Below are 67,500 nucleotides of genomic sequence, written 5' to 3'. Positions count from 1 at the left end.
CTGTCTGAGGCAGAAGTGCTGGTCTGTTCTGCTCTGTCACTCAGAGCTGTGAGTGTAACGCAGTGCTGATGTCAGAGCACCGCTGACAGCGATGAAGGTGATTAATGTTTCTAACGTTCAGTGTGGCCAGATTCTGCCAGGTCAGTGTCCGAGCGGAGTTGGATCCCGAGCTCCACTTTTAGCTCCGTCCTTCAGAGCCGACCGCGAGCCGCAGCCCGGGTCAGAGACCAGCCTGACAAACCCCGTGGTTCCTGAGGAGGGCCTGTTATCACTGCACTCCTTTCAGAACCGCCTGTCTGCTTTCTGACTGAGAGACGTGTGTAATTACGCCGCTGCGGTTTGTTTTAGAAGGCCGGCTCTGCTGGCTGGGGTTCCATCAGTAAACAGCATCAGTGTTTCCCTCTCAGAGCTAAGGGCAGCACAGTTTGGACGGGTACCCTGTTTAAAGTACCGTTTGGCACAGATGAACCCAGGATAAGGAGAGTTTAAAATGAAAAAAACACAGAGTAAAGAGTCCTAATGACCTCAGAGAGAGAGAATGAGGGGTGGGTGAAGTTTATGTAAAGTTTACTTGACAGAAAAAAGAGCAATACTGTTCTTTCATTTCACACTCTTTTCCACTGCTGGAAAACAAATGTTCAGGTTTCCTCAAATTTTCACTGCCTTACATCACAGAGTGAGAGGAGTGTATGTGTGTGTGTGTGTGTGTGTGCGTGCGCGCGTGTGTGTATGTGTGCGTGTGCGTGTGTGTGTGTGTGTGTGTGACTGAATTTTGAACTGTGAACTCTAACAGAGGTCTCTGGTGTGGTGGAGGTCAGAGGGAGGAGGGGGAGGAATTCTGGGACTTTTCAGCTGTGACAAAGGTCAAAGGTCAAGAGTCAAAGATCAGGCCCCCACACCAGTTCTCAGAAAGGCCCCAAGAGGCCAGGAGGGGGTCACCCGGTTTGTTCTCTCTCTCACTGAAAACAGAGAGAGAAACAGATGAAATCCAATAATGAACCACAAGTAGAGTAGGAAAGCCACTGATCTCTGTATCGATACAGTATTAGCGGTACATTTAAGGCCAAACTTGGCACATTGAATGCTTAACAGCACACAGAAAAACTACATCTGATGATACAGGTGAGAAAAAGTAATTTATCAGCAAACAGCTGTAAATAACATTTTAATTTCTAAGCAAATTCCTGTAAAAAAGGTTTAATTTATCAGCAGGTGACTGTAAAAAAAACTTTATCAGCAAACATGAAATGACTAATTTCTCAGAAAATGTAAACAGTTTTAGTTTAGCATCATCTTCATCACCACGGCTTCCACTGGAGCACAGCGATCTCTCAATCCCAATCTCAATCCGTGCAGAAACGACACCGATCACAGAGGGCAGAAATTTCAGATACAAAAATGGTCAATGAGACGTTACTCTATGCCCGGACACCTGACCACCTGACCATCTTCTGACCCTCTGCACCCCAACACAGGCAGCATGGTTTATGGAGTCACATTGTCTTCAAGGCACAGAAAAGGCAATTTTATTATTTATTAATATTACAGGCATCGAGTTTCTGCTGCTTATCTGTGAAGCCTGAAAACAGGTCAGCCAGCGCCCGTCATTCAACAGCCCAGACATCCAGCTACACCCGAAACCACACAATGCACAAAGGGCTTTACCTGGCTTTCACTTCAGAGCTCATTAACAGATTAACTCCAGATCCATCCAGAGACAGGTTATGAAGTGTAATATATTAATGTAATATTAGCACCTCTCTGAGGGGCTGTTTTGGAATAGACAAGATTTGAGGTCAGTAAAATGAAAAAAACCTTCAACACCTGTACACATGTGGGAAAAAAAGGAAGCTGATGGGTGTGAAATTTCCGCCTGCATTTTGTAGCTCATTCTTTCTGGTTCTGGACCTGAAGATTTTAACCTTCTGATCTGCAGACAGGGAAATTTGTCCTGTTGGACAAGCATTCTGGAATCCATGTGGACACTCATTGGACTGTGAGGATGCTGGTGTTCGCCTGTCCGTCAAAAGGAAGTAAGGAATAAGGTGTAGAGCTACACTCAATCACCCAATGACTGCTGACTCAGTCCTGTGCTCTGACCTCTGATCCTTATCAGCCCGGACTGCAGGTCAGGGCCTGGCTCAGGCCGGTGTGGTGCTAATTATATTCTCAGCAGTGTGTGCGATTATGATTAAAATCAACACTTTAAAGTTGGGGCTGAAACATTTCCCTCCTCTGACTTCTAATCTTTCCTGGTCCTGTGGGAGAGACGGAGGAACTCACTGCCAAGATAAAAAAGAACCGCTTCTCAGATATCGCTGTCGCCTCTTTGAAAATAAAAGAACTTTAATAACTGTATAAAAGCCCTATTCATGTGTAATTTCTCTCTTTTTTAATGCAAGATTTTTAAAAATCAAGCTTCTGACACCTAATCTGTGAATTTTCCCAGAAGTCTCAGTGATGGCAGGCGTAAGAGTTTGTCTCTTTCGGAAGCCCCGCATAGCTGATGCTCTCACTGACGCTGGGTCAGAGTACGGACGCGACTCTGGCGATTTTGGGAGGTTTGGGGGTGCAGACGAGCCCGTCCTGTGAAGCCTGCAGGCCGGCGCGGCCGTCTTTCCCAGCGTTTATGCAGGAGAACATTTCAAAGGAAACTGTAAGGTAAACAAACAGATCTGCAGCACAGAAAGGGCCCGGCTCTGATTGCTGCCGTTTACGCTGAGTGGGATTGGGTTTATTTGCATATGTCTCAGTGATAAACATCGCAGCCCTTCTCGGAAGACAAATTAATCCACCAGGGGGTTCCAGCTCTGGCCTTCACCCCTCCATAACCCTTTGCTGCCTCCCTCTCTCTGCCCCCCTCTCTACCTCTCACTCTTTCTCCTACTCTGTCTCTCTTTCTCTGATTCTTGATTTCTCCCTACCCTCTCTCTGTCCCCATTTCCTCCTCTTTCTGCAACTCACCTCCTTTCTCTGTAATTCTCTCTTTCTCTCCCTCTCTCCGTGACTTTTTATTTATCCCTACCTCTCTCTCTCTGTCCCTCCTCCTCCCTGTAAGTCTCCCTCTTTCTCTGCCTCTCTCTATATCGCAAACTGGGGTCCTTTGTCACAGATGCCTTCATTCCCATGGCAACACGCTGTGATTGGCAGCTCTGAAAGGGAACACTTGATACTGAGAGGGTCTGGGGCAGAAATGGCAGAGGCGCAGAGCTGACCTCAGTGCTGAAGGAAGGATCGCAGGAGGAGATACCCACAATCCCCTGCAGCCTCACACAGCCTCCAGCAGCACTCAACTCACGGCCACAATAGCTTCCCCAGCGCTGCAAACAAGTCAGACAAAGAAACCTGAAGACTATAGCTCCAGCCTCCCCCCAGCTACTCTGAACACAACACACACACACACACACACACACACACACACACACACATCCAGCATCTCTCCCCCAAACACACACACACACACACACAAACCGACACATCAAGCATCTCTCCCCCAAACACACACACACACAAACCGACACATCCGGCATCTCTCCCCCAAACAACAACAAAGAAACCTGAAGACTATAGCTCCAGCCTCCCCCCAGCTACTCTGAACACAACACACACACACACACACACGCACACACACACACACACACACACGCACACACACACACACACACACACGCACAAGCACAAGCACACACACACACGCACACGCACACACACACACACACACACACACACACGCACACACACACACACACACACACACACACACACACAAACCGACACATCCAGCATCTCTCCCCCAAACACACACACACATACACACACCAAGCAGCTCCAGCATACTGAAATACTGAGAGAGAAAGAGGGCTGAGGGGGTGTTGGGGGGGTGAGGGCAGGGTGGGGGATGGACAGATCGCTTTCAGACTCCCAGACTCTGAATCTCCCACCTCTCCCACTGTGGGGCAGGGAGGGCTGCTTCTCATTGGTGTCATTCACCTGTCAATAATCCCGACAGGCGTACCAAGGGGCATCATGTAGCACCGCGGAAACTGTCTGTCAGCCGAGCCGCAGCTGCGATGACATCACTGCTCCCATCAGCCCCCCTACACCCCCCACCCCGAGGCAGCTGCTCCTCATACCTCCAGCCCCACGGCCCCCCACTTCGGAGCAGCACTCCAACCTCCCCACACCCACCCTCTGTCACACCCCTAACCAATAACCACACCCACCCTCTGTCACACCCCTAACCAATAACCACACTCATCCTCTCTTACCACACCCCTAACCACACCCCCATAACCACCCCACCAAAACCACCCCACCAAATCCCCCCAGAAAATCCACCCCACCAAATCCAACCTCATAACCACCCCACCAAATCCACCCCAGAAAAACCACCCCACCAAAACCACCCCCAAAACCAGGAGCTCGAACCCAGGCCATGGGGTTCAGCCTGCAGATACCTGTTTGGACTGTTGCTAATTTGGCAGATATTCTCACTGAGCTGGCCTTACAAAGCTTGCAGTTTGACACGTTATCCATTCATAACTATTACCTCAGATTTTGGTAAACTACCCTTGCTCAAGGCATGAGGTACAGGAACAGTCCTTCAGCCAGGCTGTCCGCTGGCACGGCCTCACCTGTGCTCCATCTCTCAGACGACCTGCAGAGAGTGGGGTCACCCCCACGTCAACACCTTACAGATGAGTCACACACTGGAGCTGCCTTACTTTCTACCGCTGTGTAATCGAATGCGTGTGTGTTGGTGTGTGTGTGAGAGTGCGTGTGTGTGTGGTGCGACACACAGGCGTCAGTGTTAGCGTTCAGACCTGATCAGTTTCACTCAAATGTGAGTCCCCTCCAGGAGATTAGCTACAGCCATCCGCCCACCCCAGAGAGACGGGGGTGGGGGGGGGGGGGGGGGTGACCTCTGTCCTTCATGCACAGACCCCCAGCTCTTTGCAGTCTTCTTTACCTCACTCCACTTCCACAGCCACACTGGAAAACCAGCGTCACACATGAAATGAGACCAAAGGAAAATGTCTCGTTCACAAACACGTATCGCCTCTCAGGATAAATCTGAGGATCTGCACCGGTTTCATCCCCCCCCCCTCCCCATGCACTGTGTGAAATACAATATACTGGTATGATAAGATGTGACACATGATACATCTGTATTCTGCAGCCGTCCCTTTCCCTCCGACGTGTGTGTGATGGGATGTGTGTTACAGTATTAAATAGGGAAGAGTTTCATGTATCTTCTGCAGAGACTGAGCGTCTGGGGTCTTTTCAGGCTGGCTGAGTCACAAACTTTTCTGTTTGCAACTTAGCTAATATGGGAAGAGCTTCCCTTTCAAAGAGCAAACCGAGGCTGTGGATTTTATTGTATTGGTATGGCTTCCCTTTAGAGAGAGAAGGCACCTGAAGTTAGACTCCCTCTGCATCCTCTGGGTATTGAAAAATGTTTCCTCTGGAAAAATAACCCCAGGTGACATTTTAGCAGCATTTTTTACAAAGAGGAAGACTCTTCTTTTCCAGTCGAACTTTGCATATGGCAAATCGCTCTAATAATATGCATGTTCCATTTCAATGCAAGCAAATGCGCTTAAACAGAGCAACGACTTTAAAAAAAACAGCGTGGAAATTAAACCTTTCAGTGACTGAAAATGATCTTGCGTCTAAGTGCACTATTTAATCAACACCTACGTGATTACTGCTGAAATTTAGTCCATTAAATGGCAGTGACAATTTCAAAGTTTCTGAAGTCTGAAAAGTGAAAACGCACGTTAAAAACGCTGCCTGAAAACGGAGGCGTCTCCTCGTTCAGACAGAAGCCGTGTCCAGGCCAGGCATGCCAGCATTCAGAGGTAAAATCATTTCTGATGTTTTTACTCTCCATAATGGTTTTTACACAGAGCACTTTCAGAACGCAGCGCCTCTCTGTAGGGCAGTGGAGTGTGAGGTGTGTATGGCGTATAGTGGACAGTATCGGTTATTAAAAGCGTAATACAGCCCAATAAAGACGCTCTGTAATAGTCACCGTGCTCTCCTGTGAGCTGTTTCACGGGCTGTGAAAAGTGAAAAGAGCTCATTAAAAGCACTAACACAAATTTGGCCAACAGCTCCCGCTCTCAAAAAATAACAGAACTGACACGCCTGGCGCGTCTCTGCCCGAAACCCGAGAGCGGCGCGTCTGCCCGGGAGCGCGGCGGGATCCGGGGCGTGAAAGGAGTGCAGTGTGACCCTCTCCACCCACCCGGCTCCGGGTACGATCGCCGCCCTGCCAGAGCAGTTTGTGTAAATACTGCGCCAGCCAGCGGAGCGAGGGGTTGCATGGGGCCGGGAATCCCCCTCCCAGCAGCGGCGCTCAGAGTTTTATATACATCTGCCAACCATTAGGGATCAAGCCCCCGGCGGAGGGGAAAAATCTGACCCCTGAACCTAAAATCACTCTCAAATCTTACGCGTCCATACATCTTTCCTCCTGAGCTGAGTTTGATGAATTCCCTCATTTCTAAGGTGGACAAAGAGAACAGTCGTCCCAGTCGTTTGTAATCATTCCCACAGAAATCTCCCAAACACCAGAGGTTAGTGGGCTCAAATCTTTTAATTCAGAGTTTAGACATGAACCCATGTATGAAAGACTTTCCACATGACCAGGCCATGTGTGGTAACCACCAGCAACAAAGAAAAAAATACTCCTCATGATTAGCTGAAATATTTCCACAGAGTATCTCTGACTCAGAGCAAATCAGAACAGAAGCACAGACATGCACACATGCACCTGTTCTGTAGCCAGCAAGGTGCTGCACAGGAGCCAGAGCAACATCCAAAACAACTCCCAGAACAGCGCCCCCTGTGGGCAGGACCATATGACGGAGTCTGATGAGGTCGTCCTGTTTGAATCAGGAGCTCTTGCTCCCATCAGGTCATGCGGATGGACAGGCACCACAACCACAGAGAGCCCCACAGCCCCCCTGCCCCTCCCCCAACCTGCAACCCAGCCCTGAGTCTCTGAGAAACAGACCAATGATAACGAGTGATTCTCACATTAAGGCGCGTGTGATCATGTACTGCAGTGAGCATGAGCGGACCGTCACTGTGATGTCACCCGGTGTAGGAAGTGCAGCTGACTGTGACCCTGCCGTCAGGGGGACGGGGTGGCCCGTGCGGCTGTGCGGCTCTCCTGCGTGCTGTGACTCGTATCCGCCCGTGTGTGTGTGAGACGGTGGTCAGACGGTCCAGCCCACCGCGGCGGGCTGTGTTATTCTGAGCGCTTTCGTGCCATGTTCTGTATAACCCTCTGTGTTTGTGTTTCCACAGGAGAACAGTGCCAGCTGCTGAAAAAGCCGGCGTCTTATCAAAGCAGGCCATCTCCACGTCTGACAGAAAATCCGTCGTCCCTGGGTTTGCTGTAGAAATGTCCTGTCAGCACCTCCCAGAGCTGATCCCCTTCTCTCTCAGAGAGCTGACCCCCCTCAGAAAGCGGACCCCCCCCCCCATCTCTCAGAGAGCCCCTCCCCCCCACCAGTGCCAGACCAAACCCCACAGGCGGGTCAGATGCAGGTCTAGTCATTTCCATCCTCCTGATTGAACTGCAAATCAGACACTCTGTTAATGTATGTGTGTGTGAAAGTGTGTGCATGTGTGTGTGTGTGTATGTGTGTGTGTGTGTGTGTGTGTGTGTATCTGACTGTAGGTGTGTGTAAGTGCGTGTGTGTGTGTGTATCTGACTGTAGGTGTGTGTAAGTGCGTGTGTGTGTGTATAGGTGCGTGCATGTATGTGTGTGTGTGTGTATGAAATGTCCTGCTCTCACACCATAGTATTGTGTTGTCATAGTGACCTAAGATGATAACAGGTCTGGTGCACTCTCATCACATGTAGGTAGCGCACTGTTACCACAGTACGAAAGAACATGCACAATTCCCTGTGCTACATTACTCACTGCAAGGAGCCTCCCACATATTGGGGCCACAATGAACCTGAATTCATCTCCCACATAATGGGGCCACAATGAACCTGAATTCATTTTAAAAAATGGGCATCGTTTGACAACATGTAAATACATTTTCAGGTCACGTGTTCATGGCTGCATTGGTGACTTATGTCAGTGACCGAAAAGCAGTTGCGTTTTCCTAGTGATTATCTTAAGCTTTTCAGTTTATCGCCACTGTTTTTGGGTTTGCAGATTTATTTGAAGTAACGCGCAGGGAATAGGGTTGGAAATTGCTGCTTTAATCGTCTTTGATTCCAGTCCTCGTGCAGCTGAGAAATTGTTACAGTTTGGATAATTATTTAGTGTTTCATTCACTTGTCTCTGAAGAGAGTGGGATGAATGCTGGGCATTGCGCCTGAGGGCTGTCAGATTGCATGGTTTCATGATTTTCCCACAACCAATATTCCATGTCATCTGTCTCCGCTCGCGAGGATGATGGATTGTGGGAAAAGTGACAAAGAGGCCGCGCGGACGTAGAGCAGCGTCTGCATTTTATCTGACTGGCCAAAAAATCAGAGCTGTCAGGAATATTACTGTGCTGCTGTTAAGTCAAAATGCTGTATTTAAAGACGGTTGAGTACATCGGCGAAGCGGCCGGAGTGAAAACCACTCGCTTTGCAGAAACATCTCTTTGTTGTTTCACCGGCTCTCCTCCCAGTCAACACTTCGCGCGTGCTTTTATTTCGCAGCTAGTTCGTTCTGCAGACCTCCCATAATGTATTTGCAAGACCAACTCGCAGATTTCGCCATAATAAAACCGTTGTGTTTAGTTTTATGAGTGTAAAGTTTGCCCCAGTTCTCCGGTTCATAATCAACAGCAGTGCAACGCTTGCTCGAAGATGGGTAGGCAGCGCCTCCCACTGGACAAAATGTTCCTTCGGTTCTGAACTTGTCTCTCGCCGCCTGTACTGTTGGACACACGGTATTTAGCACCTTCATGTGTATATATTTTACAATTAACTTTCCATTTAGAGGAATATTTAAAATATTTCAATTTAGATTCCATTCACATGCATAATAACACAACACTTTAGAATGTAGAATATTTAATAACATTGTTTCCTTTTATTATTTTTTCCTAATACACACTTCCCTCATCGCTACTGTGAAACACGGGACAAAAACTGGCTGGGTTTACAACAACGGAGAGAAACAGAGGAATGAAAACTGCTGCTTTCATTAAGCTTATTTATTACTACAATCGTCATTCTATCTTAAAATGGCTTCCATATGCCTCCGCTGTGGGGCGCCAAGGAGTGTGCCAAAATGACGACAAACTCGTCAGTCCCGTCCTTAACAAAATGGCAATACGATTGGTTTGCCACACGTGTGACGTAGCACAGAGTAAACCAATAAAATGTACCGTCTTTCAAAGGATTCATTTGATTGGGTTGAGTGTAGGTGTCAATCAAAGCTGAGTTTTGGTTCTCGAGGGAAAGTTCGGCCAGTTGGTTTCTGGAAAGTCTCGAGGAAAGAGCTCCGCGCGGTGAAAAGCTGCGCGCGGGACGGCTGGTATAGTTTGTGAGATTAATTCCTAATCATGTTATAAAACAAAACGAAAATGACAAACCGCACTCCCTATTAAATGAATATATAATTTATTTGAAATATAGAACATAAGAGAATTATTCTGTTACATTAATATTAATAGATTTGCTGAAATTACGACCTACAATACTTTGACATGATAATACTATAATGCTTACACTTTAGAAATATAATTTGTTTCGGATGGATTCCTGACTTCCCCATCTGATATGTGGCAGTCCTAATCCCTTTATGGTGTCCGTTTATTTATACATTTAGGAGTGAATTTTTGACCTACATTTAAATGAGAATATATTTGGATGTAACATAACTCATTATCGTGTGGCAGTGTCTGGGCCATGGATTCAGATTTATTGTATAATTAGCTCATGTGTGCGCAGTCCTCTCCTTGGTAATATAAACTCTTCAGATAATTTAGCAAAATATCTACATACCTGTAACCATATCCTTATAAATAGTAAAAATGTGCCTCTTTTGGAAAATTTATTTTATTGACACTGAGTTTGTTTAATCTTTATTTATTTGGTTGATTTTAATGTATGTAATCATTGCTGGTGGAATTTTAAAATAATTGTAAAAAGTACAAGTATAAAAGTAATAATTACTAACAAATAAAAATAATTGTTATTTTGTATGAACTCCTCAGACCTCAACATTTTGAAAGCTAATGAAAGGGTGGCCCTTTTTAAAGCTTTGTTTCTTATTGTAGTCACATGCTTGCTTCTCCTTCTGTGCTCTCACACATAGGGTTATGAAATGCCCGCAGTGCAGGCCACATCCAGGGTCTGCCACAGGATAGTGATGTAGAAAGTAATAATTACAATGGCAGTTACATTATAAATGCCCAACTGTAGCATGTAACATAACAAAACATGACAAAAATCCCTCAAAAAAACGTTTGACCAAGATTTTAAAAAGAAATAACTTTTAACAATAAATATATTGTGGGTTATTCAAAGGGCCAGCTTCAACTACCTTGGAGTATTTTGTAATGTGTGTTGGTGAAAGGCCTGCAGTGGCCTGGCTCTCACGCTACAGACTAGCGCTCACTGTCCATGTAACGCGACAACTGAATACTACTTCCTCTCAACAATTCGCTAACTTTAGATCCCAGTATGCTTTGCGGCACGCCACAAGTTAAGCGCATGTGCAGTGGTGTTCTGCCGGTCACAGAAACGTCACGGTTTTTTGACCAATCACTTTGTAATTGTGTGGGACGGCCTCCTGCAATGATTTAAGAGACTGGCCGTAATAAATCTGTCCAGAACGTCACGAAGGTGATTTAAGTTCGTCTTTGTATCGTTATGAAAATACTGCTGGATTAATAATTGCCTCGCTGCTGGGTTTAGATGCACTTGAACCGACTATTTTTACCAGATTTCAAAGAGTCCAGAGCGCCACAGTTTGAGGACTTTAAACTTGATCCCGCACATAACACTCGAGACTTACTTTTCGGAATCAACTTGCGCAATCTTGCTGTCTTTTGGGATGTGCAACGGAAACAATATGGGAAGACGAATCGTTATCGTTTGTTGTTTCGGGGTGAAACGAGATGTTGCCGTGTGAGAGTGATCTCAGCGATGGTTTAGGCTAAATGAATGCGGCAAAATGTACAGTGATATCCAGCTGTCTGTATTTATTTAGTTAACGACGGTTAGTTTTCCGACAGAGAACTGAGTTTATGGTGAATAAACAATGAGTAAACACCTCTTTGTGTTTGCCTCCCAGATATCGAGGCGGAAAGTTTTCAATCGATCGCGTAAATCTTCTCTTCGGGAGAAAATTTGATGTCAGGGAATGCGTATTTTGCGGTATGACATGCAAATTCAATATGTGAGCATATCCTGACAGATTGGAGGAGGTGTACTATTAATTTAAAATTTTTATCAACAAAAATGCTTCGTAGTATCTTCTAACAACATGTACCACCGCCAAAAACTATTTCCAGCAAAATGACAAGACAAACTTGTCTGTTGAGGGTTATAACGCAGAGCGCTCAGTTACGGTAAGGCATGTAATATGTGTAATGAAATCTGAGGTTGTGCTCAACTAGTTGAAATTCAGTATGTGCACCAATACAAATTCCATATAAATCAGACTTTTCCTTTTACGTCGTCTCCACAATAAATCTTCCAAACGCGTAGGCGGCGGCTCAAGGCTGCCGTGGAAAATCGCTTCCTTTTAGATTGTGATATGATATTGATACGATATAAATTGTGGAAACTGACAAAGCTCGGTTTCATTTCAAAGGAAGCCGCTGGATCGAAATTCGGAAACGCAGTGTGTGTTTTTTCCTATCTGCATACAAATGAGACACAAGCAGCATTTCCAGAAAGGAGACACAGGTCTGCCGATTGGCAATATAACGATCCGGAACAGATCATGTAGGCCTACACAGGGGGACATAATGAGATAAACAATAGCACAGATTTAAACGAAATAACATGACTATGAATATACAAAATGTATGCATTCAATAATGCAAAGTCCATTCAATCCATAAACATACAAAACTACATTACTTTGTTTTCGTTTTATTAGTGTGGAATAAATTTTGCAACGTGGGAGAATGGTATTGCGTGATAAAATGAATAAAATCGAAGCTGTAATGAAGCCATAAAAGAACATAGAGTTTCGCTTAAAATTACGATTTAACCAAACTGCGCATATGAAAGATATATTCTGATTTCAGAGAGCAGAATTAATTGTGAAACGAACGTTTGTTCATGAACGCTGCAGAACGCTGGAGATCTCCTAGTGCTTAACATTGCCAGCAGCGTGGATCCATATGTGGGCTAATAATCTCATGAAAGTCAATCTGTTAAACGTTTGAAAATTAACCAGATTATATCAGTTATAGTTATCTCGCCAAAAACCTAAAACCAGCACCTGCTTTAGTTCTGAAGTTACCCTCCCTGCATTCGGACAGCATAGGCTTCATAACATATACTGATTATTCCGTGAAATTTTAAATATTTTCTGAGGAATAGCACTGAAGTGGTGTTTCCAGTTTTGTGTTCGTTTTATCTTTGTGATGACACGATGAGGATAATTTGAGAAAGGACAAAGCTTTTGTTCCCGTATCTAAAGAGTTTTATAAGAGTAATATCAATTTAACCAGGCAGTCATCTGAGCGGGGTTGGTACTGGATCTCTATAGGCACCACAATATAGCCTATGTACTTTAAATGTTTAAAGAATAATGTTTTATAAAATACTTTGAATATAGTTTTCACTAATTGTACTGCCAACTTTATTTTTCCATCAGTTGCAGAAGGCTACATGTAATATATATAAAATTATTTTCATTTGAAAGTTGTTTTGGAGTCTCAAGGAACGGGCTCATGCAAGAATTTTTCTAAGGATCATGTTTATGTAACAGTTTGAGGCGTGGATTGTGTTTAAACCAATCACATTAAAGGTTGGGAAAGCCCTTTCCGAGGTTACTCTCTCATTGTCGAATCATCTTCCACCTCCCGGACGATGTCATTTTACCAGTGGGCCAATAGAAATCAAGTGTATGAAAAAAAGCACTCCGACACGCCCGTGACGGCCTTTTCCCTATATGGAAGTTCCAACCCCGGAAAGTTAAAACCCTCCAATCAAAATAGTCCTATGGAAATTTCCCATTGGATGGGCGGAGTTAGCCGCTACACAGCAATTCCAGCTGGAAATGTAGACCGTAAGAGGAATTGAATAATATTGTTTTTAAGATAAGAAATATGCAATATTTTGAAAATTTGTTGCAGATAAACCATCGTTAATGTTATAAACTAGGCAAGAGATGGGTGCTCAATGTAGAATAAACAGATAAATAGGATGATCAGTTTGTGTGAACGCAAGTGAATATTTAAATAATAATAATAATAATAAGACTTATTATTATTATAAGTCTTATTATAACTTATTATAACGATATCAACAACGATGATAATAATAATAATAATAAGAAGAAGAATAACGGTACCAACAACGATATTATTATTATTATTATTATTTTGTTGTTGGTGCCGTTATTCTTCTTCTTATTATTATTATTAACAACAACAATCATAATCATAAAAGTTTTTATGATTGTGATTATGATAATCATATGATCATACTCGGTGCTGTGTATCTCTGGTTGTATGTTCCGCCGAACCTCTAACCTGGCGGATGGTGTATTTGCCATCCCAAAAAAAAAAATAATACAATTTCATCAAGGATTAGTTTTACCAACACCATTTGAAATAGGTTATCTTCATTTGAAAATAATATCGAATATGTTTGCAAAAGTCAAATAGTTTGTCATATAATTGAACAAAATCACACAGTTCAAGCTACATACATTCGTTACAGCAACAGATATGCTAGGATGTGTCCGGTGTTCATGAGCTACTTAATGCGCTGGCAATTAAAACCACCGCATGTCCAGATCTTGCTGGTGGAATCTCGCATATACTCACAACACATCGACTGTCAACTTTGGTTGGTACTGAATGCATTTTTATTCATTCATTTAGTTGGGTATAACCTCAAGCAAAGAGAAAGCGGTTGGATTGAGAAAGGCCAGTCTTTATGTTGTAATACGGCATATGATTTAATGAAGAATGCAGACACCTGCCTCCCCCTCTCGGACAGCGGATGTTGTCCGGCAAGTAGGTTTTACTAGATATTTGAAGTCGTAAATATGCGGGCACACTTTTGGGTCGATGGTTACGATCGATCCTGCACTGTGTTCAAATTAAATATTTAAAAGAATATTTAAAGCACCGCAAAGTGCTAGCTATGCAAAGCAGTAAAACAGTAAGCCTATTGTAACTGCAGAAGCCATCAGCGAAATACCGCTTCGTGAGTGTGTGTGTGTGTGTGTGTGTGTGTTGGGGTGGGGGGGTCGCCATTCCCGTATTCACCAGCAGAGGGAGCCGTAAATCGTAAATTGGATTTCCACCGCTGGCAATTCAAAGTGCAGTAGTGATTGACAGTGTTAGACTGTGAATGTGAAAATGTGTAATCTGGTTCTCATAATATTAATTCCTCTTCTTCTTTGTGAATCAGTCGGTTAGACCTGAGGTTGTCAGCGTTCCGCCGCATGCATGTCTGAAAAACGAGTGTGAGATGAATCTGCAGAAACACCTGGAGTCAGCAGCCGGCAGGGGGAGCGCCGTGCGCCCGGGCTGGCCTGGAGCAGAGCGAGCCGTGACCGGGCACGGTTATCACGAGCCAATGTCTGCCACACGTAACCGATCCGGTTCATGTCATAATATCTGGTTATACCCCCTCTCTCTCTTTATTTCCTACTTGCTTGCTTTGGTGGCAGTAAAAACATACATTGAACAGTCTCAGAGCATGAGCATGTCAAACAGAAGAAGCAGTAACACAAGGCAAGTCAGAATGAGGCTAGATCATGTGTCTCATCTTCCCTTCAGGCTCTGCCCACTTCCAAGCTCCCGTTTTCTCCTTCACACTGTAGCAACAGCCCCATTGTTCTTCCTGCTCAGGATTTGGCTCCAGTTCCTCACACATTTTAAACTAGATGGTTTTTCAGTCCAAGCACCTACATGCCATGACCACCTCTTTCTCCCAGCCAGACAAGATTCAGCCTTTTCTCTTTGGTGGCGCCTGGGTCTCACAAAATTTAGTGATCTCTATATTGACAGTGTCTTTGCCACCTTTAATGATCTCTCTAGAAAATTCAAGCTGCCCAGCTCAAGCCTCTTTCGTTGTTTTCAATAACGCCCAGCTTTTCCTGACATGCCGCCATGTTCAGAACTCGATACCATCCTTGAAACCCCACTTGTTTTGAAGGGTCTCATATCTAGAGTCTTTAACATTATTGTATCCCTCAAAGATGTGTCACTTAGCAAGATAAGGACAAACCGGAAAGGAGAGCTTGGGGGGGAGATATCAGACGGTGTATGAGAAGGAGAGCTTGGGGGGAGATATCAGACGATGTATGGGAAGGAGAGCTTGGGGGGGAGATATCAGACGGTGTATGGGAAGGAGAGCTTGGGGGGGAGATATCAGACGATGTATGGGAAGGAGAGCTTGGGGGGGAGATATCAGACGGTGTATGGGAAGGAAAGCTTGGGGGGAGATATCAGACGGTGTATGGAAAGGAGAGCTTGGGGGGGAGATATCAGACGGTGTATGGGAATGTGCATCGGACAGAGTTAACGGGAGTACTTTCTGTGCTCGGCTTGGAGTAATACAATATAAGGTTCTTCACCATATTTACTTCAGTAAATCCAGACTGGCAAAGCTATACCCCAATGTCGATGAAGTATGTGATTGGTGTCACAGTGCTCCTGCTGACCTTACTCATATGTTCTAGTCTTGCCCCCAATTGAGTGGCTATTGGTCTACTATATTCAATACACTTTCCGAGGCTCTGGGCATAGACGTACACCCCAGTGCTCCTATTGCTATTTTCGGTGTTCCAGATGGTGATCAACCAATGAAAAACAAACAAAAGGATAACATTGCCGTCGCTTCCCTATTAGCTAGCAGGAGAATCCTTATAGACTGGAAATCACCTTTCCCGCCAAAGGCATCACTATGGCTAAGTGACTTGATGCTTTTCTTGAAAGTAGAAAAGATAAAATATGGAGTAAGAAGATCATCAAGTAAATTCTACGCTATCTGGGGCTCTCTGATCTCTTATTTTGATAAACTGAAAGTTTTAGCTGAAAACTCATCCTCTGAGCTATAACAGATGTGGTAGCCGCTTGATCCCTTCCTGCTTTTTGCTTTATATTTTCAGTCCTCTGTTCTCTAACTAGGAAGACAAGAGTAACCCTGATGCTGGAAGGCCTGTTAATTTTGTGTACCAGCCTTAGGCTGTAGCTTATATCCTATAAAGTACTTTGTGCACCTGTTTAATGTCACCCTCATTGATTATTGTTATAATAACGATGACAATAGTGATGGTGATAATAATGGCAATAATAATAATTTATAGTTGTCTGTTATTGTTATTGTAGTTATACCATTATTGGAAAGGTTTTTTTTCTCACCAGAAAGGAAAAATGGGTTATCCACCTGAACACCTCAGAAATCAGAGAAGAGGATTTTAACTGTACCAGGCAGGCACCGTTAGAAGTGAAACATACAGCAGAGAAAGGAGTGGATCCTCCAGCCGCTGACAGGAGAAAGGCCTCACCAGCCCCACAGTGGGCAGGGGGTTTAATGACATCATTCCACTGTAACATAGAACTGAACCATTGGAGGGAAGGAAACGTTACAGCCAGAAGAGCTGAGGATTTAAAAAGTGTTACTCAGTAGCTGGACTCTAAATATTTACAGATAATGCAGAGTAGATATTTATATCTTAAGGATTGAGATTTATTAATAGTTTTAATTCTTTTTTTCTTAAAAATCCACAATAAAAATAAAATGAAATATATTTTAATTTTTTAACATTTCCCAAGGACGCAATGCACTGTGATTTTAAGGTCTGATCTCGCGTCTAAGCCTAGTTTATGGTCACAACAGGTCCGTGCAGCCATGGCCAAAGCAAAAGCAGGAAATGTGACCGGTATGACGGTTCGTTTTCATATCGATTTCACAGATAAAACATGACCCTTGTCTACAAGCTTGGTAATTTAATTAAATGTTTATGAATGCAATATACTGACAGCGGGACTCGTTTTTTTAATCAATGTCGTTTGAAGGGGGCGCGGAGCTTAGTCTACGAACAGCAGAGGGCGCTATACCCACATCATACTTTATAGAATTCTTTCTCGAAAATCACGAGCAATAAGCCTGAACATTTAACAATCCGATACCGTACTCATTTTCAAGAAAGTAAACAAAGTTCGGTTTAGGATTAGCCTGTATCCTGGACCACCAAAATAAATGCAGAAATATATAGACTTTGCACGACTTAGAAAATAAACTTTTATTTATGTTACATGAATATAGAACTTTGACACAAATTCATTTACAAGAAAGCAATTGTGAATACACAATAAAAATAGCAACGTATGTGAAAAGACAACTTGTACCTTTTGGAAAACGTTATATCGGTAACATCTTGTAATATCCTATAATCCCAAGGTTCCTGTCGAGTTTGTCTCAAAAGGATGTGCAGTCTTTTCAAAATCGAGTACAGACCAGTTCACTCGGCTGTTTCACACATGAGAAATTCCTTGTCCCGGTGTGCAGTCGGTGTTTGGCGGAGGGTCTCCCGGGCGTCCCTGCGTCTCTGCGTCTCTGAAAACAAAGTTCTGTAGTGCACTGACTTCCATAGTATGCAGAGTCCACGTGTTACAGAACTTTGCATTCAGAAAGCGATCCCTCCTGAGCGTTGCTCAACGCCATGCAAAGGCTTCATTAAGTCAACAAAGCCGTCACATTACGGGATTCAAATGGAAGACAATTAAAGACGTACTCCAAAAATGGCGACAAACTACACACGGATACATAGTTTTGAAGTAAGAATAAGCTGTGATATACAGAGAGATCCTGACCTGTTGTCTTTTATTCATAACTTACAGCAGTGCCACAACTGTCAAGTGTCATTCAATCTCCTATCTAGGACATTTTTCCAGAAATTAGGGACTCATTTTAGTAAAACATGAAATACAGTCTGTCGTAAAATAATACAGTTTTCATTTGCTCACTCAATAACTACCCTACAGTGATCTTCAATATTAGCTAGCTAGTTAGCAAAGCTACCAGTCTAACTTTATCAGTTAGCTAACGTTGCAGCAACAAAACTGACACAGGCAACAAGCAATTTACGCTGGCGCAGCAAGAGGTACTTTTTCAAATTATACAGCTGTCTAAATGCGGTGTCTTCTTAAAACATTAACAACAGAACGAAAAGTCGCTTTCATTGCAAAGAGTCACGGTTAGCTAGTGTGCCATTTAACACAGGCATCCTGTCCTTTATACAACCTACTTAGCCATACAGCTAGCTAGCAAACTAGCCTTCCTCCAGAGCAGAGATTAATCACGGATCCCACGCACAACATGCTCACGGAACTGCAAGCTTTTACCATCTTCCACCACACGGCTTCACCTGCACGATCGTCTCCGGAGAAAACTTTCAATTCTGCCATTTGCCTTCTTGCCGACGTGGAAATTCTGGGTTAGAAACGACCCAGTCTTTGATTGGTCGGTGAAGGTTGGGGTCGAAGGTCACGGCAGACGGGTGAGTACCTGGCGTCTGCAGGCCCCGGAGTGTGTGAGCCTGAAACCTGCGCGGACAAACCCGCAGTACCGACACACCCTTCGAGGCTTAACCTTCCTTTCGTCTCAAACAAGGCATCCAGGAACGAACGACTGCAACGCCATACTCACACCAGCAATGCAACCCCAGCATTAAGTTCATGCATTAAACTCACGACTCTGAAACGTTAAATTAGTTTTGACATTAGAAAAATGGAATCAGAGTTTCTGCTACCACCAAACATTAATAAAAGTAACCACATGCACTTGTATAATGATGCAGTACCGTCAAAACTGTATCCACTGTGGTGAAATTTCATGGTATTTGCTGTAGTTATTAGACAGGGTAGTATAGGCAGGTACAATGTTTACATGAATGCTGCACATGAAGGACAGCAGATGGATGTTACTGAAAACAAACACATGCACACACACTTACACTTACACACATACACACACACACTTACACTTACACACATACACACACACACACACTCTCACGCACACACACACACTCTCTCACACACTTACACATACACTCTCACACACACTTACACACTCACACACACGTGCACACACACACCTCGCTCCCAAACCCCAGGACTGCTCTTTGGACGATTATATGTATGCAAAAAAAAAATGCATTATGAGCTGGGTTAATGCTATGATTGAAAATGTTATTTTTAAGTCCTTACTATTGTACTATAGCAGCATGGCATTTTTGCTAACATGCTGTAATATATGTCTCTTTTACATGCGCTCTGTCAACACATCTGTGTGCAGATTGCAGATGAGTGTTTTCACTGAGCATGTTCTGCAGAAGCAGGTCGGTGCAGATAATGTGCACCAGCCACTGCTGGACCGCTCCCAGAGCCTGTGCTGAGAGCTCTGCGCTGCCCCCGTGCAGAACGGTCAGATCTGTGAACCTTTTCCTTCCCAGATCAGTGGACCTTCCTTTGCAAAATTCCAACAGTAAGTGCATTTACATTTAATTTATCCATTTGGCTTTTATCCAAAGCCGCTTACAAATGAGGCCGAGTGCAAGCAAATAGCCACGCAAGGAGCCAGCAATATTGAAAGCGCTGCATGACCAGATTACAAAAGTTGGCCAGACAAGGTACAAGCTCGCTAGTAGAGATGTAAGTGCATGTAACCATACATTTGAATTTTTTAAGGGTATCAGAGTTAAGATATAGGAAATTGCTGTAGGTGGTAGTGCCAGGTCAGGTGTTCAGGTGAGTGCAGAAGAGCTGTGAACTGAAGTAATAAAAAACAGTGTTTACTCTCACCTGCTGGTACCACCTGCCTTCTGTGACAGGACAGTTATAGTTGTGTATTAAGTTCATTATTGGAGGAAAGTAATTAAAGTAATTTAAAAGTAAATAAATGACAAGCAACCCAACTGCCACCATCCAGGTTCAAGGTCCCATTAGCATCATTAGCATAATGACACACATGGGCTTGAATACAGTATTAAAGGGCATTACTGAAGCAGGCTACAGGACGTCTTAAAGTGCACTACTAAAGCAGGCTACAGGACCGGTTTCAAGATGACTTCTGACAGCAGAACAACAGAACAGAGGTGGACTTCAGTAAATGTAAAGTTTAATTTCCCTTAAGTGACAGAATAGCTTAGCAGGACTCGCAGTGGAGCCAGAGACCCTGAGAGTGTTGCAGACCAGGCTTGACACAGCACTGGAGATGCTTTAGATTACTTAACTCAGTATCTTACTGATGTCTTGTAATACTTCTCGATAACTACTCTTAGTGTGGTGATACACTGATTTGGCTCTGGGTAAGAGCGTCTACTACATGATGTAATGTAATGTAATTACAGGCAGAATGGTGAGTCTAGATGGACTGACTATCCAGTTTTCTGCCATTAAACATATTTTGCTGGAAGCACAGATGCAGAAAGGACTTGATATCTTATGAGTCTGAAGTGTAAAAAGCAGTTCTTGCAATTTCGTTACCTCTGGAAACTATTCTGAGTTAAGTGCTTGTTTTCTCTCTATGATTTTAACCCTTCACAGTACTGCCTCTCTGCCCCACTGTCGCCCTCCCGCCCAAACCTGACACCCCTTTGGCTGAGGGAACACTGTCAGCACTTTATCGGCACTTTATCAGATGAGGCAGAAACAGGGCTGTATGCTGAATCCAGGCCACGCTGTGTCATACTTCTGCGTAGTTCTCTGCCCTGCACACGGCGGCACCGAGGGCCGCTTGCATAGCTTACATTCTGTCCTGCGGGATAATTACCTGCTCCAGGGCGCAGCCGCAGCGCCCCACCTGGGAATCAGACCTGCAAGCACAGGGGTACAAACTCAGCTGCTGGGCCCTTTTAGCAAAGCAGCAGCCAGTGCAAGAGCCACAAACACATTTAAACTGACAAACTGCCGCCACCCGGACGGGATAACCCACACGGGATAACCCACACGGGATAACCCACTGCCACGTCTGACCGCATTCGGACCAGCTCTGTGTTTGTTTAACCTGAAGGTGCCAACCGTGACCAGAGGCTGTGAACATCGAGCCAAAAATAGTGTCATCTCTGGGGTGTCTGTTAAATTTTAATGTTGGTTTTTGATTAAAGTGTAAATATGTCATTCTATTGTTGCTGTTTCTCACGTCAATGATCCTAAATACCACGTTAAAACGACGGCAAAACACTTTTTTCTGATACACCAATACTTTCTGCCTTCAAAACAGGTCCAGGATCGGCTCAACCATTCCCTGTTCCTTTCCGGCCGTTATGTTAAAAAGAGACAGATCCGCGGGGAGAGCTTGGGGCCAGAAGGTATTCACTATTTAAAAATGATTATGTGTTTAGACAAGTCATCTGCTGTCACTTCAGGGGCACGAATGTGCTTTTCACGAAATACTGTCACGACTCTGCTTGCCGCCCCGAAAACCGCCCAGCTACAAAAAACACCAAATTCTCCACCTGCTGTCAGATGAAACTCGGTGAAATTTAGAACGCAGCGCACCCTCATCGCGCTCAATTTCTATTGGATATTCTTGTCACATGGTACATTCTCGCCAATAAGAATCTAGTGCTTTACAGTGACGTAATAGTGCAAGTTGTGGCCGCCGGCTGTCGTTTTGTATTATGCAAATCTCTCCATCAGTCTCCTCCCCATAGTGCAGGGAGAGGGACATGCTCGAGAGGTCCAGGAAATTTAGTTAAAAAGAGAAAGCAAGACTGATATTAATTCGCTTTATCGCTTAACTTGGACAGGAGGCTAACAAGAGGGAACCACCTCGCACACGGGCTGTAGCATCGCGCTTGTAAAAAGCATGTTTGAGCTCGGAACTTGCATTAAGCCGGTAGCCGCTCTGACATTTTTGCCGGTTGGGGCTGTTCTCTTTGTCTGATTCAGAGGAGCGTGGTCTTTTGTCCGGGTTGGTCTTTGTTTAAGAGAAAGAGAGGCTGACAGGTTGTATTTTTATCGTCTGTATTTTTATTGTAGTTTAAGATGCTACACATGAAGAAATACTTCACAGAGGGACTTATTCAGTTTACGATTCTGTTAAGTTTAATTGGTGTTCGCGTGGATGTCGATACATACTTGAACGGCTATCTCTCACCACTCTTAGAGACGAATGTTGGGCCGAGTTCGGCGTACATACAGACACCTTTTCATATTTTAAGGGACACTTTGGACGGTAATAGTTTGCATCCGAAATGTCCGGATTTGGACAGCTATTTCTTGAGCAGGAGGCTGCTGAATGAGGTGCGTGCGCTGGGCTCCCCGCGCTTCCCCACGCAGCTGAGCGCGTGGCTGGTGCACCTGGTTCCTGCAGAGTCGGAACCGGCCGAACCGAACCAAACCCAGAACAGCAGCGGTGCCGATGGCGACAGCAGCAACCACAGCGATGTGGAGGACGACGACAGCTGCCTCTTCTACTGCAGACGACACCTTGAAAATGACAGCCAGCCTGCGGCTCCGGAGACGGGCACAGGGCCGTGCCCCGGCGAGCTGTCCAAAGAGGTAGCTAGCGAACAGTGTCGCCTGTCGATCATCAAACCTCATGATCCGTATGTTTCAGACGCAGCATAATTATAAAGTCAAGTGGCAGTCTTCTGTCATAAGCCGTGAGTACTTCAGAGTAGGTAACGTTTGTAACATTTTCGGTGATTTCACTTCGAAGCTAGCCTACTAGCTTTCACTTTCTCTTCTCGAAATGGATCGAGTCAAACTGCTATCCACGCAGCTGGCTGAATGTGTGAACTGAGGAACATTGTTTTATGCGTGCTTCACCCATATGGTTATTATACGAACATTATTCCCGTGCGCAGCGGTGCTGTAGCTATGCGGATGTCTCGGATCGATTGCACGCGTTTTTTCCGCACAGCCTATTGTGTGTCGGCCCTGCGTGTCACAGAGGTTACAGGGCCGTGCGCATGTAGTTCTGACACTCCTGGAAAAAAAGGAAGTTTGCGGAAGAAACAGCTTTCAGTAAATCCTTGCTTTGTCTTAGTTCAGGTAGTTTTGACAGTCACTGCTAACGGTCCTGGATGTGAACCCCCCCAAAAGTTCCAGTACAAAGTGACTTTAGAGTTGGCTAAGAGACGCTCTTGTCAGGTCCTCTGGGGCATACACAAAAGAATTGAAGTCTGTCCTGAGCACCTGTTGTAAAAACGATCACCTTGGCAACGACACATGCCCCATCTCTGGCTGGAGGCAGCCTCCGTCTTTGCAGGACATGGTTTTAGGTATTCGATCACGTCCGTGGAACAGGGATCACCTACGGCTCGTGCTGCTGCGTTTTTTAATGACTCCTCTTTCACTGGACAGTAAACCAAAACACGTTCCTTTAGCCCTCTTGCTGATTATGATATTCATAAAGACTGAGAATAATCACTAGTACAGATGCTAGTAACCTATCAACCCCCCTTTGTTTGACAAATTTAGGAAGATCAAATGACAAGATCTCACACATACCATCGAGTAACGAGGTTTTCTGTGGGTATGGTGTGGAGTCTCTGCTGGCAGATTGGGGTGTTCAGAGACCCAGTGTTAGTACAGGCTGTAACTGCTCTGCACTTTCTGAAAGCATCATTACCACATCGCAGAAGCCTTTTGCGCTGGAATCTCTCCAAACAGGGAGCCGTGGAAACCCACAGGCGAACAGGCAGAGCAGAGCAGCGCCCGCTTCAGAAGCGTCTCCGCGCCCCGACCTCTGCTGCAGCCTGTTTTTCCAGTTAGAGAGCTAACTGTCTCACTACAGCACACGCCACAGGACAGCCTGGGCTCTGCAGAGAGAAGTCATGGATTATGTATATTATATATTATATTTTATTTACCTGTTTATGCATAACATCCTGATTGTGGTATGTCAACATGCTTCATTCAAGTTTGTCACATACTCACATTCTTCTCACTCTTTCACACTAGGATAAATAATATTCTTAATTTACTTTTTACATTTATTGAGTTGAGTTGAATGATTGTGTTTTTGACCCTGATTTGATGAATTAAAGTGTATCCAGGGAAAAAATAACAGAATGTAATTGTTTGGTAAAGTTTTGTTTCTGAAAGACAAATTAATTACTCGTATTGTCTTAAACTTATCTCGTGTGCTTTGACAGAGAAAGTGTTAATGACTGCATTTTATGAAATGCTGACAGGAGCAGTTGGAACAGCACTCCAGGAGTTGTTATATTCCCTTGAAGACAAACTGAAATCGGTGACTTGTATGTAAATGCTTAGTGACATTTAAATTATGTAACAGGCAGCAAAGCGTATAACCTGTACATGCAGAAGCCTATTTCAAACACTCCAGTCATTAAGTACAAGCTGAAGCAGATCTTTCTGGAGTGTAAAATGATCAGCAGGTCATGAATTTTATTCCTCCTGTGTTAAAGAAACAAAAGATACTGATTGTATTTCTCCATACAGAGGGACAGAGTCTCATTGAAGCTCTCATTGTTAAAGTAATTCGTCTTTGACATCCTCTAAATCTCTCGCTCTCTTTCTCACACACACACACACACACACACACACACACACACACAGCACACACACAGCATTTTATTTTTACCCATCATTTCAGGGTAACTTCCAAATATTTACTGTTCATGTGTGTAGCTGCTATTTGTTCATTTGAGGTGAGTGCATTGCTTAAGAGTGCAATAGAAGTGACACACCTTGAATCACACCTGGAAGCCTGTGGTTACCTGCCCAGCTGCAGTCTCCTAGCTCACCTCCACACCCACATCTCAGAAATGAAGACACAAACAGGGGTGAAGAGAGGATTTTGGGCCTGTGGGGTTACCTTAACAGTGGGAACTTTAAGTGCCAGCGTTCCAGAAGAGAGGAGAGGATGTTATCAGAGATGTGTGTGACGCCTGTCTCTCCTCCGCCCCCCACAGGATGCTGAGGCGGTGGGGGCTGCCAGGCGGAGAGTGGAGGACAGACCTGCAGCAGCGGAAGGGGGGGTCAGCGCAGACACGCCCATGCTCACAGACTCCGCCCTGGGCTCTGAGGTACGCCCCCTCCACGTGGCTACGCCTTCATCCTCACACCCCCAGCCTGTGCAGCAGAACTCAGTCATTCCTCTTGCTGTGCATACGGGCTGCGTATTCACCAACGGTGTCCAGCCTGAGCACGGTGCTCAGAGGTGCAGCAGCAGCTCACACTCCCAGCAGAGCCTGCTGCCTGTGAGGCACCCAGTGCATCTCCCACTGCTCCACACTGCTGCCTGTGGGGCATCTCTCCAGTGTATCTCCCACTGCTCCACACTGCTGCCTGTGGGGCATCTCTCCAGTGCATCTCCCACTGCTCCACACTGCTGCCTGTGAGGCACCCAGTGCATCTCCCACTGCTCCACACTGCTGCCTGTGGGGCATCTCTCCAGTGTATCTCCCACTGCTCCACACTGCTGCCTGTGGGGCATCTCTCCAGTGTATCTCCCACTGCTCCACACTGCTGCCTGTGAGGCATCTCTCCAGTGTATCTCCCACTGCTCCACACTGCTGCCTGTGGGGCATCTCTCCAGTGTATCTCCCACTGCTCCACACTGCTGCCTGTGGGGCATCTCTCCAGTGTATCTCCCACTGCTCCACACTGCTGCCCAGTGCTGTTATCCTGCACTGACAACCCTTTAGGCATTATCAATATATAATATAATGGTATTGATAAAATATCTATACGTTTAATAACTGTAATTTGATAAGGGCAAGCTAGAATGAATGTTATTGGGCAATTGTGTCACATGGCATTGAAAATATTCAGCATAACCCAGATGACATAAACATTTGCCAGAGTTTAAAATTTAACCAACCTTTTATTTCTAATTCAGGCAGGTCTGGGGTGATTTTCCAAGCCCACCTTTTCAGTTTTGTCCAATAAACTTTACAGATGATTAACTTTGAAGTCAAATAACTCCAACCAAAGGCCAGTTTTTTTAAAAAGTGTTCTGGTCAGCATGATTTTACTTCATCATTCACTGACTGATTGACTGGCTGGCTGGCTGGATGATTGACTGGTTGTCTGATTTAATTGGCTGATGACTGGCTGGCTGACTGATCTGATAAGCAGTCAGTCATCCAGCCAGCCAATCTGAGGTGATCTCAGAGCCTTTACCCTGAAACGGTTCCTGTAGCACTGTGTTTCTGTGTTGCAGGGTCTCCCTGGCAACGGCGTGGTACTGCTGGGTGATTCGCTGTCCAGCCCTGAAGCCCAGGTCTTCCCCACCGGAGACATAGACCAGCGCTGGCAGGACTTCCTGTCTCTCCCAGGCCTGGACGTGAGTCAGAGACGCAGTGGCACTGAGTCTGTTTGCGAGGACTGAGAGGAAGCACTTGTCTGTAGATTGACGGTGTGGGATCATGGTGGTCACTCTGGGTGTGGTGAATAAAACGCCATGTGAAGTAGTTGATGAAATGTTGCATTTATGTCTCTGTCTCCCAGGATTTGGACCTGGACGTTGTGCCGCGGGCTGCGGACCTGGGCGTGGACATCAGCTCCGCGCTCAGCCAGGACGTGAGTCTGCAGGACGCCATGGTGATAGGGGGTGGGGCCGGCCGGGGCCTGGAGCAGCGCCGCATGCTCCGGCTGGAGTCCTCCAACTCCTCGCACTCGTACCCGGCGCTGGACGGGGCTGACCTGGCCGTGCAGCTGTTTGGCGGGGCGGAGAACGGTACGGGGAATGGGACGTCCCGTGGGGGCATGTCGGGCTTCCTGGACGAGGCGGTGTTCGAACAGATCAACCTGCTGGGGCTGGGCCTGGAGGGCGTGGCCTCGCTGGAGGAGCGGGACTCGGATTCGGGGCTGTCTCTGGGCTCCGGCTCCCGCAGCGTGGCCTCCCCTGGACCCTCCGAGGTGTCCTGTGAGGACGAAGGCGCCGTGGGGTACAGCAGCGACACCGAGCCGCCCGCCTGCTCCATGCACCTGGCCGAGGCAGTGCGGCATGACCACACCTACCCTGCGCCGCCACGGAGCGGGGCCGGCTGTGGGCGGGGCGCCGCTCCCCTGAGGGAGGTGAAGAAGGAGGCGGTGAGTGAGGAGGAGGAGGAGGAGGAGGAGGAGCTGAGCCGGGATGAGCAGCGTGCGCGGGCACTCTGCATCCCGGTGTCGGTGCCGGAGATCGTCAGCATGCCTGTGGAGGACTTCCTGGAGCTGCTGGGGGGACGGGGCCTGACGGGGGCGCAGGTGGCCCTGCTGCGGGACATTAGGCGGCGCGGGAAGAACAAGCTGGCGGCGCGAAACTGCCGGAAACGCAAGCTGGAGGTGATCAGCGAGCTGGAGGAGGAGGTGCGGAGGCTGGGCCGGCAGCGAGACGGCCTGCTGCGAGACCACGCCCACAACGCCAAGGCGCTTGGCGTGCTCACGCAGCGGCTGGACCAGCTGTCGCGCGATGTGCTGTCCCGCCTCCGCGACCCGCAGGGCCGGCCCCTCAGCCCCGCCCAGTACAGCCTGCACTGTGGCCCTGACGGACAGGTGTCAGTCCTCCCACGTGGGCGTGGCCCCCCCCAACCACGCCGCGACAAGAGGAAAAAGGACAAGAAGCACTGACCTCTGACTCGGAACTGCATCAGCTCATCTCCTCTCTGAGCCCCCTGGTTGAGCCCTCTGCGGACCACAGGCCAGAGAGGGGCGACTGTAAACTTCTGTAAATGGTGAGATTATCTTTACGTTGTAGGCGGGTGCTGGACCACTGCACTGGTGTGCTGACATTCGGCATTCTGGCCTAGAGCTTTACAAAGCAAACAAATCTGAAAAAAAAAATACCTGGGAGTTCAAAGCAAAAGAAGTTGAATATTATAGGCCCCGAGAAGGCTGTTTGAAAACACTGGAGTCTGAAGTTAAAGGTTAAAAAGTGATTCAAAAAATAGATTGTATTTCAACATAGAGTATACTTTGTGTGCGTGTTGCAGCTGTGATTGGCTCTGCTGCAGAGTCTCCGCCTCTCAGTAGAGGATGGTGGGGGGTGAGACTGGGGATGCATGGGCTGATCCTGAGGTCAGTGGCTAACATACTGGTGGGGAGTGAAATACAAAGCGAACAGGCTAATGTGTACTTTAAAATGGCTGTGGACTTCAACTCCCATGAACACCTCTGTGAAATGCACGTCCTATTTTGCCCAGGTCTGGCCAGTTTGTATCTCTGGTGAGTATGATTGGTTTTCTTGTGGTTTGGCTGGTGATTCTGTTGTTGTGGAGGAGGAAATGTGGGTGTGATCATGAGAGATGGCAGAAGCAGACAGTATGTTACCGGACACCACTGGAAGATCAGCAGCAGAATTCACCAGCTTGCCTGAAAAGGCTCATCGGATGCTAACCGTGGGAGCGGTGTTGCCCCCTGGTGGGAAGCTTATTCTACTTCAGTATCGACCACTGTCTGACATCAACCTGTGGCTTTAGATAGGGTTTAGATCTCTGTATTCTCTGGGGATAACAATTTAACATTAGCAGATAAGTGACCTTACTGTGTTGATATAGAAACTTTTGTGGTTTCTTTAATGAATCCTTGAATTTGTGATATGCACTGTAGTGTACAAATTCATATTTTTATAAGTGTTCTAATCTCATGCTATTTCCTTAAATTTTGAATCTGCAGATATCCAAAACTTAATTTATTAATGAAAAAATAAGATGGTTTGTGTACATTGTTAGTTTTAAAGCACAATAAATGTCATTTGCTTTGGTAAAGTGTCCCTCCCCCTGGGCATGAGGGTGTGGCCAGGGGAGATGTCCGTTGAAAATAACGGTGTCTGATTGGCTGTGAGCGCGTGGAAAGTCTGCCCGCTTATTTGTCCTTTTGTGCTTTTTGACATCTGCTGATCAGAGATTTTAAATGATGTTACTCAATGTTCTGTGACAAAATCTGACTGCTTGTCACTGGTGGACACAATAAGGATGCAATTCTGTCAGATTCTGCACAGGTGTCAGAAGCACGTGGCTAACGTGCTAACACAGGGCACAACGGCAGGCATCTTCGCTATCAGCTGCAGTCCATGTGCTTTCAAATGATCAAAAAGTGAAAGTTGTCCACAATATACATTATTTTAGCTTGCACTTTTTCTTTTTGTAAATTGAGTATCCACACTGATAACAATGTGATACATGTTAAGAGTTCTGAAATCTGATGTTGCTAAAATTGGGGAAAATGTAACACCTGCTACTGACCTAGCAAGCTACTTAGAGGATGCACTGTGCTGTCTGGCTTCCTGAGTTTTTCTAATGCAAAACTGCATTAACACATTAGCTAGCTAGGCGTGGAAAGACTGCTTAGTTGACATGCTAGTGGAACAGTGGCTACTGTCATGATTTTAGACATAAGACTGGACCCCTTTGAGGGAGTGTGAGGTACATGGTCGGGGGGGGGGTTTCCACTGACCACGAGCTGAGCAGGTGCTGGGGGCAGCCGAGGCCGAGCCGCGAGGTCACACGCAGAACACCGATGCGGGACAGCAGAAGAAGGGCACCCTGGGATTGCGGTGCGTGTGGAGACGGAAGCTTTCGTCCTCTATCAGATTTGCGATGTGTTATGTTTGCATGTAAGCATGGAAGTCTCAGTTTGGAGTGTGAAGATCTTTTCTGAGTGGAGTGAAATATGGCAGAAAAACACATGTAATACTTTTGTAATGAGTGTAATGTGATGCCATGTTTTATAAGAAAGAACACTTCACCACCACCACCCCCCCATCACTCTGTGTGTGTCTGGAGATGGATTTTGGGGGGCATTTGTTTTGTTTAAGCTCCTCATGCATAAGAGTGTGCTTAAAATCCATTTTAATGTTTTTTTATTTTCTTTTGTACTTGGTTGGACCCTAAAGGCCATTCCTTGTTTTGTTGCTGTTTTTTAAATTGGGTTTATTTTGTGTGTTTTTGTTGGGTGAGGGAGGGGGGGGGGTCCTGCACTGAGACGCCAGCAGTCTCATGTGCAGGACCTTCATGATGATTTGTCAAAATAAAAAGGAAAACATTAACCTGCTTTTCCTGAGAGTTTCTTGGGCTGGCAGACCTAAGCATCTCATTTCACTTACACATATCGTCTGATTTTCTTCAAATGTCACAAATCGCAACATGAACAACACTCCTAAAACCCACAGGCCTCTACACTGAAGGTCTTGTGTCAGTGAGCATGGAGTACTCCTTATAACTCAGACTAATCTGAAGACAAGTAAAGTAGAACACATGTATATCCTAATTTGGAAACTTTTATCCAGGGTGATTTAAAAAACATTTGTAGATGATTCAAACGCAGATGACAGAATATGACTATAATATAAATTCCAATGTACCAGCACAGTGAATAGCATGTAGACTCTGACCGTAAACACCCTGATAATTTATTTATGGGTACTGCAGGTTCAGCACCAGTCAGAATTTGAGTAAATTGGCATCAGGTTGAAAACTGCTAAAAGAAAAGCATATAATGCTAAAACATTGATGCCTAACAATAGCCCTATTCGCCCGGTGCACAAGATGGCGTCGCAACTTCCGGTTTCTGCGTGGTGTGCATCACTGTTTCCGGTTGTAGTAGTTGTGAGGGGAATTGCGGGAAAACTTAGATAGCAATAGCGATAATGAGTGTTTTTAAGGTTAAGGAGAAAAGGTTAACATATCAGCGGCAAGAGGAGAAAACGTCTCTACACTGTTGTGTGCCTCGATGTGCTAATTCGTCGAGGTACAACTCGGAGATTAGTTTTCATCGGTTTCCAATCGATCCTGGGGTACGGGCTCAGTGGCTCATTGAAATCCGTAGAGGCAAATTCAGTCCCACTCAAAATTCTCGCCTCTGTAGTAGGCATTTCCAGACAGGTGATTTCGTTGTGACAGCTGGGGGACAGAGAAGACTCAACAAAGGAGCTGTACCTTCTCTGTTTGCCTGGAATGATTACACCATTCCCGCACCAAAGGCTTAATGTTTGGGAATGTTGGCCGAGATGCCCTTCCCCGGACTTAACAGCGTCTGACTCCGACTCCGAGATGGAAGTGACCATGATTACAGCGTTGTCCCGACGACCTCGGTGATTGTCTTTCAGCGTACAATTATTCTTTCTAATTTAAATTATGAAATTCCACACAGGAGCACACTTTACACAGCAGTGCATTAAAATACATAACATAAAAAATGAACGTCTGAATTCCTCCTTCGGCTCGTGATTTTAGTGGAATTTTCTTTTCTTGCACTATGTGATTGAAACTCACCCGGTAAAGTCCTCCACGCGAGATCTGACTACGGACTACATGTCCCATCAGCGCTGTTGCACAACGTCACTCGCCTCGTTCCGTATGCACATTCCGGAGGTGTGTCTTTGTCTACGTAAATTACGCAGAGGGTTCAAAAGGTTGTTGATTCAAACCCGATATCTTCTGAAATAATTATGTAGAAAATGAAGGTATGGGCATATCAAGGGATACAGTTCAAACTGATATGCACAACAACGCTGTGAGGGTTACTTTGTCTCGGTTTTGCCCCGCAGATGAAGCATGCTCCGGTGCTCTGCAGCTAGTGCGCGCGGAGCGCGCGAACCGCGAGTGGAGCGCGAGCCGCTTATAAATGCAGAGCAGGGTTGTTTTGGCGCGCGTGCAGATTCCGCACGGCACGAGGACTTTCGCTGTGCGGGACGGGCTTGTAGCGGGGCCTTTTAAACCGGGTTTTAAAGGTAACGTTTCCTCGCCGAGCTTCTTTCCCAGTTTAAGGGAATTTGACATTCACAAGATGGTAACGGGCGTGCTTTTAATCCACCTCTTGCTGGAGTAAAGACGTTGATTCGCAACAAACATTTGCAGCCATTAGCCGGTTAGCGAGCCTCCGGTGGCGGGGTAACATGCGCCCGTTCTGTTGTGCGTGATTGCCGAGGTTTTGTCTTTTTCGCTCGATTAGTTAGTTAACTGGCTAGCTTTGAAAAGCCAGATACAGAAAACGAAGTGGATGGCTAGCTGGCCTGACATGTTTACCTGCAAAAACCCGGCTAGTTCAGATACACACCCAAACCGGCTGGCAGGCGTAAGCAGCCTTTACCGTCGTGCTAACTAGTTACTCTCATCGTTTTAGTTTTTGTTGCTGTGTTGATAGCGAACCGGCCAGCTACATACGAGCTCGGTATGCTAAGCAATGTAATAATGCTGTAGGTCGCTAATGAACTAGGGTTTTAGTATTGATAATAGGCACTTTGCTGGGGGATAACGCTGTCGTTTGCTTGCGAACCAGCAAGATGCCCTTTTTGATGCCGTTCAAGATGCGTGATTGTACGGTTCTCATAAGCTTTAGCTGCGAAATCGCACGAATGTTTCAAGCTAGCATTGTTAGCCGGGGTGAAGCAGGGCGAAGCCTTCGCTGAATGCTTACTGCAGCCGGAGCGCAAGCGCTCGGCGAGTCCCTGCCTGTGAAGGGGGGGGGGTGGCTGTGTCGCCTTTGTTTGGGGCTTGCTGGCTACTCGTCTCGGTTTGAGTGAGGATCGGTGCGCTTATAGCTCATTTGTGCCAGCCCCACCGCTCGCAGTGCGTGTGCATTGCAGAGGCGCTCTGGGGGAGTTATTTCTGCCCGCTTCTGATGGCGCCGAGGGCCCGACGCGTCTCTCCCGCGGACCTCGGGCGAGCGATGCGTCCAGCAGCCGAGTGCGGGGCGGGCACGGGCAGCGGGCGCCCAGGTCACATGACCGGTCACATGACACTGCCGTTGTTTGGCATACACTGTTGAGGGGCAGATGCAGCGTCCCAAAGAGCCCCTGTTCTGTACCCCTACCCGGAGGAGCTGTGTATCAGCAATCAGAATAATCTTCTTAGTGTCATGCAGGGTTTGCCAGCTTGTTAACGGTATCCGCTGCTGCTTTTGAGTGTCTGTAGTTACTGCTAGTCTAGCAAAGCAGCTACTTTACCTCCATAGGAAGACGAATTTATGCAACATTACAAACCACACGCGGGTTTGTAGTCGGCATTTCACGGAAGAGGGCATGGCAGAACGGGGCGACGGAACCTGAGAAAGGAGCTGTCCCGGTATTACTGGGGGTGTGGGAGAGGAGAGGGAGACGTGCGTTAGATTCTGCCTAAGAGCCAGAGTTATTGATCACCAGTCTGGTCCCTTTGACCACAGATAACTTAAGTGCTGTCAGTGGAGTGCAGCTGACGAGTGGCTGATCTCACGCTGGTGGAGCGTGTCCCTGGCTGTACGTGTGATGTTGTGCTGGTGGGGCGTGTCCCTGGCTGTACGTGTGATGTCGTGCTGGTGGGGCGTGCCCCTGGCTGTACGTGTGATGTTGTGCTGGTGGGGCGTGTCCCTGGCTGTATGTGTGATGTTGTGCTGGTGGGGCGTGTCCCTGGCTGTACGTGTGATGTTGTGCTGGTGGGACGTCTTCTTGTTTGCAGTGCACCATGGGTAAGAAGCAGAACGGCAAGGCCAAGAAGGAGGTGGAGCCAGCGGAGGAGTTTGTGGTGGAGAAGGTCATCGACCAGCGCATTGTGAATGGGAAGGTGGAGTACTTCCTGAAGTGGAAAGGTTTTTCAGAGTGAGTAAACCCTCTACCGCCCTCTAGTGGGAGGAAGACAGCTGTGCATATGCATATTTAATGCTCCGCAGGGAGAGACTCAGACTGTAGGAGGGTTTATGGATGGAATGCCCAGCCTGTGCTGTTATGCCCCTTACCTGAGGCACTTTGAAATATTGTTGAATATTTGCTGTGAATAGGCTGTTAGAGTGGCTCTTGGAGCTGCCTTTGGTATTGAGTGGAATGTAGAGGGTCAGCTGTGGTGAGAGCAATCGCTTACCTGCCTCTCGCCTCAGGGCTGACAACACCTGGGAGCCAGAGGAGAACCTGGACTGTCCCGAGCTGATCCAGGCCTTCCTGGCAGCGCAGAAGGGCAGCGCCGATCGGCCCGACCGGCCCGACTCCAACAAGAGGAAGAGCACCAGCGAGGAGCCCGAGCAGGACAGCAGCAAAGCCAAGAAGAAGAAGGATGCGGTGAGACCCCGCTGTGTCCCTTGCTGTTACCGTCCGCATTTATCTGCGGGTCAGGTGAACAGACCACAGTCTGGTGTAGCAGATTGGGGAGGGGAAATGCCCCAGGTCTTTGACGTGCGTGTGTGTGTGTGTGTGTGTGTGTGTGTGTTTCTAGCAGGGTGAGAAGCCTCGAGGATTTGCCCGGAACCTGGAGCCGGAGCGGATCATTGGTGCCACGGACAGCAGCGGGGAGCTGATGTTTCTCATGAAATGGTGAGACTCGCTCTGTCCTGTGGGCTCAGCTTTTCTGGGGGAAAAATCTTTAGTTTAAACTGAGTGTGGCGTCTGACCTGGACGCATATCCCCTGCCCCCACCCTCCCTGCTCTACTGACCCGAAACCCGGTTCCCTCCCCACGTAGGAAGGACTCTGACGAGGCCGACCTGGTTCCAGCCAAGGAGGCGAACACGCGCTGTCCGCAGGTCGTGATCGCCTTCTACGAAGAGCGCCTGACCTGGCACTCCTGTCCAGAGGACGAGCAGCAGTAGGCTCTGCCCCTGTCCCGCCCCCTGCCCCTCCCCCATAGGTGTAGTCGTTTTTTTTTTTTAACCTGTCTCTTTTGGGCAGTTTAGTTTTTAATGTTGGTGCAGGGCAGCCACAGTCCTGGCTGTGCTGCACACGTTTTTAGCACTAGGATGTCTGGGGGGGTCAGCAGTGGAGTTTACAGGCTGGTGGGGGTGGGGGTGGGGGGCCCCCACACACGAGATCCACAACCTTTGGAAAGCACCACACAAGGGCTGGTGGGAGATGTAGTCATGAACTGGTGTGACAGTCCTCAGATGCTAAAGACTACACTTCCCAGCAGCAATAAGCATTTTCCCTGCTGAGCCCTGCTCAGGCCATGTGCTGGCTGTTACCAGGACAACCTACACCATGGTAACTATGGAAATGCCGCAGGTGTGATGCGGCTGGGTTGAAGTTGCAGCATGGTTGCAGGAGTGTGTGACTCTGGAGGGAACGAGCAGAAACGCCTGTTTAATAAGCCGTTGTTTCAGTGTCAGTTTGTCTGTTTTGTAGATGTAAGACTGGAACCTCAGAGCCGATTGTGCTTTTTTTTTTTTTTTTTTTTTTTAATTTCTCAAACCATCTGACGATTGGTCAGTTTCTTTCTTTGCCACCCCCACCCTTTCTGTGTTCAAAACTTGAATCCTGTTGGAACAGTAACAATGCTGTATATTCACTTTGTAAATATTTTTCAGCTGTTCAATAAAGCTTTATATTCATTTTACCATCTGTGTTCTTGCTCCCATTTAGTAAGAAGTTGCAGCAGCTCTACCCTGGTCCTGGAGAAGGCCAGATTTGAGTGAGAGTTTACCAAAAAATAAATGCAGTAAAATTGTTACATTACATGATTGCCATTTAGCAGATGCTCATATCCAGAGCAACATACATTAGTTGTTTTTTAACAACATTATCCATTTATACAGGTGAATACTTATTGGGGCAATAGTGGGTTAAGCACCTTTACCAAGGGTACAGCAGCAGTGCTGCAGTGGGGAATCAAACCAGCAACCTTTTGATTACAAGTCCTGCTCCTTAACCACTATGCTCTACTGCCACCTGAAACATGCAGCTATATACACACATTCCTTTCACAAAGGGTCTGTATTTTGACAGGGAGCCAGAGTTAGGCTGGGGTGAGTCCCGTTGTGTGCAGTATGCTGAGGGCACCAGGGCTGGGTGAGCCTGCAGAATCAGCGGAGCATTCAGTCACTGCTCACCTGGCACACCTGTGACCCCGCGACTCCTCTGCGTTAGAACGGGACTGAATGGAACCATGTTCACTGTGTCAGGAGCACTCCGCTGTGGGCTCACCTGGCACACCTGTGACCCCGCGACTCCTCTGCGTTAGAACGGGACTGAATGGAACCATGTTCACTGTGTCAGGAGCACTCCGCTCTGGGCCTCCAGTGATTCCTCCGAGCTTGTCCCAAAGCAGCTGTGGCTCCCCAACAAATATCATCTCTTGTTCAGAACTTTTATTCATCCTTGTACAAAGGTGAAGAAACCAACACAGATGATCAATCTCCTATGCACCTGTTTGGGCAGTAGTCTCAGCAGCAAGGACAGGAAGTCCTGAGACAGAGACCTCACAATTAGTGAAATTACAAAGGCCATGAGGAGTATGCAGAATGGTAAGACACCAGGCTCTGATGGGTTAGCAAAGGAGTTTTACTACACTTTTTGGGACCTGCTAAAAGCACCTCTATTAGAAGTCTATCATGAAAGATTCTAAGGGGACTCCCTTAGAGAGAGTACAGTATCTTTGCTGTATAAGGAGATAAAAGAAATCTAATAAACTAGCATCTCCTAAGTCTTATTGGAGTAGACATAAAGAAAAACTAAAGCCCTCTTTCCTCATCTCCAGTCTGTAGTGGGTAAGATTGTGGGCCAGAGCAGATTTGCGGTGTAAAGAAGAGGTAGATGTCTGACACCCCAGCTCTTGTAAGGGTGCAGACTGCAGACTCCCTCTGTGCACATTAGTGACAGACTAAGAGAAGGCCTTTGACAAAACTGACCACAACTACCTAAGAGCAGTGCTGTCTCGGCTAAACTTTGGGCCAATCTTTAAAACATGGTTTGATGTGTTACACGAGGATTGTCAGAGCAGGGTGTTGTTAAATGGCAGATTTATAGATCCATTTTTAATAAGCTCTGGTGTGCGCTATCGTCCGCTACCTCCTCCATTGTTCATGTCAGTTCACTCAGACAAACACACTCCCAGTCCCAGGAAGCAGAGCCAAGGAGGCCAAACTCTCCTTATACATGGACGACCTCACACTCCTGCTGCATGATAACACATCAATCGTAAGAGCCTTAAACATCTGAGAACAGTTAGCTATGGCCTCTACGGCAAAAATGAATAGAGACAGAAGTGAAATACTCCACACCTTACGTGAATTTGGGGCTTACGGTTAATGAAGAGTGGATAAAAATATTGGGAATCCAAATTGGTGAAAACATGGAAAAAGTGGGAAGTCAAAGATTAAAAACAAGCTCTTCCAGTGAAGAGACAGAGAACTAACCTCCACATGCAAAGTCTTACTTTTCTTTCCTCCACCTTCCCCATTCCCAGGGTGGTTTTGCTGTCTTCATGGAGGGTGATATTCCAGTTTATCTGGGGAGGGAAGCGAGCATGAGAAGATGCATGGTGTACAGACCCTTAGATAAAGGGGGGCCAAAATGTCCCAGAGACAGTAGCCAAGTTACAGGCCATCTGTCTGACCCCAATTCTAGTTTTTTGTCTTTTGCCTCCAGCAACTTGGCTGTGGTCCTTCTTTGCCAGATTTTGCGTTGGCTGTACCGTTTAACTAGTCTGGCGAAAATGTACATCCCTCAACATCCCCTACACTCAGACACATCCTCACGTTTACGAAGGAGTCAAACTATAAGAAACATAAAGTTTCATCAAGACTTAAAGAGGAATTATCCAGGAGGCAAACTGAAATACAATGTCACCAGATAAGAACAAATTGACCCTTGTGTAGCGGCCTGGAAAAATATTAACAATGCCTACCTTTTTAACAAGCATAAGGATCTGGCTTGGCAAATAGCCCAGAAATAATAGTATTTACCACCCTTGCATTTTACTAATTCTCATGCTTGTATGTGATGCATTTAGAATTTCTTATTGTATTTGCTCTGCTACCTTACGATGGACAGCAAACGTCATAATTAATTATTATGCATTGTTTGATGTCCCTCCGTACTTTTCATGGAATTGAAACCCCAATGAGCCATTGGTGTGTTTATATCCTATATATTTGTCAATTTATGTGACAAATTCTTCAAGATTTGTACTGTACAGTTATTTTTGTAAACCTCGTTTTGATCCTTTGTTATTGAATTTAACAATTGAAAATTGTGCTCAAAGTGAACATGTTAACACCCGTCCTTGTTTGTAAGATCACTTGCCCACTCATTGCTGCCAGTCAATATTAACACTTCACACTAACGGGGCCTCGGAAGAGGGGGGCGGGGCAGTCTGGGGGTGGTCTTGCTGTGTCACACACATTCATAATAAATATATCATTATTTATTTAAGAGACCCTGGGTGCCCTGATCCTAATGACCTTAGGCTGTAGTAGCAAAGGTATAAGAGCAGGCCCAGAATTGGACGCCATTTTAGCACGGAGCTAATACCCACAATGCATATCTTTAAATGCAGACCACCAGCAGAGAAGGAAAGGGCTGCTGGACACCGTGAGCAAGGAGCAAAAAAACCGTGTAATAAAATTACAGCGGACTGAGATGTGTGACAGGGTGAGTCGCCCTAAAATTAGGCTTGCGACATTGTTGTGTTTTTGATTATGTCTGACTCACATCAATTAGCATATGAATTGTGGGGTGAAAACAGAATATTCTGTAATTCAAAGGCTCGTCGCACATTTTCAAGTTTTAATAGTCGTTTTTATCACTTGATTCTTTACCAGACAGAGAGGGACAAGCGCACAACAATATACTGAGAGTTTCAAACTGTTTTAAATCACAAGTGAAGCGGCTCCCTAGTTACTCCCGAGAATAATGGGTTCGCCTACGACCTGGAAAGCGATACTGCTAAAATGTCTTTTGTTAAAATCTTTGTAATCACTCTTTGTAAAAAAAAAAAAAAGTTCATACCTCGTTAGCTGGTTAACCATACGTTTGAAATTGATCAGTTAACAGCACATCACAGGCAGATTCACTGTTTTTTCTATGAATGAGTTGCCATACAGCAGTAAAGAATTGTTTGTTCGCTCTTTATCTTAACTTCTGCTGGTGATTTATTTAGCTTCATTCCCGTTTCCTGCTGTACTTTCCTGAACACCACGCTCTCGTCTATATGGTTGTAGGCTAACGTCTCATTTTAACGTACGTGATGTTTCAAACCACTGTAATTGTTTGATGTTGCTTCTTGGCCAAGACTCCCTCTTAAGCGAGAGGGATATATATGCTATAATTCAATAGGACTTAAAAAATAAAACATAAATAATTAAAATATGTAGGCCTATTCCGTCTGGGGGCATTGCCTTGCACAGCCTACACGAGCACTATTCCAAAACAAACCTTTCAAATGTTTTCTAAATTCTTTTGAATCTGCATTTAAACTCCAAATTATGTATGTTTAAATGAGGTTAGGGGTTGTAATGTGCCACACCTCTGCGTTATTGTGATTAATTCTGTTGGAAAACCATAAAAGGGCCAAAGCTGTAAACTATGTTCCGCCAACCCGTAACTTGGCGAATGGCGTAGTACCTGCCATCACAGTTAGCCAGCTAACCACCCGTCATCCCCAGATGGGTTAGGATGCATGAAGTCTGTGGAGTAAAATATTAACATTAAATACTAAGTAGCCTAAATATCGCGAGCTAAATAAGATAAACTATGAAAGGCTTCCACAGACCCGATTTCTGCTTTGACCTTCTCTGGCCACAGAGGGGCAGCCCAGTGTGTTTAACGCTGTGCTCCATAATAACATTTTAAACGCTGTTGCGTCCAGCGGCGGAAGTAATCATTTGCGCGACTCCTCATTTATTCACAAAGGATAGCGGGAGACAGAGGGGACGGCGTAATCCTTTGCGCTCACAATTACGCCTATCTGCTCACTCTAACGTATTGTTCCGCCTGAAATTTGCGAGTGTGAACAGGGTAGATTAACCCTGACATCACTATAATTTCAAATTTGCGGGACTTTTGTGACCCATCAAATGGATGCTTTCATGTGTGGCCGCGATAACGTCTCATTTCACAGGCATTGTGACCCCTTAAATATGCTATCACGCTATCTCGTGGTATCTCCTGTAGCTCATTGCCATAGTTATTTCTGACACACACCGACACGCATACAGCACTCAAATAGCCTAAATTTTGGTTGATTAGGCCTATATATTGGTAGTGGTTTACTGGAAAACGCAAAAACCAGACGCGAAACGGGCAAGTACTAACTTGACCCAAGATGAACTGTAGACTATAAATGATAAACACCACTGCCGCGACTAATACCATTTTAATAATAAAAAACCTTACCCGACTGAAATGAGTGAATTACTGAGGGCAGTTTTATCACAGGCTATAGGTCACTCACCTCGTTTAGCGTTTCTATAACAAAACATTTCATCTGTAAACATTTATTCAGTTATAAAGATAAATCTAAAATACAATAACTACAGCAGATATGTATGCAATCTTGAGTGTTATAAAACACAGGCCCGCTTCAGCTTCGTTTTCTTCTTTCTACACACCTGTGCGTGTGTCCCTTTATAAAAATGTTACACGTTCATTAAAATACAAAGGATAACAATATTATTAAATGTTTTATGCATTTATTGTAGCGCGTATCTAGAACGTGATATTCAATTAATAATTACAGCCATTGACTTACAGTCAATCGAATTGTGCTGTGATAAGATGACTGGGCTGACTGATAGCTACTGTAGTCCCCTGGTGAGTTTTAAGAAGTGTTTACAATAGAAATGGTCGCAGAGCGTTTGATCATCACTCACTTTAACCGAACTGATAAAATATTGATGCATTTCAACTTATCAGTATCAAATGATGGAGTGGGATGCTGAAACTAACTTGCAAACAAGCAAACGTAAAAGTATAATTGTGAAAGAAAGGGGGAAAGCGGCTGATACCTGAGTACTTAGGTTTGAAAGGTTGCAATGCTTTAGCCGGGGAAAATGGTGACTCCAGAAGTAGAAGTTGAGACGGAGAAATTTTACAGATAAAAACGTAGCCTAATTTACGCGCTGTAACCCGATACTGTCTTTACCCTGGTCAGGACCCTGGTGGCGATGACCCGGAGCGCGGGTCAGTTAAACACACTTGCACGTGCAATCACAGTAAAAATGCTGCGTAATATTGCTCGGTGTGAGTGTGAACAGGAGAATGTGGCTCCGGTCACCCGGAGCAGAGGAACAGAGGTGTCCCCGACGGTTTCACCAGGGTAAACACTACCAATGGATTTCTGAACGAAACGGGGCCATTCATGGCCAGAGCTGAAGTCCAACTGTCCACTGACTCAGACAGTTAGGCATAAAAGTATCACATTGATCCATAGATAAAAATGATTAATTTGTACACACAACGAAATGTAATGTCCAAGCCAACAACGGGTCCGTGTGCTGAGGTCTGCGGGACTCCTGTTAGGGATCCTTCCTTGGTGATTGGGGGGGGGGGGGGGGGGTGTAAGAGACAGGTCGTGGGGGAGGGGTGGGAGTGTTAGAGGGTATTTAGATGGGTCTGTGAACGCCGCTCTCAGACCACTCTCACCTTCTCCGCGAGAATAACGAGGACAGCTCAGCGGATCAGAACGCAGAACTGGGAAAACAGTGCTCGACCGGTGGAAACTTGGGTAAAACGCGTCCAATAGCAATCAGGCACAACTCGCAAGGTATTCCGCCACGCAGCATTTTAAAACTTTGTCATAACACCTCAAACATTTTCATGTTCAGTGTTTTCATAACATCCTACAGTCTCTGCGTTAGTGATCGTGTGTAATTTATGTTGTGTTTTACAGTATTGACTCAGCCCGGTAAAGAACGTACGTATATAATGTATATAACGTAAATATATATATACAACGTATACCTGTCCTCACTACGTTATCCGGTATTATTATGTCCTGTCACGTGTTATGTTACCGTATAGCGAGCGGTCTGAGTGTTAGGAGGGAAACTTTCTGACATTCCCGGGGAGCGCAGTTCCAGGGCGTATGCGTCACATCACACGCATGCACAGCGATAGCGGAGAGTGGATCGCAGGCCAGCCTGCATTAAACCCAATGCGTTCCGAAGAGCCCCCACCCTATCACCCTTACGCTGCGGCTCTTCTCAGAAAACCCGTTAAGCGATAAAACTACAGGGCTTCTTGACATTTCACGACTTCTAAAAGCGTCTTGTTTCACAGACCATGCTTGAACCCGAGTCGTTGATCTGCACCATTCTTTACTGTCTCGGATGCTGTTGAGATGAAACTGGCGAAAATACTCGGATCACCGTAGGAATGCAGTCTTCGCTTTTGCATACAGGCTGCTAATAAACCAGGCTCTTCCGTGTGGTTACCGAGTTACATCGAGTTGGGGCTGGGTGCTAGATGACGGACACTGTCAATGTAAGCAGCGTAGTCAACGGTGGTTATTGTCACACTGGTGCCATAGATAAAAGCATATATAATGAACAAATGTACGCATTTATACATCAACGGTGACAGTGGCCTTTTATTTTGAAGTGTTATCAGACATGGAGAATTCACATTTCATGAGGTTTTGTGGAATTTATGTTGTATCGCATGCATCATAGATTAGTCTAATAAAACGCCCACGAATACTAGCGATGCGGTTATTTATCCTGGACTTCATGCTTTTAAATATGAGTCCACTTAAATTAAATTAGATGGTCTATTTTTAACAGTAGCCTACGTCACTTTTCAGGTTTCGCGTGGACGACTCCCGGTGTTACGGGCGCGCGCAGAGAGGTTCATTAACTGCAGTTCACGGCTCGCGCGTGCCTAAGAATACGCAGCGCGTGGGGAGCGCACCCAGTTCGGCACCTGGAGCGCTGGAGTCCGGCGAGGTTCAGATTTAAACACGAAACCGAATCAAAGGTAGGCATGCATTTTCGGGAAATAAACACTTTGTTGACAGTATTTTGGGGAAAAACCCACTGTCAGATTTGGCTGGCTAGCTCCGAACATGTATCATGTATCATCATTTGCACACCGCGAGATTTATACATTGTCTGTCGTGGGCGATAAGTACGGCGACGATGATCTGCAATTTTGTTTGTGCATTGCGGTGGTGGCTGTATGAATCGATTGTTACCAGGCGTGCATCATAGCTTTATTTGGCTTAACGTTAGTGGCTTTAACCCAAGCTTTTCGGCATTCAGTCTGATGATATGAACAGAAAAGCTATGAAACACTACCACCTAAAGGATTTTCTCATGTCTCAAATCCATTTCCCTATTCAAAAGAAAAAGAAAACGAGTGCAATAAACGATTAGAATACATTATCTCTACCGGCTAGTTTGTACATTGTCGGGCCAACCATTGTAACCTGGTCATGCAGCGCTTCTAATATTGTTGTTATTGTTTGTAATATTATATGTTTTTTGCTTGTGTTGTTACTCTACCTCACTTGTAAGTAGCTTTGGATAAAAGCGTCTGCTAAATGGATAAATGTAACTCATAAATGAAATGAGTGAAACAGCCCGCAGTATCCGACAAACCAGGCCGTCACGCAGGCGATGTGTTCTCAGTGATAACGCAGGTAGAAAGTTAGAGGTAGGCCCGGTGAGGTAAACGCTGACGCTCTGCTGAATGGAACCTGAATTTACAGTTTAACACGTGTTAGTTCCACGGGCACAACAGTTTCGCATTATCTGACTTTAGGCAAACCGTGAACATATAAACTGCACTACAACTTTGGTTTGGTTGCGACTCTGGGGTCCCCGAGCCAGTGTTTAGCAACGCTCGAAATGCACGTACAATCATCAAGATATGTCAGCAAACCAGTTAACTTTAAGATTTGAAAAAAAAAAACAAAACAAACGAAGTAACTTTTTACTGACAGACAGGTGTATTTGCATGCGTGCTGCGTTGTGCTGGACAGTAGAGCTGTGCATTTCACAGGAATCCCAGTGGATCCAATGAGTCAGCTGTTTTCATTCATAATTAGTGCACCATTACAGAAAACTGCTCTGTGTCATTGCTTGACCAGAATTGCTTTTAATGGATAAGCAGTTCATGGTCTACACCCTGTGAAGAGTCATGCATATGGTGCTGGCTGCAGTTTAACATTAGCATTAGCTTGCTAGCTTTAGCACTGTTGGGAAAGCCCTGAGAGACAGACTGGCTGTTTTGCCCGGAGGGGGGTGGGGGGAGACAGACTGGCAGTATATGGCTGTTTTGCCCGGAGGGGGGTGGGGGGAGACAGACTGGCAGGTCGCCGGCACTCTAATTGGCTGATGAATGAACTCTTCCTGGTTCCTGGAAGCATCTCTGGTCTCCCGACATGCTTGAAATGTCAGTGACTGATAAGATTTACTCACAACGACAGAACCCTCCTTTTGTCCTGCTGCCCTTGGAAACGTTTTCAAAATTAAATACTTATGTACACTTGTGTTAAATGCATGTTATGTTTACTGCAAACAGGGGCTGGGCAGAATAATGGCTTATGTATTGGTTATTGCTTTGCAGTGGTCAGTAGCTGCAGTGTCTGCATTCTGTAGTGTGTGTGCATGGTGGGAATAAGATGTGTGTAACGCTGAGTTTCTGCTTTCAGCAGCGTCTGCGATGGAAGACGAGCACGGCATGGACAGTCTGATGAAGCAGGTGAGCATGTCCCCACTGCCTCTGTGATAAACACCAAACGCACACACACACACACACACACACACACACACACACACACACACACACACACACACACACACACACACACACACACACACACACACACACACACACACACACACACACACACACAGAGTTCCTCACACTGACTGCCCAAGGGATGTGGTCAGCTTCAGCATTTCCTCTTTTAGTGGTCTCTGTCATGCAAGCCTGATATCTATCTCTCTCTCCCCCCTCTCCCCCCCCCCCTCTCCCTCTCTCTCTCTCTCTCTCAGACTGAGCGGATCTGTTTCTTTCCCTCTGTAGGAGTTTGTCAGCGTCTTGGTTCGGGACCCGCAGGTACACAGGGAGGACTTCTGGCACACGTATATCAGCTATGAGATCTGTCTGCATGTGAGTACACAGTGCTGGAGGAATCACTGCATCATTCAATCAAACAACCCTGGAGAAATCATTTAATCAAAACACTGCTTTGTGTAATCAAATTTGGCACACAGGTCCCAGTCACAGAACAGCCCGGAAAAAAGGGCAAATTGGACCCATGTTTATATACCTGGAACATCTTAATTTTCCCCAACTTTGGCTGTAGGGTGTGATGTCTGTGTGTGGTGGCTGTAGGGTGTGATGTCCGTGTGTGGTGGCTGTAGGACGTGATGTCCGTGTGTGGTGGCTGTAGGGTGTGATGTCCGTGTGTGATGTTTGTGTTTGGTGGCTGTAGGGTGTGATGTCTGTGTGTGGTGGCTGTAGGGTGTGATGTCCGTGTGTGATGTTTGTGTTTGGTGGCTGTAGGGTGTGATGTCCGTGTGTGATGTTTGTGTTTGGTGGCTGTAGGGTGTGTGTCTGTATGTGGTGGCTGTAGGGTGTGTCTTTGGAATGGCTGCTAGCGTTGCCCTCTCCTGTGTCTGCAGACGAACAGCATGTGCTTCCGGAGGAAGACGTCGTGCGTGCGGAGACGCTACAGGGAGTTCGTGTGGCTCAGGCAGAGGCTCCAGTTCAACGCCGTGCTGCTGTGGGTATCCCAGGAAACGTTTGCTGTTGGCCAGCCTCAGTGTCTGGTTTAGCAGCAGTGTGCTGAAAGTAGGTGTCGGTGCGTGTGATCGATGTCTGAACGTGTCTCTGTTTGCAGGGAGCTCCCGAAACTGCCCCCCTGGAATCCCTTCTTCAGCCTGAACAACCCCCTGCAGGTCAAACAGAGGATGGAGGGTCTCCAGCAGTTCCTGGAAATGTGAGTGTCACCCCCCCGCCTGTCTGCCTGTTCAGGCCGTGCAGGGTTTGTCATGCAGTGCAGTAACGGTTTGGTCAGCAGGGCTGTTCTTATTATTGGCTACTGTCTATGCAATTTATGCAGCAGAATATTTGCTTTAGTAATTCTGGCAGATTGACTTGCTAGGTACTGTAGCTACATTATTCCAGGTGAGATTCCAAACTAATGTAATGTAACATAAGTCTATTTCCAAAACCGATGCTCTACAGCATCTCGCTGAAGCAGGAGTGACTGTCTGACACACTCCCTCTGACAGCTTTCCCTGCTCTGCTGTGACTTGTACACCACCTACTGGCCAGCCACTGGAACTGCATGTCTTTTTTTCCTTACGTTCCCTGAGTTGATGCTGGAACATCCCGGGCTTGTAGGAGCACCAGTGCTGCTGCCCAGAGGAGTTCTGTTTAACTCCTGACCCTCAGCCTTTTCTGTGGTTTCTGAGTGTAAAGCTGGCACTGATGTGTGATCTGTCTCCCTCTCAGAGTGCTGCAGGACCCCCTGCTTCTGTCTGACAGCTGCCTGCACCTCTTCCTGCAGTCCCGGCTCAGCGTGTCCAAGATGGAGGCGTGTGCGTCGGGCCGGACGCGCTACTCTGTGGCCCAGGCTATCCAACGCTGTGTGTGCGAGAGCCGGCGCTTGCCCTCCGAGGACTCCGACAGCGAGAGGTAGGCCTCTGCCCTCGCCAGGCCTCTGGGGTTTGTAGTTCGTTCTTTGTAACTGTCACAGGGTTTGTAGTTATTAGTGCTGAGTGATGCTGAGGGACATTCTTGGGGACAGTTACAGAACGTGTGAAATTTGAAACATTTTCTCTGGCTCACTGAGCAAATGAGTCCTGAGACCAGTGGAATTGTGGGGATTCAATCTGTGTCTCCGCCCTCAGCACAACATCATCAACCGGCCTGGGATACAGTGGGGAAGATGCCCCGCCCAGAAGCAGCAGCCCACTGTGTGTCAGAAAGCCTGACCCCTGACCCTTGACCTCTGACCTGCCCCATCAGAGTATGCCACACCCTTTACGCTGCTAACCCCTCCTCCCTCCCACCTGTGTGGAGCTCTCCTGGGGCCTGAAGCAAGTGACTGGTGACCTCTGACCCCGACATGGGAGAAGAATTCTGTATTTTACCAAATGTCCAAAATGTTGCCTTATTTTACATCCTTCAGAATGCTGTGCCTTTTAAAGCTGTAATGGTGTGTAATGATGTGTGATGTAACAGGAATTCACTGATCTGCGTTGTGATTGAGGACGGTTACATTTCTGATCTGCTGAAAGATCAGCTCTAGTGTTTCTAGTCAGTTCAGTTCTTCTTTGATCATTGTGCTAAAATGCTCTTGTTCACAGGAAGCAAAGTTTAATTCTGTTTTTATATTTAAAAAAATCTGTATATAAGGGAAAATGTCAGCACTGTTTAACTTAGAAAGTGGCAGTTCTCTCAAGTGTGCTGGGAACAGTTCTTAAATGGATGTTATTTTAGCTGCGCAGTTTAAACTTTGAAAAAGAAAGTTTCCACAGCAAAGGTTCCGAAGGGTACTGTGTGTATTAAGACTGAATTTTTGTATCATGATCACGTTTCAAAAAACATTTTCTGATTTCAATGGAGGATTAATTCTAACTGTGAAAATAAATTTCCTTGAAGAAAACTGGAGTTGCTGTGCGTTTCTCTGCTGGAAGTTCATCTGAAGGATGTAAGTAACTGTTGCTTGGAGAAATGCATGTTCTTCATTACTCCAGACTGTATATCGCATTTGATTTGAACTGTTTGCACCAAATGGACACAGTAACGATATTCTACCACTAGGAGGCAGTCATGGTTAAATGTAAGCTTTGGGGTTTCCACAATCAGTAGTTTGTTTTTCTCAGTAGTTTGATTCTCCAAACACTTCGCCTCATGGGAACAGTCTGACTGAAGCTGTTGGCCACAGTGACGTTGTGCTGTGGCAGAATGCACTCTCTCTGAATGCATGTAACAAAGCAGATAAGTCCATCAGAATGGCATCATTAGTCATCACAGGAAGCTCACTGCATCAGTCCTTTCACCGTGGCACAGAAAGCGCAAACTTTCGGCTTCAGCATGAGCACTGACTCGCCCCTGTCAGCTCTCAGGTCTCTGTGCACCAGCTGTTGATACTATAATCACATGTAAATAATCAGAAATTGTACCGCTGGGCAGACAGAACAGGGCAAATTCTGCTCTACTTCCATAAATACTCAGTAATGGAGTATGCAAAATTGTAATATCTGTTTAAATCTGACAATCTCAAGCTGGTGATAAAAATGGTGATGTGGCACAGTAATGGCAGAAATATAATATGATATGTGCTTGCTGTCTGAGAGCTGAGTGGCCTGTATCTCATGTGTCTCTAAATTGGTTGTCAGCATTCTGATTTCACGTCTAGTTATTATTTATAAGTAATAAAGTACAAACCCCCCACATTTTTAACTGATGACATGCTTTGCATTTTACAGACGTAAGCATAAAACCTCACATAATTTTGATTTTCCAAACACCCACACGTCATTATTTGTGTGTTCAGCTTCAGACCAAGGTTGCTGTGTTTAGGCTTGATATTTAGCCTACATTAAAGCAGCACATCTTTTCTGCCGGTGAATTTGCAGCTTAGGTAGGATTTGGCTTTTGGCATTTGGTATTTTGGTGATTTTCCAAAAACATATGCCATGTGTATTTTCAGTGTGTTTAGTTTTTGCTCCGGATCTTTCCGGATGCAGGACTGAATTCTCTTAAAATTTTTGGTGCAGCTGTCAAGTTTGTCTATGTGTTCAGATAAAGTTAAATGTGTTAACTAAGGTGTAGATCTCTTAATTTGCTCAACATTATTAATGTAGATGTGTTCTGAAGTTCACAGAGATGAAGGCTGACTGGTGAATCAGGAGCTGTGCGTCCAGGAATATAGGGGAATTCCGGGTGTTTCTACAGATATTCCGATAAGAACATATAGAGAAATATGGATTAACCTGAATGCCTTTGCTGTTGATGTATTAATATTAGGCAATCTGAAACAGTCCAACAGCTAAAATTTGTGTGGACGCTCTTCACTGAAAAGACATCTTACGGCATGAGCATGTTGTGTGTTGACCTCACCAGTAGAGGGCAGTAGATGTTGCATTTTAAAAAGCTGACAGACGGTTCTACGGTGTGTTCGATCAGGCCCTGATTCAGGAAGTGATTCAGGGAAGAACTTTATCATGTAAAATGTACAAGTAAAATACATAAAATAAAGATCAGTTTAAACATGTGAATGTACACCGGAACAGTAAGTGCAACTTGATTGTCTTTAAAAATGAACATTAAGCATTTGTCCCCATGAGATAAACAACAGAAACTAAATACATGTATTTCTGCATTACACTGTTAATGTGTTTATTGCATTGCAGAAAACCGAAGATTGTTTTACAGGTAGACAATGTCAGGAATATGTAGCCCTGGTACAGAATATCGTCAGGCTGAATGTGCTGTCCTTGTTACTGGGCAGTTCGGTACTCAGAGAGCACAGCACCCCCTGCCTGACAACTGACAGAGACTCTCTCTGCTGAGGGTGGTCTGTGACTCTGCTGGTCTGTGCGGCTCTGTGACTCTCCGCTGGTCTGTGCGGCTCTGTGACTCCGCTGGTCTGTGTGGCTCTGTGACTCTCTGCTGGTCTGTGCAGCTCTGTGACTCTCCGCTGGTCTGTGTGGCTCTGTGACTCCGCTGGTCTGTGTGGCTCTGTGACTCTCCGCTGGTCTGTGTGGCTCTGTGACTCTCCGCTGGTCTGTGCGGCTCTGTGACTCCGCTGGTCTGTGCGGCTCTGTGACTCTCCGCTGGTCTGTGCGGCTCTGTGACTCTCCGCTGGTCTGTGCGGCTCTGTGACTCTGCTGGTCTGTGTGGCTCTGTGCCTGATGGCTGGTGGAGACCCTCTCTGCTGCAGACCCGCACAAGTGTGTGTCTCCATGTTGGGAGGAACGAGAACCTGCCTCTAACGAGAGCCTGCCTTTGCCATTGCTGCCATGGAAACGAGGGTCTGTCTCTCCTGTGATGGGATGCTCTGCATGATCCACCTGCCACAGGCCCGGTAGCAGCAGGGGGGGACATCCTGTTCCATCTCTGCCCCCCCCCCCCCACCCCTGCAGCGCACTTCTGACATGCTGTAGGGTGTCTGAGGGGACGATACTGAAGGTTTCATCTCTCCGCCTGATTGCATGCTCAGGGAGATACCCTAGCAGTCAGATGCCGGGGTTGGTCTTTGCCAGAAGCTGCCTTTCATCCTATCCAATCACATTACATTACTGAGCAGGCCCCGTCCAATCACTAGCCTTCTTGCAAGCAGGCTTGGGGAAGAGGGGGAACCTGTGGAGCTGAGGTTAATGTGAGGGAAGGAAGTGTGGACAGGCACACACAGGTGATGCAGAACTCCGGGCAGCACAGGTACGCACAGGTGACCCGGTCCTGTGGGCACCACAGGTACGCACAGGTGACCCGGGCCTGTGGGCAGCACAGGTACGCACAGGTGACCCGGTCCTGTGGGCACCACAGGTACGCACAGGTGACCCGGGCCTACGGGCAGCACAGGTACGCACAGGTGACCCAGGCATTGCTCTGAACAGGGGCAGGTGCTGCCGTCTCTGGTGCCCGGCGCAGCTCCAGAACTCCCACTCAGGTTCTGGCCCGGGTTCAGCTGTGTGGCAGGAGAGCAGGTGGTGCAGGCGGTGTATGTGAGTGAGAGTGTGTGTGTGTAAAAGTATGTGTGAAAGTGTGTGTGTGTGCGTGTGTGTTTGTGTGTGTGAAAGTGTGTGTGAGTGTGAGTGTGTGTGAGTGTGTGTGTATGTGAGTGTGTGTGTGAAAGTGTGTGTGTGTTTGTGTGTGAGTGTGAGTGTGTGTGTGTGTGTGTGAGTGTGTGTGTGTGTGTGTGTGTGAGTGTGTGTGTATGTGAGTGTGTGTGTGAAAGTGTGTATGTGAGTGTGTGTGTGTGTGTGTGTGTGTGAGTGTGTGAGTGTGTGTGAGTGTGAGTGTGTGTGTGTGTGTGTGTGTGAGTGTGTGTGAGTGTGTGTGTGTTTTTGCTGCTATCTCTGTGCTGCTGTGTTTATGGTGAGGTGCGGAAACGCAGTCAGCGCTCCGTGAACTCGACACCGCTGTGATATTAATTAGATTACCGCACCGCGCCGGAGGCAGCGTAGCGTTCATTACGGATTCATTACGTGGTCACATGACCGGCAGCCGCCGTGACTGACAGCCTGCGCCACCTCGGGACCTCCCCCGCTCAGCTGGCGGGCGGGGCCGGGGCACTGGACAGCGCGGTAAATTGGGAGTGGGAGGCCCTTTTCCCGGAGATGGCTTATTAAAGAGTGCGAAGCTGTCTGTCTGCCGGTACTGTGTGCGATTCGCCGTCTGCATCACCCTGCAGTCATCTCACACTCCGCGGTAATGAACCTGTCAGAGCCGCTGCCGCCTGCCGCAGCCTGATATTCAAATGCGCTCGTCTTTTACCCCGGCGATCACACGGCCGCGCCGCGATGCAATTACCGCCGAGCGCGGCTCGGGTCCGGGCGCCGGGTGAGCCGCCAGGCGTGACCGCGGGAGCCGAGAAGCTCCAGGAGGCAATTACCGTAACGAGCGGGAGGAGAGCGGCCGCTGCGTACACACCCCACGCTGGGAGCGTGTGTGCGTGCCTGCAGGCGTGCGTGCGTGCGTCTGAGTGTTCGTGCGTGGGTGTTCTGGCTCTGCCTGTGAAATTCTCTGCTCACGTAAACACACACATGCATTTTATAAGTGCACCTGTGTGTTTCAGAATAAGAGATACACAACACCAGTGCCTTCATGCCTTCAACTCTGAGTACGTGTGTGCGCGAGAGAGTGTTCTGGCATTGAAGAAAATCGGTCTTCTCCAGATTTCAGAGGAAAATACCTGAAACGAGTTTTTCACAAAACATGTCTGTCAGCTGAACTAAAGCAACACCAGGGCTCAGGGTGCAGGAGCTGCTTTTTCAGAGTTAGAGTTTTTAAACTGGATGTCTGTGTGAAAAAAAACTGAAAGAAATAAAAGTACATTTTAGTTCTGAATCAGAATTGCTTAAATGAAACTGATGAAAAAATTCTGTTCCCTGTACACTGCAACTGTCAAACAATCCAGTTATTTCACAAATTGGGGTAATTTCACAGAAGGTGATCTGTCCCCAGATGGAGCAGAGATGTCACACAAATGCTTCAGGCCACAGTGTTGCAGGTTTGTATCCAGTATGAGGTCTCGCGCCCTGCTGTACGGTACAGTACTGTGACACATTCTCTGCTGTACGGTACAGTACTGTAACGCATTCTCACACCCTGCTGTACGGTACAGTACTGTAACGCATTCTCACACCCTGCTGTACGGTACAGTACTGTAACGCATTCTCACGCCCTGCTGTACGGTACAGTACTGTAACGCAGTGTGCTAAAACTGCCTCTCCTCATTAAGCGGCAAACTGCACAAAAATGTGTCAGGTGAGTCAGACAGGAGAGTCAGGCAGGAGAGTCAGGCAGGGAAGCCTTTCGGGAGATAATGAGTTACTTTGCTAATTGGAATGACTCCTCCCCACCCACCACAAGACAAAAAAAATAACAAAGCAAAAATGAACAAATCAGCAGAGCCCCCCTCTGGCACCCTCCCCCCACCACACAGGGAATTAGGAAAGCCACTGATCACTGCAGAGCCAATCAGTCCTGCAGGGGAGACAAAGAGGAGGGCCAATCAGAGGTGACTCTGCAGAAGGGCCGTGCTTTATGGGTCTGGACAAACCTGAAAAATGTTGTTGCTATCAGATCCATCGGCTGATTACTGGAGCCTTCGATTTTTCCCCGTGTCAATTCATCAGTGTCTGCAGGCTGCTGTTTAACCGCGCCCCTCACGTCAGGCTGGTCCGACCCCCCAGCGCCGCTCGCTAATCTCTGTCTGAGGGCATCAGGTTCTGGGAGTCTGCTGACCCCCCCGTCCTGCCCCCCCCAACCCCCCCAGTCCCCAGGCTACACCTCTCTGTGCTGCTTGCTGATGGATCTGAGAGACTCACAGAAAGAGGCCCTCTCTCTCACCACAGACATTCACTAACTCCTGTGCCTGTTGGGCTTAAATGAGGAAGGAAGGAAACCCCTCAAATGACAAAATACTTTTTGGGGGCTGTAGAGATTTTGCTCAACAAAATGCATTTTTATTTGTCTTGGGTGTTTGGCATGAGGTCAGCTGATGTTGGCTCCACCCTTTTGTGAGGAGACCACACCCACGAGGCAAAGCTGTAAGGCAGTATGCCTGTGCTTCCAGAAACCGATCTGGGGGGAGCAGAGAACTGAAGCCTTTTAAAAAAACTGATACTGATCCTGAGCTGGATTTCCAAGCGTTACATACTTACACTTAAAATCCCTGGATGTACCGATTCCATTGACACAGCTGTACAACAGTGCACAGCATGGTGGCACATGATGTAACACACTCCGTGCAGAGCATGGGCCTCTGGGTGAGACCGATGCTCGAGGCCTGGCAACCACTCGACAGGCAAGCCGGAGGAGATCTGCGTGTCTAAATTTCCTTTCTGCTGTTGGGGCATGATGAAGGAGATGCTCCTTTCCTCTCTCACCTGCACCCCTCTCCGTGCCCCCCCTGACAGCACGCGGGGGGGGGGGGGGGCAGCACTTTCGCCCGGGAGAGTGATGGATAGCGCTGTCACCGGCCGGTCACACGCAGGGTTGTTGGTTGTCAGGGGGACGGTTGCCGTGATGACGGGGACAGCACCTCAGTGGAGGTGCCAGTTCATCAGGACCGGGAGCTGGAGGCGGTGTCACCCGCTATGTCAGCGGCCGACACAACCGGAGACAAACGGCTGAGAGGAGGGGCCATTACTCAGGATCAGATTAGCGGCCGTTAAACGCTGGGGGGGAGGGGGAACAGAGAAGACAGAAAGGGAGAAGCTAAGGCCGAGACAGAGAAAAGAGGAGTTTGAGAGGGATGCGTCCGACGCCGGGGAAACTGGCGCAGCAGGAGCCGGAGCGCGGGGGCATGCATAATGGAATACCTGCACTTTTCACTGCAGCTAACCATGCATACCTGCTGCAGGTAACCATGCATACCTGCTGCAGCTAACCATGCATACCTGCTGCAGCTAACTACACATGCGTGCTGCAGCTAACCATGCATACCTGCTGCAGCTAACTACACATGCGTGCTGCAGCTAACCATGCATACCTGCTGCAGGTAACCATGCATACCTGCTGCAGCTAACTACACATGCGTGCTGCAGCTAACCATGCATACCTGCTGCAGCTAACTACACATGCGTGCTGCAGCTAACCATGCATACCTGCTGCAGGTAACCATGCATACCTGCTGCAGCTAACTACACATGCGTGCTGCAGCTAACCATGCATACCTGCTGCAGCTAACTATACATGCGTGCTGCAGCTAACCATGCATACCTGCTGCAGCTAACTACACATGCGTGCTGCAGCTAACCATGCATACCTGCTGCAGCTAACTACACATGCGTGCTGCAGCTAACCATGCATACCTGCTGCAGCTAACTACACATGCGTGCTGCAGCTAACCATGCATACCTGCTGCAGCTAACTATACATGCCTGCTGCAGCTAACCATGCATACCTGCTGCATACACGCCAACAGGCAGGAGACATGCATGCACGCAGGCTTTGTTTGCATTTGCAGATTTGAGAGGAGGTGAAAATGGCATTTCCCTCTCTGAGAGGGAGGGGAGTGTTCCCCTCCGCAGCCTGGGGGACCTGATCAACCCTAAGCAGCCCTAACCCTCTGCCCCCCACAGCCCTCGCGGCTCCGCCGGAGCGGGGTTCACTCTGTCTCTACAGGAGGGGGGCAGAGTGCAGGTTCCGCGGGGCTGTTTGACCGTTTGGGGTGCTCAGCGTGGTGGGGGGTGTGTTTGGCACACGTGTGACGCAGTGTGCTGCCGGAGGAGGGCAGCTGCGTGCCGCTTCTGCGCTGGGCCCCCCCGAGGCCCGCAGCCACCTGCAGAACCCTTCCACTCCACACCTGCAGGGCTCCTCTCACGCCCCCCAGGAGCTCCATTGGCTGCAGCTCCGATCGGTGTGTGTGATTGAAAACTGAGTTTCTGCTGTCCCATGTCCCTTCCTCTGAAGCCTCCGGTTAAAAATGAGGAAGAGCTCGTTCTCTCCCGCTGTGAGAGCTGGGACACCCTCAGTGGGGTATCGGACGGGAGCGATCTCCACCACACACATGAGAGGGGGCCGCCCTGAGTTGCCGTGGAGACGCCGGGTGTATAACTGTTTCTCTTGATCTGAAATTATTTACTCCTCAGGTGGAATGGCTCTAAGCAGAATTGACTGTACTATAATTGCCTCTTTCACTGGTCTATTGGCTGTTAACCTTGAGCCGCTGCTGGTGGAGCAGCCGCCCGTCTCGCCTGGGGGAGAACCGGCTGCCATGACAACTGTGCCGCCATGCGGTCAGACAGGCAGGTCCCGCGCGGAGGGGCGAATCGATTGCGGGAGCGATCCGCCGAAACGCTGCGTCGGCAGAGCCGGCCTGGTGAAGTTAATCAGAGCTTTCATCTGCAGACAGAGTGAGAAAAAAACTACAGAGAGATGAAATGGACCTGACCCTGCCTGCCTGTCTCCAGCACTGCAGCAACCCACAGCTGCTGAAAAAGAAATGGCTTTCACATGGTGTAGATGTGTGTGTGTGTGTGTATGAGAGAGCGTGTGTGTTTGTGTGAGAGACAGTGTGTGTGTGTGTGTGTGTGTGTATGAGAGGGCGTGTGTGTTTGTGTGAGAGACTGTGTGTGTGTGTGTGTTGGTGCATATGTGTATGTGTTTGTGTGTGTGTGTGTGTGTGCGTGTGCATGTATTTGTGTGAGAGACAGTGTGTGTGTGTGTGTGTGTGTGTGTATTTGTGTGAGAGACAGTGTGTGTGCGTGTGCATGTATTTGTGTGAGAGACAGTGTGTGTGTGTGTGTTTGTATGAGAGACTGTGTGTGTGTGTGTGTGTGTGTGTGTGTGTGTGTGTGTGTGTGTGTGTGTGTGTTTGTGTGAGAGACAGTGTGTGTGTGTGTGTGTGTGTGTGAGAGAGACTGTGTGTGTGTGTGTGTGTGTGTGTGTGTGTGTGTGTGTGTGTGTGTTTGTGTGAGAGACAGTGTGTGTGTGTGTGTGTGTGTGTGTGTGTGTGAGAGAGACTGTGTGTGTGTGTGTGTGCGTGTGCGTGTGCGTGTGGGTGTGTGTGTGTGTGTGTGTGTACGTATGTGTGTGTGTGTGTGTGTGTGTGTGTGTGTGTGTGGGTGTGTGTGTGTGTGTGTGTGTGTATGTGTGTGCGTGTGTGTGTGTGCGTGTGTGCGTGTGCGTGTGTGTGTGTGCGTGTGAGTGTGTGTGTGTGCGTGTGTGTGTGTGTGTGTGTGTGTGAGTGTGTGTGTGAGTGAGTGTGTGAGTGAGTGAGTGTGTGTGTGTGTGTGAGTGTGTGTGTGAGTGAGTGTGTGAGTGAGTGAGTGTGTGTGTGTGTGTGAGTGTGTGAGTGAGTGTGTGAGTGAGTGAGTGTGTGTGTGTGTGTGTGTGTTGGTGTGTGTCTCAGACAGAAGCTGGAAGGCAGGGGGAGAGGAAGTGCTCTGCAGGGAAGTGGGGATGGGGGGGCCATCTGCTGTGGGGTCCCTGCTGCCCCCCCCTCCCCTCCAACACACACACACACAGCCCCCCCCCCCCGAGAACGGTGCAAAAATCGTGTCAGAGCATGTCCAAGGCACACACAGTGAATGTCTCGTTAATATACCTTCCAATTGATTCCAATCCGTTTGTACATGAATGTGGAAACGTTTTATGCTAAATATGATTACAAACAATTATCATACATTAAATATGTGGTCTACCACAAAGTGTATACTCCTGTATAATGTACTACTCTCCCTGTGAATGCAGTTACCTGAGGAGAGAGGGAGGCATTATGGTGAATTCTGAGATTGTTGGACTGAGATCAATATGATATTTTCTTGAGTTACAGTAAGCAGCAGTCAGGTACAGCGTGTCTGTGAGCAGCAGTCAGGCACAGCGTGTCTGTGAGGAGCAGCAGTCAGGCACAGCGTGTCTGTGAGGAGCAGCAGTCAGGCACAGCGTGTCTGTGAGGAGCAGCAGTCAGGTACAGCGTGTCTGTGAGCAGCAGCAGTCAGGCACAGCGTGTCTGTGAGGAGCAGCAGTCAGGCACAGCGTGTCTGTGAGGAGCAGCAGTCAGGTACAGCGTGTCTGTAAGCAGCAGCAGTCAGGTACAGCGTGTCTGTGAGGAGCAGCAGTCAGGTACAGCGTGTCTGTGAGGAGCAGCAGTCAGGCACAGCGTGTCTGTGAGGAGCAGCAGTCAGGTACAGCGTGTCTGTGAGGAGCAGCAGTCAGGCACAGCGTGTCTGTGAGCAGCAGTCAGGTACAGCGTGTCTGTGAGGAGCAGTCAGGTACAGCGTGTCTGTGAGCAGCAGTCAGGTACAGCGTGTCTGTGAGGAGCAGCAGTCAGGCACAGCGTGTCTGTGAGGAGCAGCAGTCAGGTACAGCGTGTCTGTGAGCAGCAGTCAGGCACAGCGTGTCTGTGAGGAGCAGCAGTCAGGTACAGCGTGTCTGTGAGGAGCAGCAGTCAGGTACAGCGTGTCTGTGAGCAGCAGTCAGGTACAGCGTGTCTGTGAGGAGCAGCAGTCAGGCACAGCGTGTCTGTGAGGAGCAGCAGTCAGGTACAGCGTGTCTGTGAGCAGCAGTCAGGTACAGCGTGTCTGTGAGGAGCAGCAGTCAGGCACAGCGTGTCTGTGAGGAGCAGCAGTCAGGTACAGCGTGTCTGTGAGGAGCAGCAGTCAGGCACAGCGTGTCTGTGAGGAGCAGTCAGGCACAGCGTGTCTGTGAGCAGCAGCAGTCAGGCACAGCGTGTCTGTGAGCAGCAGTCAGGCACAGCGTGTCTGTGAGGAGCAGCAGTCAGGCACAGCGTGTCTGTGAGGAGCAGCAGTCAGGCACAGCGTGTCTGTGAGGAGCAGTCAGGTACAGCGTGTCTGTGAGGAGCAGCAGTCAGGCACAGCGTGTCTGTGAGGAGCAGCAGTCAGGCACAGCGTGTCTGTGAGGAGCAGCAGTCAGGTACAGCGTGTCTGTGAGGAGCAGCAGTCAGGCACAGCGTGTCTGTGAGGAGCAGTCAGGTACAGCGTGTCTGTGAGGAGCAGTCAAGTACAGCGTGTCTGTGAGGAGCAGTCAGGTACAGCGTGTCTGTGAGGAGCAGCAGTCAGGCACAGCGTGTCTGTGAGCAGCAGTCAGGCACAGCGTGTCTGTGAGGAGCAGCAGTCAGGCACAGCGTGTCTGTGAGCAGCAGTCAGGTACAGCGTGTCTGTGAGGAGCAGTCAGGTACAGCGTGTCTGTGAGGAGCAGTCAGGCACAGCGTGTCTGTGAGCAGCAGTCAGGCACAGCGTGTCTGTGAGGAGCAGCAGTCAGGCACAGCGTGTCTGTGAGGAGCAGCAGTCAGGCACAGGTGTCTCTGTCTGTGGCTGCTGTCATCTGCAGCTGGATGTGAGGGGTCTCTTACCACACGACAGTGTTTACACTCCTACATGCATACGATGCGTGTAAATGCAGTCTGTGCTGCGCTGCAGTCTGTCTCGTCTGCTGTCCTGTATCTTACACTCAGTTACAGTCTCTGAAATTGCGCTGCTCCCTGATCATTGCACCACACTACAGCTTACAACACCACCACACTTCCTTTACAGGATACGTTACACATTGCATTATTGTCATATAGCAAACGCTCTTACTCAGAGCGACGTACATAAGTCACAATTTTGTCCATTTATACAGATGAATATTTACTGAGACAATTCTGGGTTAAGTACTTTGTCCACAGGTACATCAGCAGTGGGGAATCAAACCGGAAACCTAAGCCCTGCTCCTTACCACTGTGCTACACTGCCGCCCAGGTTACATCACCATCTGCTTTCCTTACACTTTTTCAATTCCATTTTCTTCTATGTTTACAGCTCCATCTGCTTCTTTTACAAGTTTACAACACCAGCCCAGATCCTTCCGATGTTTACAACTCCACCCTGCTACATTTACAAGTTTACAATTTCATTCATTTTCTTTACAAGTTTACAACACCACCCTGCTTCTTTTACTTTGGAGTTTAAAACATCCCATCTTCCTCCCATACAACACCACCTTGCTTTCTTCCTTCACATACTCTCACCCTTGAATCTGAGAGGGTTTTTTATTGCGGGCGCTATGTTGACAACCCCCCCCCAACCGCCTGCCCCCCCCTGCCTGCCCCCCCAGCTGGATCAGGAGGGACTGCAGGACTGCTCTTCTAATGGATTCCGAAGATTCCAATTTCCCCCTGCCACTGAAGACAGAAAATCCTCTCGAGTTCAATTATCTGGGTCTCACACAACATCAGAGAGAGAAAGAGAGAGAGAGAGAGAAGGGGGGGGAGAGGAAGAGAGAGAAAGGAAGAGGGAGAAAACTGAAGGAATAAAATATACATGCTCAGAGCTGGGTCTCTGTGTGTGCTCCTCTGAAAGCTTATTAGATATCTATACAATTAGCATGGGGCTATAAATAACAGCCCCATTACACTGTGTCAGTCACGGGCAGCTTTGGGCTGCGGGGAAACAAAACACTTTAAATTATAGCTGGCTTTCTTTTTTCGCCTGGGCCACACTTTTAACAGGATAATTACAGACCTATTCATTTGGGCTGTGTGTGAGCGCTACATCACTCCCGGCAGCTCCTGACCCTCCTGATAAACGTTTTTGGCGGAGTGGCGATAAGGCCGCTGTCCAGGGGAGCGCAGGAGCCCCTGAGTGTGCCGCCCTCAGCAGCAGAGTGACACTGCGCCCCCGCCCCCCCTCCGCACGTCATTAAAAATAGGAAATCTATAGCCGAGACAAATGGCTTCTAAATGAACCACTACAGATGGAGAGCGGAGATGGGGAAGGTGTCAGAGAGTTTTAATTGTCTTTCCAGGCGATGTGGAATTTATCACATCCTGCCAGTTATATAACAGGGGATGTGTCAGGACCCCGGCACCGCCCCCCACCCCCCCCCCACCCCACTGTGGGCACCTGAATACCGGCACCGATAAACACCCCAAAACCTCCCGTCATCTTGTTTGAGGGAAAACAGAGAGACACCGCCTGGGGACCTGCAGGAAGCAGCTGATCTGGGCAGATCTCTGAGAGCAGTGCTGAGCAGGGAGCTGTCTGTGATACGCTGCTGAAGGCCAGCTGCCAGCGCAGGCAGGCCAACCACCGTCCGCTTCCTGCGTGACAGAGCGTCCAGTCCATGAGGCCAGAGGTCTTTCACCCTTTTCAGTAACGTCAGCAGCTGCCAAACGTACAAAGCTGTGAGAGGATTAAAAACACATAACACATCTTCGTGTTCTTCACTCCACGTCAAGGATGGAGCAGACTGTGGATAGATTGAACCTGAACACCCCGCTTCAGCAACGCTTCCCCGGCAGGGAGCTGCAGGGTCTCTGGGCTGGTTTGGACAGGCAGCCGCAGTCTGGACCCATTCAGAACTCTACAGTTCTGCACAGACAGGGGAGTCAGACCGGAGAGAGCAGCACACGGCCTCATCAGCACACGGCCTCAACTCTTACCCTCAGAGACCAGAGAGAGAGCACCACACGGCCTCATCAGCACACGGCCTCATCAGCACACGGCCTCAGCCGTTACCCTCAGAGACCGGAGAGAGCAGCACACAGCACACGGCCTCAGCCGTTACCCTCAGAGACCGGAGAGAGCAGCACACAGCACACGGCCTCAGCCGTTACCCTCAGAGACCGGAGAGAGCAGCACACGGCCTCATCAGCACACGGCCTCAGCCGTTACCCTCAGCGCTGCGAAAACGACATGAGGCACATCAGCAAGCAGACGCAAAACAAAACACCTCCGCACAGGGTGGGAAAGCAGTGCTTCCTGGCTGACAGGTGGGTTCAGGAAAAGGCCGGAAGCTTCCGGCGCCTTCAGCACCACTCAGCCTCCCTGTCTTCACCAGCACTGGAACAGTACACACCTCTGACCAATCAGGACCACAGTGAACACTTACCAGGGGTGATCATGACCACGGTGAATGCTCATAATAACCAACAGCCTGGACTGCAGGCCTTCTAATTATCTGTGCAAAATGCAGCACAGACAAAAAAGTTACTAAATCTGTATTTTTTGGGGCAAAATGAGTCAAATGTCATTTTGCACCAAACTAATTTAATAAGTAATTAGTCTAAAGATTGAAATATTTGACAAAATGATTAGGTTCTTTAATATTGCATGAACCTCATTTTTTTCAAACAGATCACATTAATTAGAGTAAGATATTTCCCCGTCTGCTGATTGGAGATGATCTCTTTGCGATTTATTATAAGATTCATTAGAGGTGACACATCGCACGCTCTCCGCAGAAATACGTCAGGCCTGCGATTAATGACGAGCCCACGCAGCTGGTCCGGCATCTTCACTCACACACGGACTGAACCCCGAGTTCAGGAGGGTCATAGCCGGGCCAGCTGAGGGTTTTTGTCACTTTTTAGAATGGCTGCTATAGTGGCGATGCACTAACACACTTTTCATTGACATGTTATATAACCAAGTAACCGCAAAATCTCTCAGGAGTTTGCGGGATCGTGTGTGCGTGTGTGCGTGAATGCGCGGAGTACGTGCGGATGCGTGCACGGTGCGGCAATGGACACAGATGAGCCAGGCTAAGTTTTAGCGCACCGTGTGATGTGAACGGCTCCTGGCTCCATATAGGAGTTTGGTAAGTTCGTTGGCTGCACAGCACAGTGAGAGTAATCAGGTTGTTTGGCTGCGTGGCTGTGTACGGGTAGATTGGTAGGTAGCAAACACCAGTGCTTCCCTTACTTGTAGCTTGCTAGCGGCGCTAGCCGGTTACCAGTGCTAGTTAGCTAGTGCTAGTTAGCGAACAATCTTTATGTAGTAATGTTCTATGAAATCCTAAGGTGGATAACGTTAGCTTGCTAGATAATGTGCCCACTAGCATGTGGTTAGTTAGTTGCTGAATATTGTTTGACATGAAGGTGATAACACACTCGATGGTGTAGGTTAGCGCTTAATCGCTAATATAATTTGCTAAAACGAATGTATTTTTGCTTTTATGAAACGGATCCACTCGTTCATTTTAAATTTTCATTACGGCTAGCGTGCTAGCCAGGTGAGGTTGCCGTTGGTTCAGCCAGCTACAGCTATGTGGGGAGAGCTGGGTTGCCATTAAGTGACGTCACAGATTGGCCGTTTTAAAAGAGCATCAGTAATGCTGGCACAATAAGGGTATTTACTGTTGAGGTTAAATAGGCAGGGTGACCATACGTCCTCCTTTTCCCGGACATGTCCTCCTTTAGAGACGCATTTTTAGGTCCCAAAACGAGGACATGTCCGGGAAAAAGAGGATGTATGGTCACCCTAAAATAGGCCTACAGTTTTTGAAATGCGTAACTTTTTTACGATTAAAATAGCAAGTAACGGGACAATTTTGGACTATTCAGAATCAGTCGAGAACTAGCTGGTTGAATGATAACTCATTCCCGTCAGTTTCAAAGTAATCTGAGATTATTGTTTTTGGAAAAGTAAATGTAGGAACATGTATGACGTCACTCCTCTGTGCTAAAATGTAGTCTGGGTAAAGTTTCATATGGTGCTAATGCTATGAAAGATTTTAAAAGGGATGTAAGCATGTGGCATTTTTAATGAAGGCACTCACAGCTTTGCACGCTGGGTACAGTTTGTTGCACCTTGCAGAGACACAGTCTGAAACAGGAACAGACAGCCTGCAGGTGATTTAGTGGGAGTAACTCTCTCTCTCTCCCTATCTCCTCGTTTCTCCGCCAGCAAGGAGGGGAAAAAGCAATGCCTGTCCCCCACTGGCAGCTCAGGGAGGGGGGTGTCCTAAACAAATGCAGCCATTTTGAGCAAGACAGTCTGCACTGTGAATCTAGCAGAGCCTCCACACAGAGTGTGTACTGTCTCATTATGCAGTTATTATACAGCGGTCGTTAGATGCTGAGGGGACCCCCAGGAAGCTTCATTTTAAGAACGTTTGTAGGCCTGGGAGGGGCTGGGGGTGGGGGGGAGCCGCACAGGACCACGTCTCCCGCTGTTCAAACCTGTAACCATGACAACACTGTCTCACACTTTGCAGCGCACTGCACCTGAGCTGATCGGATGATAACCGCTGCACCTGAAGAACAGGTGTGTTAGCTGACCGTATGAGAACCGCTGCACCTGCAGTACAGGTGTGTTAGCTGACCGTATGAGAACCGCTGCACCTGCAGTACAGGTGTGTTAGCTGACCAGATGATAACCACTGCACCTGCAGTACAGGTGTGTTAGCTGACCGGATGAGAACCGCTGCACCTGAAGAACAGGTGTGTTAGCTGACCGTATGAGAACCGCTGCACCTGAAGAACAGGTATGTTAGCTGACTGGATGATAGGGGGCTCTGCCCACTGTGCTGCAGGCTGTCTCTGTCCCCCGCTCCCTCTCGCTCCTCAGTGCTGTCACAGCGATGGGGACACCAGCAGAGTGTCCTCACTCATGCAGGGGGTGAGGGAGGGAGGGGCCTCACTGAATTATTCAGGCACCATTTTAATATTCATGACCCACTTTAAATAGGAATTCCACATTCTGCACAGGGCCTGAATTTTGCATGACTCTGTCAGAGCCTGATTTACGGACTGGCAGGCAGGACCAGCACCATCCCTCCCTCTCCCCCAGGATCTAAAACAGGAACGCGGGCAGAGGCGGGGGGGAGAAGGCTAGAGAAAGAAGGACCGAGAGAGAGGTTGAGAGAGGCTGCTTCCTGTCCCTGGCTGTGTGGCTGGCGGAGCAGCAGTGTGTCTCTCTGTCGGCAGCTCGTCAGGGCGGGGCCGCGCCGGTGCATGCTGCTCTTCATTCATCAAAGCTGACAGGCTCTCCCGCCGCTCCGTTGCCCTTGGTTACGCCTCTTATTTCAGTGGTTGCGAAGTGAGTGGTGGGTGCACGCCCGAGAGATGCACCAATTACTGCGACCGGCGAAACCGCTGGAGCGGGGAGCGGCTCGCCTCCTGGCCCCCACTAAATTACGCTCATCGCCACAGAAACCGGCCCCGCAGCGCAGACCTCAGCTAAACAAAATTGAACGTTTTTTTCCTGCTATTATGAACTCTCAGCATAAAAATATAGCTTTGTACACAAAGGGACCTGAGAGGAGGCGTTCATTCTCTACACACACACACACACACACACACACACACACACACACACACACACACACACACAGACACACACATACTCTCACTCACTCACTCACTCACTCACTCACTCACTCACTCACTCACACACACTCACACACACTCACACACACACACACACACAGACACACACATACTCTCACTCACTCACTCACTCACTCACACACTCACTCACACACACTCACTCACACACACTCACTCACACACACACACACACACACACACACACAGACACACACATACTCTCACTCACGCACTCACTCACGCACTCACTCACGCACTCGCGCACTCGCACACTCACACATACACTCACTCACACACACACACACTCACTCACACATGCACGCACACACACACACACTCACTCACACACACACTCACACACTCTCACACACACTCACTCACTCACTCACAGACACACACGCACACACACACATATGCACTCCTGCATACACACACTCAGTCTCCCTGTGTGATTTATGTTTAGTATTCTTGATAAACTCTATAAAGTTAGTATAGCAGCAAGACCTCAGGACTGTCTCCGCCTCCCTCTCACCTCCCTCTCACCCCCGTCTCATCCCCTCTCACCCCACTCTCACCCCACTCTCACCCCCCTCTCACCCCCTCTCACCCCCCCTCACCCCCCTCTCACCTCCTCTCTCCTGTCTGTCTGCAATCCTCCCTGTCTCAAATTCAAATTGAAATTCAAATATGGTTTATTGGCATGACTGATCAAAACACAGTGTTGCCAAATACATTAACCAGGATGAATAATAATAATTAACAAACACCCTCTGGCTTTTCCCCCAAAAGCCATAGGAGCATGTCTCTCCCTGAAAGGGCGTGGGACTCCTGGTGTCTCTTCACAAGTTGGGCAAATAATTCTGTTCTGTTCTAAATTTGAATACTGTCCAATACTAAATGTAGCTCTGTCTCTCTCTCTGTCTCTCTCTCTCTCTCTCTCTCTCTCTCTCTGAGGCAGAGTGAGTGCAGCCTGGTGTCTCTCTCTCTCTCTAAGGCAGAGTTACAGCAAACTTGGCTGACAAAACTACATGCCAAAGGTAGGATCATATGTTCAGTTAAGTCCGTGGTACATATTTGCCATATTTACCCTGTGAGGGTGTGACTGTGTGTCTCCCTGACAGCCAGGGGCTGGATGCCTGTTTCACACAGACTCCCACAGGTTCATATTCTGACTTCATGCTGATGTAGTAATTTAGGCTGTCAGGACAGCAGTGTGGAAATGCCCCGGTCTCTCTCTCTCTGCGAGTGGAGCAATATCTCATTAGGACCCTGAGCGAGCGGGGTGGGGGGTGTCTCTCCCAGGGCAGATAAATCTCAGGCAACCTGCAGCTGCAATGGGCAGGAAATAAAAGGCGTAAAAGTGAAAGTGAAATATGGGCTGGGAGGATCTCTTTATGATGAGGCTAAATTTCACCCCGAGTGTGTGGCCAGCGCAGCCAGCCAATCTGTAGGCAGCACAGCCAGCACCACCAGCCAATCAGCATCCAGCACAGGCAGCACAGCCAGCCAATCCGGGTCACTCATGCCCCACACTGTCTGTCACATGACCGGAAAGACCACATGACCTGTATCACAGCACACCTGGGCAGCAGCCATAGGTTTACCTGTCTGCTGTTCCTCTCAGGCGTCAGAGTGAAGCAGAGACTGCAGGCTGTAATCCACTGGCCCTGCCAGCCACTGGCCGGCCGTCATGTGGCATTATGCACGCTCAGCTGCTGCATATGAGTCTCTCGCATAGTGTAATTAAGCCTATAGCGTATATAAATGTTTAGCACCGCGCAAATGAATCTTTAGCAGGTGAAGAAGACCTGGCTCAACAGGAAGGTTTCTATTCATTTTCAACATCAGTTCATGTAGTTATATTTCTGTATTCATTACACAGACCAAATCTGGAACGTTTGTGTTGCCCCAGCTGTCTTCACACAATTTTGTAATTCAAATATCATCCAAAACATAAGCAAAATAATGTATGTGTTAAGACATTGGTGTCCTGAACACATGATTGGATGGCCAGTTTACCTGCAGATCAGGTGAAGTCACGCTGTAATTTATCTCTGCTGCTTTCAGGTTGGCTGGTGTTTCTCCCGCCACAGAGCGGACGCTTCTCTGATCACGGAGCTGTGGCTCAGAGCTGATCGCTTCACTGTAGCTTTTCCAGCTGAGAAGAGTGCCTCTCCACACATGGGAACTCTGAATATTTACTTTCAGTCAGTTACTGAAAAGGATTTTATCTGAAGCTCAGCCGCCGTCCTGGGTGCTTTGCCAACAGATCACCAAATAAACATCACTGCAGTGATGGCTGTGGAGGCACAGCGTGTTGCAGTATGAAGATAAGTCTGTTTGCAGTAACACAGCAAACAGCCCAAACTCTGATTCATCGCCACCATTGACACGAGGATTGAATTTAAAATACGAACATTAAACACACCGTTTAGCGGAGAGGTCTGTCTTTTCAGTGCCTGTTTCTGTCCCTCACTCTGCTTTACAAAGACAGATAATGATGGGCAGAAGTCACCGCCTCCGCTGCGTGTGAATGAACGAGTGGTTAAGAGGCTGTTGGAGGTGGCTGGAGCCGCGCAGAGCCACCTGGTCTGGCTGGAGCTGGTTGAATCTGGTTGAATCTGGCTGGATCTGGCTGGATCCGGGTGGAGCTGTCTTTGGCTGGCTGAGCCTTAGTAAGCGTTCCCAGAAATCCCACTGAATATGCTGTCCAGTGCAGCAGATGCATAGAGAAATGCATCACGTTTACCTGCGCTGAGGTGAGAATATACACCTGCACCGAGAGGCTGCTGCAATCACAACGCAGTGGGGGCGGAGACTTTCACATGACATCACGAATCCTCTTACATGCTTCAGTTTAGAGGGGGCTGTAAGAGATGACAGGTAGAGGATCACGGTGGTGCTCTGGCAGGTAAACTCAGTGTGAAGTGGATGTGTCCTGCAGGTAAGATTCACACAGGTAAAATAAGGACAGGAGATGTGGAGGTGGAGGTGATCCAGGTGAGATAAGGTGTGGAGATCAGTGTGATCCAGGTGAGATAAGGTGTGGAGATCAGTGTGATCCAGGTGAGATAAGGTGTGGAGATCAGTGTGATCCAGGTGAGATAAGGTGTGGAGGTCAGTGTGATCCAGGTGAGATAAGCACACCTGAGAAAGAGCACATGGCCTCAGCTCTCCACAGATGCTCCCTCTCGCCCCCTGCGGCCCCCTCTGTGTTACTGCTGAACCCCACAGCAATCACACACACATACACATGCCTGCATAGTGACCTGTATACACACACACACACACACCTCATTTCCTACCACTAATCCTGAGCTGAGGGAAGCACTTTATACTGAGGGTCTCTCTCCCTCTCCCCCTCTTCCCCTCTCTCTCCCTCTCTCTCCCTCCCTCCCTCCCTCTCCCTCTCTCTCCCTCTCCCTCTCCCTCTCCCCCTCTTCCCCTCTCCCTCCCTCCCTCCCTCCCTCCCTCTCCCTCTCTCTCTCCTCTCTCTC

The 67,500-nt window shown here is 47.7% G+C and overlaps 3 protein-coding genes across 5 annotated transcripts; all 3 read left to right on the top strand.

Annotated features, from left to right (window-relative positions):
• The first annotated feature begins 22,114 nt into the window (after positions 1 to 22,114).
• nfe2l3 (nuclear factor, erythroid 2-like 3) lies at positions 22,115 to 27,935 on the top strand. Its single transcript, XM_036515996.1, has 4 exons — positions 22,115 to 22,683; positions 25,068 to 25,181; positions 26,321 to 26,443; positions 26,608 to 27,935. The coding sequence occupies exons 1-4, from the start codon at positions 22,168 to 22,170 to the stop codon at positions 27,709 to 27,711; spliced, it is 1,857 nt and encodes a 618-aa protein (XP_036371889.1). The 5' UTR covers positions 22,115 to 22,167; the 3' UTR covers positions 27,712 to 27,935.
• Positions 27,936 to 31,713: 3,778 nt separating this feature from the next.
• Positions 31,714 to 35,261, top strand: cbx3a (chromobox homolog 3a (HP1 gamma homolog, Drosophila)). Of its 2 annotated transcripts, none has more exons than XM_036515614.1 (5): positions 31,714 to 31,810; positions 33,513 to 33,652; positions 33,928 to 34,105; positions 34,263 to 34,357; positions 34,505 to 35,261. In XM_036515614.1, exons 2-5 carry the CDS (start codon positions 33,519 to 33,521, stop codon positions 34,629 to 34,631), a joined length of 534 nt encoding a protein of 177 aa, XP_036371507.1. In that variant the 5' UTR covers positions 31,714 to 31,810; positions 33,513 to 33,518; the 3' UTR covers positions 34,632 to 35,261. The 2 variants fall into 2 exon arrangements, with proteins under 2 accessions (XP_036371507.1, XP_036371506.1); XM_036515613.1 differs by having other exon boundaries at positions 34,260 to 34,357.
• A 7,355-nt stretch (positions 35,262 to 42,616) lies between these two features.
• On the top strand, positions 42,617 to 46,825 carry snx10a (sorting nexin 10a). Of its 2 annotated transcripts, none has more exons than XM_036516231.1 (7): positions 42,617 to 42,729; positions 44,411 to 44,457; positions 44,785 to 44,871; positions 45,387 to 45,487; positions 45,605 to 45,703; positions 46,222 to 46,404; positions 46,620 to 46,825. In XM_036516231.1, the coding sequence occupies exons 2-7, from the start codon at positions 44,419 to 44,421 to the stop codon at positions 46,708 to 46,710; spliced, it is 600 nt and encodes a 199-aa protein (XP_036372124.1). In that variant the 5' UTR covers positions 42,617 to 42,729; positions 44,411 to 44,418; the 3' UTR covers positions 46,711 to 46,825. The 2 variants fall into 2 exon arrangements, with proteins under 2 accessions (XP_036372124.1, XP_036372123.1); XM_036516230.1 differs by having other exon boundaries at positions 44,408 to 44,457.
• The last annotated feature ends 20,675 nt before the right edge of the window (positions 46,826 to 67,500 follow it).

The sequence above is a fragment of the Megalops cyprinoides genome, chromosome 21 (genome assembly GCF_013368585.1).
Source record: "Megalops cyprinoides isolate fMegCyp1 chromosome 21, fMegCyp1.pri, whole genome shotgun sequence".
In the NCBI taxonomy this organism is placed as follows: Eukaryota; Metazoa; Chordata; class Actinopteri; order Elopiformes; family Megalopidae; genus Megalops; species Megalops cyprinoides.
This window is presented reverse-complemented; position numbering and strand designations above follow the sequence as displayed.

Coding starts and splice junctions, on each gene's coding strand:
- nfe2l3 (XM_036515996.1), top strand. CDS start 22,168: ATGCTACACATGAAGAAATACTTCACAGAGGGACTTATTCAGTTTACG. Junction 22,684..25,067: donor CCGGCGAGCTGTCCAAAGAG/GTAGCTAGCGAA, acceptor CGCCCCCCACAG/GATGCTGAGGCGGTGGGGGC. Junction 25,182..26,320: donor ACTCCGCCCTGGGCTCTGAG/GTACGCCCCCTC, acceptor TCTGTGTTGCAG/GGTCTCCCTGGCAACGGCGT.
- snx10a (XM_036516231.1), top strand. CDS start 44,419: ATGGAAGACGAGCACGGCATGGACAGTCTGATGAAGCAG. Junction 45,488..45,604: donor CAGTTCAACGCCGTGCTGCT/GTGGGTATCCCA, acceptor CTCTGTTTGCAG/GGAGCTCCCGAAACTGCCCC. Junction 45,704..46,221: donor CTCCAGCAGTTCCTGGAAAT/GTGAGTGTCACC, acceptor TCTCCCTCTCAG/AGTGCTGCAGGACCCCCTGC.
- cbx3a (XM_036515613.1), top strand. CDS start 33,519: ATGGGTAAGAAGCAGAACGGCAAGGCCAAGAAGGAGGTGGAGCCAGCG. Junction 33,653..33,927: donor AAGTGGAAAGGTTTTTCAGA/GTGAGTAAACCC, acceptor CTCTCGCCTCAG/GGCTGACAACACCTGGGAGC. Junction 34,358..34,504: donor CTGATGTTTCTCATGAAATG/GTGAGACTCGCT, acceptor CTCCCCACGTAG/GAAGGACTCTGACGAGGCCG.